Source organism: Tamandua tetradactyla, chromosome 1 (genome assembly GCF_023851605.1).
Source record: "Tamandua tetradactyla isolate mTamTet1 chromosome 1, mTamTet1.pri, whole genome shotgun sequence".
Taxonomy (NCBI): domain Eukaryota; kingdom Metazoa; phylum Chordata; class Mammalia; order Pilosa; family Myrmecophagidae; genus Tamandua; species Tamandua tetradactyla.
The window spans coordinates 218337510-218404983 of record NC_135327.1 but is presented as its reverse complement, the minus strand read 5'-3'; the positions used below and the strand labels follow the sequence as shown (position 1 = coordinate 218404983).

At 37.2% G+C, this 67474-nt stretch overlaps 1 non-coding gene and 3 pseudogenes across 1 annotated transcript; 2 read left to right on the top strand and 2 right to left on the bottom strand.

Moving 5' to 3' along the window:
- Positions 1-23618: 23618 nt before the first annotated feature.
- On the bottom strand, positions 23619-40402 carry LOC143682737 (DENN domain-containing protein 10 pseudogene; annotated as a pseudogene).
- LOC143653886 (U2 spliceosomal RNA) lies at positions 38005-38194 on the top strand. The gene has a single exon (XR_013161594.1). It is a non-coding gene; the product is annotated as a U2 spliceosomal RNA (small nuclear RNA).
- Positions 40403-43996: 3594 nt separating the features above from the next.
- Positions 43997-45080, bottom strand: LOC143688140 (dnaJ homolog subfamily B member 6 pseudogene; annotated as a pseudogene).
- Positions 45081-53715: 8635 nt separating this feature from the next.
- LOC143688135 (RNA-binding protein 3 pseudogene) lies at positions 53716-54533 on the top strand (annotated as a pseudogene).
- The last annotated feature ends 12941 nt before the right edge of the window (positions 54534-67474 follow it).

Sequence of the window (67474 nt, the reverse complement as noted above, 5' to 3'; positions counted from 1 at the left end):
TTAAATTTTCATAAATAGTGGGTATTATAGATCTCATCATTTTTCTTAATTTTTTTTTTTTTTTTTTTTTAAAGGAAGGAAGGATGGAAGGGAAACATTTTTAAACATTTTCTTGTTTTATTATATTTTGTTTGTTTGTTTGTTTTTTACATGGGCTGGGGCCGGGAATCGAACCGGGGTCCTCCGGCACGGCAGGCAAGCACTCTTGCCCGCTGAGCCACCGCGGCCCGCCCGATTTTTCTTAATTTTTAACAACACCAGATTTTTATGTACTATTCTGTAGTGGCAATTGTACGTGGATCATTGCTTCTTAGCGATGCACAACTCTCCATGTGGTCATCCAATTCCCTGGCGCTGGACTCCAATTTTTGGTTACCCCATCCAAACATGTGCCCCCTTGTGGATATCCGTGGGATTGTGCTTCGGGTGAGTGTGCACAACAGTGAGATGGCTGAGGCTTGGCCCCATAGATTCAACTCCTTGAAACAATGACAAACCTTCTCTCTAAAATAGCTGCACTAGTTTTCACTTGCACTTGCAGTGCATGAGGATCCCTGCTTAATCATCTACTAGCTTATACCTGATAGTGTCTGGTTTTCTAGCTTTTCCTAATTAGATGAGCATAAATTTATAACTTGTTATTTTAAATTTTATTTTTCTAATCACAGTCTTCATCTTTAAGCAAGAACATCCCTTCATATATATCATCTATATACATTTTTATCCATTTAGGGATTCCCTTGTGATAAAGAGTTTGATTTTTTTTTTTTAACTGATTTGCTGGAGTTCCTTGTCTATTCTAACTAGTTATCCCTTAATTGGTTTCAGATGTTGCAAATATTTTCTCCCACCTGCTAACTATATCTATATTGTTTATTTGATCAGAAATACTTATTTTTGATACAGGGAAATATATAAACTTTTTTCCTCTATGATTTGGGCTATGGGAGCCCTAATAAAAAGCTCAAAATTATCTTTTACATTATTTTCTATTAACTTTTTATGTTGTTTTTCACAATTAGATTTTAATCCATGAGGAGTACTTTGGTATGTTATATACTATAAGGATCCAATTTTGTGTGTGTGTGTGTGTGAGCCATTTTTCCCAGCTCCATCTACTGAAAGAATCATCCTTTTCCTGACTATTAAGTTGTCTATTAAATGCTAACTTCTCACACATATGCAGCTATTCCTCAGGTTTCTGATTTGCTTCTAAGATCTATTTATTTGTTTTTATGCAAGTACTATACTACTTTTTAAAACTGATTTGTATTATGTATCATATCTGGTAGGAGAAATCACCCAATTTGCTATTCATAGAACTTTATTCTTCCACATTGAATACATAGATTTATTTGGAGAGAAATGATATTTTTACTGTTAGGCCTTTGCATCTATGAACATGGGACATATTCCCAACCATTTGGTTATTTGAGTCTTTTAAAAGAAAATTTTAAATATTTAAATTTAAAATATTTCCTTTTTAGGTTAAAGTCTAGATATATAATAATTTTTATGCTATCTTATTTTTTATTTTTCCTATTGGTGGTAATGAAATTTGCTGAATTTTTAAAATACATTTTTTTTTTTTTTTTTAAAGAGAGAGGGAGGAAAGGAAGGAAAGAAAGACAGAGAAGGAAGGAAGGATGGAAGGAAGAAAGGGAAACATTTTCTTATTTTATTATATTTTGTTTGTTTGTTTGTTTTTTTTTTTACATGGGCTGAGGCCGGGAATCGAACCGGGGTCCTCCGGCATGGCAGGCAAGCACTCTTGCCCGCTGAGCCACCGCGGCCCGCCCTAAAATACATTTTGTAACTGGCAATCTTATGGAAATATCTTACTGGTTCTAATAGTTTGTCTGAGTTTTCTATGTAAGCATCAGTATTTCATTTCTCTTCCAAAGTTTTTATCTAATATTGCCTCATAAACTCTCCATTTTATTGCACACTAGTGATAAATATTGACTTGTTCTCAATCTTCAAGTAATCAAGCCTAAATTGTTTTTTTTCCTTTGAGTAGTATGGCTTCCTTTGTAGTATAGGTCCCCGGTTCATGGACTTTTTTTTTTTTAAGTCAAAGATGTCACCTTCTAGGTTATAGGAATGCTTTTAAAGTACACAATCTCAAATATTGAGATTAGATTTTTCTCCACTAGTTGACTAACATGTTGGGCTTCATTACCAGATCTTCTAAACAGTCTTACATTCCTACAATAAAGCCTACTTGTTTATGCTATATTTTATCTTAAGTATCAAATTGGATTTGATTAATATTTAATTTGGAATTTTTCCATCCATATTCATCAGTGAAACGGGCTAGTAGTTTTATTTTCTTGTGCTATATTTTCCAGTTTTGTATTGAAAATTATTTGGGCATTTTTCCTTCTATTTCTTGAAATATTTTTTATAAGAAAATGATTTCCTGAAAAATCTTAGATATATGGCTGGTTTGTTGTGAAAAGGAGTCTTTTCGGGGAAAAGAGAGGGTCCTCTTTCATTTTCTTATTTTCAATTGTTTTTTTTCACTTTATTTCAATTTTAGAATTTCATGTTTCTCCTGAAAAGATTTTCTATTTATTTATTTTTTTACATGGGCAGGCACCGGGAATCGAACCCGGGTCCTCTGGCATGGCAGGCAAGCATTCTTGCCTGCTGAGCCACTGTGGCCCGATTTTCTATTTTTTAATAAAGCATTGTTCATAATTTTTCTCATAAAAGTCTGCATTGTTTAATGTCATTTTCCCTTTATCATCGTTTGCCCTACCCTTAATCAACCTTTCAGAGATTTGTCTATCTCTGTAGTCTAACTAAAAGAACCAGTTTTTAGTTTTGTTCATGCTTTTCACTTATTTGCTGTTTATTTTATTGATTTCTTATATTTATTTTTTGGGTGGTTATCCTAAATGTATCAAGACCCGTATTCTTCCTTCTTACAAAATAAGAATATGGATATTTATATCTTGTCTCCAGAAGAGACACGCATCTCAGAATCTCTCTCGTCATTTATTTGCCAGCCACTGGAGTTTTAGTTTAGCATTTTATAAATATAATTTTTCCTTCTATTTTCTCCTCTGCTTGAGTATTTATTCGCACAACTAATTTTTTTAATTTACTTTTTTTACTTACACTTACATCCCCTATCCCACAGTCCCTCCTGGACTTACTTACCCCCCCTTACTACTAATATAGCTCCTCTTAGAATATTTTCAAGGAATTTCTCTGTATGGTAAGCCTTGTATACTAGTTTTCTGTTGCTGTGTAACAAATTACTTCAAATTTGGCAGCTTAAACAACCCCCATTTATTAACTCTGAGTTCTGTAGGTCAGAGGTTCTCGGGTCTGCATCTCACAAAGCTGAAATCAAGGTGTTGGTGGGCCTACCAGACGCTCTGGGGAGAACACTCTTCCAAGCCTATTTAAGTCGTTGTCAGAATTCAATTCCTTGAAGCTGTAGTTCTCAGGCCCCTGCTTGCTGCCTGTCAGCCAGGGTCTCTCCCAGCTCCTAGAGACTGCCCGCATTCCTTCTCACATGGCCCCTCCATCTTCACAGCCAACTGCACTCGGGCCACTCCTTCCTCTTACTCCAGGCTGACTTTCCCTTCTGGTGCTAGCCAGAGAAAACTCTGCCTTTAAAGGAATCATGGAATTATGCTTTCAAATGCGAATCCCTTCACAGCAGGACTAGATTAATGTTTGTTTTTTTTTTTTTTTTTAAAGGAAAGACAGAGAGAAGGAAGGAAGGATAGAAGGAAGGAAGAGAGGAAGAAAGGGAAACATCTTTTAAACATTTTCTTGTTTTATTGTATTTTGTTTCTCCGTTTTCGTTACATGGGCTGGGGCCGGGAATCGAACCGAGGTCCTCCGGCATAGCAGGCAAGCACTTTGCCCGCTGAGCCACCGCGGCCCGCCCTAATGTTTGTTTTAATAACCAAGGGAAGGAGTGGGGCATCTTCAGAATTCTGCCTAAACGTCTTATATGCCTAAGAAAAACCTTATAACCATGTTTTAAAAGTAGTAGCTTAGTTGGTCATAAAACTCTATGTTTGAATTTCATTTTTTCAAGCTTGAAAAATGTTGTTGTCTCTTTGCATCCACTCTTCCTGACAACTGTGATGTTAATCTGACTTTTGTTCCTTTGTAGGTTTTCTTCTATATCTCCTTGTTGCTTTTAATTTTTTCTGTCTTTCATATTCTTAAATTTCATCATAGGTTTGTCCTGCTTACATTTCATAATATCAGTTGTCCTGAAGTCTCATACTTTTATTTCTGGGAAATCCTTGGTCTTTTTTTCTATAATATTTTTACTATTCCTTTTGGATATCCCATTAAATATCTGTATAATAAAGATGTTCTTGCCTCTACTACTTGTCTGTATATATCCTAATGTTTAAAATATATTTTCATCTCTTTACTGAGACTTCTGGAGAATTCCTTTAAAAGATATTTCAGCTGACTAATTCTTTTTTCTTTGTTTTACATTTAATTTTAGTTTTTATCAAAGTAATACATGCACAAAACATTGCAAGTCAGATAGTACTGTTCGGTTTACAATGAAAACCAGAGGTTCCCTCCCCAGTCATTCTTTGTTACTTTTCCCTCCATCACTTCATCATTCTAGTCTCTGCTCCCCTGTAACAAAGGTTTTCACTTTTTGTTATGGCTCTTTCTTCTCCACACCTCATATAATATGCTAGTCTCCTATTTCTTGGGTTTAATAAAATCCTATTTTGGATTCTATCTACTGAATCCTTGTTATGAAAATTAAGGATTTTGTTTTAATCTTCTAATTCTCCCTACTATCATAAGGCACATCCACCCAACATATACATATACTCCTCATTATCCTAATATTTTCATATTTTTGGCTAAACCGATATTGTTTGCATTTTTATTATTGCCATATGGTGTGTTACAATTATACTTTCATCCTTTAAAAGTTTTTTTTTTTTACTTTCATAGAATAAAATTTCCTTGTTTACACCATTGTACTATTCCCTCAAATGTTTGGCTTTCACTGATTATAATGAAGTAATAAAAGGCTGAATATATTCTTTATGGGAATAGTTGGGTAGAGCTTATGACTAGGTAACTTTGCTACAGGGTTACAGGCAGAGACCTGACCGTTTATGGAGAGGGAACAGGGGGGACCTAAAGCCTGAGTGTTAGTAGATCGTTTTCCTTTGATCAATTTCCTGAGGGAGAAAATTTTTAATCTCCTACCTTGGTGGTAGAAGTCTTGCTGTGAGCATTCTTGATGTTAGGCAGGAAAAGGAATTTAATATAAGGGTAGGGGGATCAATAGGCTTATTTTCACATAAATCCCCTGTTTTTAGGGTTCTGCCTCATCTCTTACATGCAGCTCTGCTTGGAGTTGCTCAGCCCAGAGCCAGTCTAGTTCAACTTGTCTACAAAGTAAATCTCAAATCTTCTAGCTATGGTTTGGAAGTAGGGGGATTAGATTTAGATTTTTACATTTATTTTACAGATTTTAGATCAGCCTTCCTGTTTTCAACCACTACCACCCCCACCCCCGCCATGCTGCCTTTAGGAGTACCTGGTACCTCTATTTCCAGAGAATTGCTGGGGTTCCTGTGACCTATTGGCCCGTTTACAGTTAATTACTTTGTATTTCGCCAGTCTTTCAGGTCAGTTACAATTCTCTGGTCTGTTTTTCAGGTTCTTGTTGTTGATTTGCTAACATTTCCTCTCCAGTCATTTTGGGCTTATGCCTCTCCAATTTAGTTAATGCATTATAAGTGGAAAAATCAGAAGCAGAAAACAAACAAACCAAGAATATGTGCATCCCTAGAAGGCAGCAAGTTGGAGAGCAAAGCAATAGGTCAAGAAATATGTGTACATACATGGATTAATAAACACGCACATATTTCCTTGCTCTGTAAACTGAGAGGACCTAAAAGCAAAAACACACCAGAGGCAATGAGCAAACCTAGCACACAGATCTTGATTTCCAGTACTATTCTCCAATAAAAGGAACTAGTGCTCCTTGGAGAAAATAGCTGATTCTGGACTGGAGCAGCAAACATAAACTGAGCTTGTAGCCTTTTGAAGTGCCAGAAAGTAAGTGACCAAGAAAACCACAATGATGGTGTATGTCACGGGATGCAGGAGCTCACTGAAAGGACACCCAATGGCCAAAGCAACAGAACAGAAAGTAGCAATGAATTATAACTGAAAGTATAAAATAAATATCCATGTAGTTCATCCTGATATAAATAAATGATTGAATAAAAAAATGCAGGTGAATAGATACATTTTCTCTGCAGAAAAATTCCAAAATATATACGTAGCTACTTGTTCCTAGGAGTGGGCTGTTTGTGGTTAACTCCTTATGATGAGTATAATATGGTGTGCTGGTTTGAACTTTTTTGTACACCAGAACAGCCGTGTTCTTTTCATTCTAATCCAATCTTTTAGGTGCACATCTGCTCTGGGTAGGGCTTTTGATTAGGTTGTCTCCATAGAGATGTGACCCACCTGTTTGTTGTTGGGACCTTTTGATTTAATGGAGATGTGGCCCCACCAGTTCAAGGTGAATGCTAATTCTTTTACTGGAGTCCTGTATGAAAAGAATAAAAAGAAAAGAAAAAAAGGCAGAAAACACTGACAGAGCTCAGAGCTGACAAAGAGGGCAGAGGGATGTAACCAAGACACAGATGTTTGGAGATGCAGAAAGCCGTTTGAACCCAGGAGCCATGAGAGGACAGGAGACTCCACCATGTGCCTTCCCATGTGACAGAGAAACCCCAGACACAATCAACCTTTCTTGAGAGAAGTTATCCTCATATTGATGCCTTAATTTGGACATTTTCACAGCCTTAGAATTGTAACTTGTAACTTAATAAATCCCCTTTGTAAAACCCAGTCCCTTGCTGGTGTATTATATTCTGGCAACTTTAAAAAACTGAAACATATGGAAAGCAAAGGCAGGAGGTAAGAGGAATAGCAGTAACTTTATAGAGAAACCTGACAAGTCCTACTTCAGCCAGGTGATCAAGGCTAATAGAAACAGCAGTAAGTCATGTTGGTAGTATCACCCTTGATATGGTGAGAACAGCACTTTATCTATGTGATCATCTTCCCCAAAACTCATAGTTGTAGTCTAATCATGAGAAAAACATTAAAAATCCCGAATGACATTCTATAAAATGAATGAGCAGTACTCTTCAAAATTGTCAGTCATCAAAAACAAACAAAATCTGAGAAACTGTCACAACCAAGAGGCTCCCTACACAACTAAAAGTATTGTGGTATCCTAGATGGAATTCTAGAACAAGACAGAAAAGGATACTAGGTAAAAACTAAGGGAATTTAAATAAACTGTGAACTGCAGTTAATAATAATGGAACAGCACTGGTGCATTGATTGTGACAAATGTGCCAAACTAGCGTGAAGTTCATAGTTAGGGAATCTAGTTGTGAGGAGCAAGAAAACTGTGCTGTCTTCTGAAAATATAAAATTATTCTAAAATTAAAAGTTTATTTTAAAAATGAATAAAGATCAATATCAATGCTGCTCAGAAGTCAGTTTAAGATGATGATGGAAAATATCACCTGGATTTAGTAACATGAAATTTTTGGGTTACTTTAAGGAAAGCTCTTTCTTAGCATGATTGGAGTGAAGGCTACATGCAATGGAAGAAAGAGAACAGTACGAAAAGATCTTATCTGTTTCAGTTCTATACACTGACATTTTTCAACAGTGTTTTTCCAAATACTGTTTCAAAATTTGTTAATTTTCTGAAAGGAAAAAAGATTTAGGAAACAATTTTATGAATACAAATAGGCTTTCCTACATCAAGATTACCCCAAACCTTTAATATATGTACAGTGTGATTCTCCCAGAGAATATAATCTTTCCCAATATAATTTGACTAAAGAATATATATATCTCCCTACATATTATTTTCATTTAAGCCCCAGTTTAAGAAATGCTGTTTGCTCTTCTTATATGAGTCAGTATTAGTAGCACGTGGCAGATCTAAAACTTAGAGACTAATCCAGCCACAAGCTGGCAGGAAACTCAGATTACAATTTCCTCCCAATCAACTAAGAAATCCATGTCATCTCATTTTATAAATGTTATCTCATTTTATAAATAATTTTTAAATCATAGACAATAATGCCTCCCTTTAGTCAGACAGTGGCCCTAGATGCCTCTGTGGTTAGCTAGAAAAATGGGAGACACTGTCTTAATTGAAGAATACAAAATCCAGTCAAATTGATTATCATATAGACTTCTTGATGGAGTTAGCCACAAGAGATATCGAGAAGCCTGAATGTATGTCACCTTTACCAGTATCTAGTTGCAGTCATCCAAGTCTTCTACATCAAATTTGTCTGCCTTGGATGGCACAAGGATTAATTATAACATCTTTACTGCATTGGACTAAAAACTATGGCCTTAACTTTCCGAAGACTTCTTATTACAGTTTTGATTCCAGCCTTAAGTCTTTGATCAGGTGACTTAGGAGACAGCCTGTTTTAGCAAATGGAGACCAACTCTCTCATTAAGGTGTGACTACAGGTGAATGCTCAATGCTCTCTGCTTCGGCACACCTGTAGGAATTTCAAATCATTCAGATTCTAGCCTGCAGACCACTCACCTGGCCCCATCTCCTAAGCTTAATAAAAGTCAAATCCATTCCCTTCCTTCTTTCCTACTTCATTGCTGGCCAAATTTGAGCTCTTCTCTTTGAGTTGTCCTTTCGCCATTTACAGCGTGAGTAACACATTTTATTTCATAGTTATTGGTGTCCATGTGTCATTTGTCTTTGCACCATATAAATCTCTGAGTATGGAGGAAGAGGAGGAGGGCTGCCCAGAATCTAGTATTGGATGACAGGTGCCCAAATAAAACAACAACACACGAAGGAGATTAGTTTAGGCACCAATGTCACTCAAGCCCTTGACAAAGAAGTCTGTCAATACGGGGTATTAGATAAACAAAGGAGCTGAGCCTTCTTGCCTTTCCTTCCTTCTGTTCTTTGATCCTAGCATAAATGCGATCCTAAGAAGAATGGCAGACACAGTGTATGCTTCTCCCAAACTAAGCTTGGTCTCATAACAATTTCTGCTCCAGAGAAACCATTAGAATTGGGACTCCTGGTGTGATGAATAAGGATAGATGAGTACCAACCACTGTAGTCTTAGCCAAGGTCGGGCTAGGGTTCAATACATTAAAGCTTCTCTCTCTTATCTCCAATATGGGATCCAAAAAACTGCTTTTTTCTTGTCCATCTCTCTCCAAGATATTTCATTAAAAGCAGATGATTTCTAGTTGGTACTAAGCAGATGTTGATAAGCAGTTGATAAGGAAGCAGATGATTCCTTACTTCCAAGGCACACTAATTGAAAAATATGCTCTCCTCCAGGTGGCTCACACAGTTTATAAGGGAAAACTAAACTGAGTGTAATTAAAGCTAAAACCATCTTCATGTTTAATAGTGACTGGCAAATACAAATGATTTCTACAAAGTTGCTCAAAACAGTTGTTAAAGTAAAACGTGTCCAATGTATAAAGATATAGTCAGTATCTAAAACTGAACATATTAAATATTTTTCATTTTCCCTGTCTGTAAGAGTAATAATCACAATGATTCTTTGGGAAATTTGCAATATACCTACCAATTTTAACCATCCACTATGCCTTCTTCCTATCATCATCTACGAACATCCAGGCCCCTCCTCCCTGCTCCTTGAAGGTTACAGCACACTGATCACTGTCTCTCTCCACCAGTTCTCCGTTCATAATTCTTAGTGGTTTCACTACTGGCACAGTATAATACTCCCTTGTCTTTTTACTTCCAGGATTCTTGACCCACACTTCACCTTATAAGTTACTTACTCCCACGGCTATATTCTAGTTCTTGTCTTATGCCTTCATTAATTAAATTTCAAATATCCCACCACCACTTGTCTTTCTATATCACATTCACTGTTCTTCAGCCCTACAGGGATCACTAATCTATTATTGACCTATCATCTTGTCCCTTTCCATCAAACATCTTATAAATTCCTCTTTATATTCCATGGTCTATAATTTTAATTGGTCCCTTGCATATACCCTCAATTCTTTGCTTTCCTCCTCCTTTCATTGTCTGTACTACCTGAATAAATCTTGGTTAAAAACCAACCTTCTTAAAAAAAAAAAACCAAAAAACAAAACCCTCTCCCCATTCAGTTCTTGCATCCTAGCAGCTTAACACTGCTGGAGATAAACACCAACCTTATTGACTGGTCTGAATTTGAACTGATGTCCGTAAATCTCAAGTTGACCCTTCCAGTTGCTCAGGAATCCTACTGTCTTAACTTAGTAAACTGATTCTCTCACTTTCTGAGATTATCATTTTTTTTTGTCTCAAATCACAAAAATATCCTCCCCTATTCTCACTTCCTGCAGATGACTTGAGAAAATAGATTACTGCACAGTAGAAAGCAATCAGAAGATAGTTTTTACATACTACATACCCTCACAGCTACCAATCTCCTTTCAGGTGTGTACACCTACTCTGCTTTCCATTCTGTTACTGAAGAAGTAACTGTGTAGTCCTACAAAGGCCAAACCCTGTTCACTAGGTCCCAAGCTCTTTTACTTACTCAAGGACTTTGCTCCTGCATTTATCCCCTGTATCTTATGCATCTTGATTTTTTTCCTTGCTACTAAATCATCTCTATCAGCATACAAACATACTGAAATATCTCCTCTCTTAAAAAATAAGTCTTTTTGAGCCCATATCACCTTCCACTTAACATCCCATTTTTCAGAAGAGATCTCACTATCTTCATTTCTTTTAAAGAATCCACTTCTATCAAGTTTTCATTTTCTCCCGTCTACTGAAATTCCTCTTTTCAAGGTTATCAAAATCCATCACCAGTCCTCATCTTCAATGCTTTGCAGCCTAAGGTACAATAGATTACTTCTCTTTTCATGAGAGACTTTCTCCAGTAGATGTTCAGGTCATGGTTTCTTGTTTTCTTCTACCTTCTTCAAAGGCCACTCAGTCACATATATGGGATCATCCTTGTCTTCCCATTTTACACATTAGAATATACCTAGACACAGTCTTCACACCTTTTGCTTGTTATCTACCATGCCTCCCATATTGGTCTCATCAAGCTTCATGACTTGAAATAAACGTATAAAGCTGAAGAATCCTAAAAACCAAGCACTTCCTTAAAATCCAGACTTGGATATATAATTACCTGTTTGAGATCTCATTTTTGGATATTGTTAAGCATCCCATATTATATAAAAATAGAAATCCTGACTCCAGTCCCAACTACACACACATGCACACACACACATACACACAAGCCTTAGTTTTCATGTCTCTATCTCAAAAAAAAAAAACTCCATTTTTTAGTCAATCAGGATTCTTCTCTTTCTCCTGCTCTCCACAGCTAATATATCATAAAAACCTTCCACCGATACCTTTATAACACATCCAGAACCTCCCACCATTTCTAACCACTTCTAACAATGTTTTATGTTTCAAATCACCATTCTTCTTTAGTTCAAGCTATTGCAATAGTACTTCATCTGGTTTCCCTCCTTCCACATTTCTTCTCTACAATCTATCTCATAAAGAAAGAGTCCTTTGAAAACCTAAGATAAATCATTATCTTTCTCTGCCCAAACCTTTCAAAAATGGGTTCCCATATTTCTCACAATAAAATCTGAATTTTTAACCATATTCTATATGGCATATATGATTTGGCCCCTAACTACCTCAATGATCTTGCCTTCACCACTCTTCTAGCTGCTCACTCCTCTCCGAAATACTGGTGTACCTGCTGGTTCTCAAAAGCAGTAAGCATGCTTCTACCTCAGAACCTTGAACTTATTTTGTTTGAAAATTTTTTCACTCAGATCTCTGCTCAAATGTCACTATCAAAATTGCCTTCCCTGATACTGCTTGCCCCCTCCCCATCAGTCTGTTCCTTACTGTGCTTTATTTTTCTTCATAACACTAATAACACTGGAAATATGAGTGCGTAAGAATGTGTATGTATTTTCTATCATCTCCCATCCCAGAATGCTGCCTCATGAAAGTAAGGCCTTTGTTTTTGTACTGACATCAATGATAATCACAATAAATATATATGGAGTGAGTAAATAACGTTGCTACAGGGATAAAATAATACATTTTAATGTTTAAAATATAAGGTGCCAGGCGGGCCGCGGTGGCTTAGCAGGCCATGCCTGAGGACCTGGGTTCGATTCCTGGTGCCTGCCCATGTTAAAAAAAAAAAAAAAATATATATATATATATATATATATGGTGCCATTTTTATTGGAATCCTTTATTTACTCATTCACCTAGTAAATATTCTTTGAGTTCCAGGTTCCAGATACCATGTTAAAAGCTAAGAGAGAGGGTCCCTACTCTGGAAGAGCTAGTGGCTTAATGAGTAGCATATACCTTAAGAAATAAAAGTATGTTATAGGGTATTCTAAGTGAAAGAGTATCAGTGATGAACAATTAATAAAGGTCTTTAGGAAAAAACTGATGGAAGCTGGTTGTAAAGATGAAATGGTTAATAAATTTGAAAGTACTGTACAAGTTAAGTCTTTGAGGCAAGTGTTGGAGACAAAAGATCACAATAGGTCCCTTCCACTCCTCCGACTTTCTGGAAGCTATCATCTATTAGATCCTACATCATTAAATTGACTAGCTTCTTGTTTTCTGATTTAATTTTATTCTGTGCATCCATGGATTAAAAATACATCAAAGAAAGCTCTAAAAGACATTCTAAAGGACAGTGGTACTGAGACGAAAGATGAGTTAACAGATATTTTTTCTGAAACGCATCAACAAAAAGATGCTCATTGTAAGTTTAAAGCATTACTATAAACAAGATATATAGCTTCAACTATCTTTTGTTTTGATCATATGAGGAAATGTGAATGCAATAAACCAACTTATTTGAGAAGCTCTAATTCATAGTATCATTAACTTGAGGTTTAGATTAGTTGAGGTTTACATTAATTTTTATCAGACATTAGGTTATATGTTCAACATCTTAACAAATATACAGAAATATTTTAGCTCAAATTAAATGCTGAATGAACTTGGGGTTTATATCCTTATTTGAGCAATCAAGCTGCTCCCAAATGAGAAAAACAATCATTATATATAGCCCTTATAGCCTGTGGATTATGGAAGAGCCAGCTACAAGCATGGGAGACAATGAAAAGGAAATATTAAGAAGAAATTATTTGTCCATCCCCCATTTCTGTCTTTCCTGACAGTTATTAATACTTTCAACATCAATAAATTATAAGAAAAATCTGACCTCAATTGCTATTTCTAATTTTAAAGAAACGTAATATAGGACTTAATAAAGATATGGTTCAGAGGTATCAGTATTCCTGATATCACCAGGCTATCATGTTGTCTGCATTTCTCCTTGACCAAATAGAACTACAGCCCCTGTAAAGAGAGTTACAGTAGCTTTCCTGTACTTCTGTGGATTCCTTATGGCAAGACACTTAAGCCTAATATGAGTGTTAGCATATTTTTTCATGTCCCTTTGCCTTATTTATTTTTGTTAATGGAGAAAAGGCCCTTAACCCATTGAGGATACAAAGATTTTATTGATAGAAAATGATAGAAATATGTTAACAAACATATTGATTAAAAGTTCCATTATCATCTTTGGTCATTCTTTCAGGACACTTTTTCTGAATTCCTACTGCCAGACACTGTGCTAGGAGCTAGGGCAGCCTTTATCTCAGGAACTCCTGGCATAGTTCAAGAAATCATTGCAATGTTATGAACTAAGTACTATGGAGAATGATATTCCATACTCTGCTGGTTTGAAGCAATTATGTACACCGGATAAGCAATGTTTTAATCGTGATCCGATCTGTGGTGCCATTGTTTAGAGTGGGGAAGGGCAAAAAAAGACTATGTATGAACAAAAGACAGGTTTTTCTCCTTTAATCCACTGAAAGGGAAATATAAATCAGAGTGTATGAAGAAGGAACACTGGAGAGTTGAGAATGAACAAGTCAAAGAGAGACAAAGCACTTTGAACTTCATTCTGTAAATTTGGAGGAAGTCACCCAAGAGTTTTATGGAAAAAAGTTAAATGGTCATAATCCTGTTTTATAGAAATCATTCTTACAGTAATATGAAGTGATTTGAAAAAGGCTGGAGTAGAAAATACCAGTTAGTAGGGTTTGCTACATGAGATGATGAGTCTAAAGTAGGGCAATGATGGTATAAGTGGAACATTGGGGCTAATTCACAAGGTACTTGGGAAGGAAAACTGGCAGAGCATGGTGATATACAGGATATGAAGAAGGAAACATTTATGATCATTCCCAGAAGGTGGGTTTGTGAAAAAGAGCACAAGGTCTTAGAATAACTAATCCAAAGAGATTTATAGAGAAGAAAGGATCCAATTAGAGTATGTCATGGTTAGGGACAGGTGTCAACTTGGCCAAGTTGTGGTACCTGTTCATCTGATTGGGCAAGCGCTGGCCTGTCTGTTGCAATGAGGACATTTCATAGGATTAGGTCATGATCACATCAGCTACATCCACAGCTGATTCCATTTGTAATCAGCCAAAGGGGAGTGTCTTCTGCAATTAGTGATGCTAAATCCAATCATGGGAAGCCTTTTAAGGAGGACTCAGAGGAGACAGGTTCCACTCCTGCTTTGGCTGGTGAGCCTCTCCTGTGGAGTTCATCCAGGCCATCCATCGGAGTTGTCAGCTTCGCAGCCTGCCCTGTGGATTTTGGACTCTGCATTCCTACGGTCACGTGAGACACTTTCATAAATTTTATATTTGCAAGTGTTCCCTGTTGATTCTGTTTCTCTAGAGAACCCTAACTAATACAGAGTAGGTGATCAGAGTGCGAGCAGTAAGGAGAAGAAACACTGTAAATCCTGCTTTGACCATGTTGGATATGAAGCACTTGCAGAAGAACCACGCGATGACATTGAGCAGATATTCGCATATACTAATATGAAGCTCAGCACAGTGGCCAGGGGAAAAAGATGTTAAAATTCTTGAAGGAGAGAAGAAAGGGTGTGGTGTAGGTAATGTTTAAAGAGATAATAGATACAAAATTTCCACAACAGATGAAAATCACCAAGCAACAGATTCAATAGACCTATCCAAACTCAAGCAGTATAAATGGAAAGTAATCTACATAGCAAATAAACATGTAAAAATGTGTTTACCTTCACTTGTCCTCAGGGAAATGCAAATTAAAATCCACTGTGAGAACCACTATATACTTTTTAGAATTTCTAAAATAAAAAATACTGACACTACCAAATGCTGACAAAGATGAGCAGAGCCAGGACCTTTCTTTCTTTGATGGAAATCAGTCCAACAATTTCTTACAGTTAAACAGCCTGCAGACTGAGGTGGCAGTGTAAGATGCTCTAGGTGCCATCCTCTAACAATCTCTGAACTAGGAAAACCTGGCAGAGTCATCTTTCAAAAAAGAGGGAAAAAAAGTCAATTGTGATGATAAAAAAAAAAAATTTAAACCTTCTAGCCACCTACATTCTGGAGCAGCTAGGAGGAAAAATATGAGAGGATCATATGGCAGTCCATGACAAACTCTGGGATCTGTCCTGTAACTACTTGTTGAAGAGTGCTTTAAAAACTATTGCTTTTTTATTTCTTTGCTTTGCATATATGTTATACTATACAATAAAAATGTTTACCAAAAAAATCAGTGACCCAGGATTACTGGGTCCTAAAGCAATCTATACTTAACTTCCTGAGGAACTGCTAAATCATCCTCCACAGAAGTACCATTTTTCATTCCCACCATCAGTGAATAAGTGTCCTTAATTCTCCACATCCTCTCCAACACTTGTAGTTTCCTGTTTGTTTGATAGAGGTCATTCTAGTAAGTGTAATAATCAATGAGATTTTTATCTCATTGTGGTTTTGATTAGTATTTCCCTAATAGCTAGTAAAGCTTAACAATTTTTCATGTGCTTTTTGCTCTACCCAACAACCTATGTTGCATTTTTCATTATTATGTACTAGTAGTTCGTAGTGTTCTAGTGGTGCTTTATTTTCTATTCCACAGCTCCAACTGCAATATAAAATGCTAAATGGCTTTACTCTGCACCTGTTGTGGGTGTCTATTTTCCACTATCTTAATATAAAACTGTCATAATATAAAGCAATGGATATTCTCAGCATGGCACTTTTCTGACCTTTATCTGTGCTCTGGCTGAATTTGTATAAGAAAAGAGCGCAGGTTGGAATTCTTCTCTTCGTATTCCTTTCACCTCTCAATAGTTCCCTCAGCATGAATGAAAGTGTACTCACAACCTCTGCTACCTGCATCACTGTCCTTTCCATTTTGAAGACCCATGGGTAATGTAATTTAAAAAAAATGCTTTGTTTGGGTGAAGTGCTTCACAAACACGGAAATACCACAAGCTATCCCAATGCAGCTGAATGCAAAACTTTCCCCTTAATCTAAAGGTCTATTCGGGATCCAGAACAAGGATGGCAGGACTTGATTGAAGTAATATGGAAAATACAAACTATGGAATCTGTCTCAAAGCAACTGAAACTTCAGCATAAAGAGAATAGATAATAAAGTTATATTAATTGTTTGAGACCTAGTGTTTTGATTTGCTAAAGCTGCCAGAATGTAGTATACCAGAAATGGGTTGGCTTTTACAATGGGGATTTATTAACTTAAAATTTAGTTTTTAGGCCATGGAAATGTTCCAATTAAGCCATCAGGAGGATGATACCTGGCCTCTGAAGAAAGGCTGCTGGCGTCTGGGACACCTCTGTCACATGAGAAGGCGCCTGACTGGCATCTGCTGTTGTTTCACTCATGGTTTCCATTGCTTTCAGCTTCTGATTCCAGTTACTTTCTCATTAAGTATTTGTGGGTCTTCTCTTATCTCCTCTGGTATGTTTCTCTGTAAGCTCTCTCTTTCAATGTTTCTCTCTCTGAGCTCTCTCCACTGCTTCTGCCTTTTATCCCTTCATAAAGGACTCCAGTAAAGGACTAAGACCCACCTTGAATTGGGTGGGTGGTCACATTTCAGTTGAAACAACCTTAACAAAATGTCCCACCCACAACTGATCTCCATCCACAAGAATGGATTAAAAGAACATGGCCTTTTCTGGGGTGCATAAAAGATTCAAACCAGCCACCCAGATGCTTGAGGACAGTGGGGCTGAGTTCATAGCAGTCTCCCCAATGCTTGGAGCACTCACCCCAGTGTTTGGGGAGTACAGAGCTGCTGCCTAAACCCTTGGAGAGGGTGGGACTGCCACTCTTTCAAGCCCTGAGGATAAAATATCATCCTATGGATGAATTTCAGACCTTGAAATCTAAGGAAGTCTGTCCTGAAGGTTTTTGGAACAGTTTGGGAATTTTGACCCATTTTCACTCCAACTTCTCCCTATGGAAATGGGAACATTTATCCTATGACTGCCCCTTCTTTGTATGTCAGAAGCAGACAACTTGTTCTAAGTTACACAGGTTCATAGCCAGAGGAGAATTTTGCCTTAGGACAGACCACGCCTTTAATGTGATGAGCGTTTGTACTTAGTGTTGTTAGTGAAATGATTTAAGGACTTTGTGATGGAATGAATATATTTTTTGTATATGGAAAGGGCATGTCCTTTGGGGGTCCAGAGGGTGAAGGGTGCTCGTTTGAATCTGTTATGTACCCCAGAAAAGGCCATGTTCTTTTAATCCATTCTTGTAGGTGCAGACCTATCGTGGTGGGACATTTTGCTTAGGTTTTTCAATTGAGATGTGACCCACCTAATTCAAGGTGGGTCTTAATCCTTTACTAGAATCCTTTATGAGGGGATAAAAGGCAGAAAAAGTAGAGAGAGCTCAAAGACAAAAACCCAGAGAAAGCTCAGAGAAACAGTGAGTGAGAAAGAGAGCTTACAGAGAAGCACACCAGAGGTGCTAAGCAAGGACCCACATATGCTCAGAGAGAAAATCACTGGAATCAGAAGCTGAGAGGAGTGAAGCAACAGCAGATACCAGTCATGTGCCTTCCCGTGTGACAGAGGTATCTCAGATGGGCCCACCTGACCAAATTTCACAGGTTGAGGCTGGATGAGTATCCCTGGGAAAGGCTCACCTTCAAGCATGACTTCAAGCCCCTGGAGACCAGAAGCCTTTGGTAGGTCCCTCTGTAATCTTCTAGCATCCAGACTTTTGCCTGAGCCCCTGTCTCCAAACAGGAGGCATATTTTTAACCAACTCCCTTGTAGCCTTCTATTAAGCCATGAACCAAGAATAAACAGTAAAGCTTTTTACAGTGAAAAGCAGTAATCAGAACAGTATGGTACAGGTCCAAGGATAGGCATATAGACTAATGGAACAGAACTGAGAGTTCAGAAATAAAACCTACACATTTATGGCCAATTGATATTTGAATATGCAGAATATATAAAGAACTCCTACAACTCCAGAGAAATGACAACCCAACTAAAAATTGGACAAAGGACTTGCATAGACATTTCTCCAAAGAAGATATACCAGTGACATGAAGAAGAATAAGTACACGAAAAGATGTTGAACATCATGAGCCATTTTTTTAGGAAATACAAATCAAAAGAACAATGCAATATCATTTTGCCAATTCCAGTCAAGGGGAAGAAAATAGTTTCTTCAACAAATGGTGCTGGAAAAACTGTATATCCACATACAACAAATGGAAGTGGACACTTACCTCATTCCAATATAAAAATTAAGTCAAATAGATCAAGGACCTAAACATAAGAATTAAAATATTTTATGAAACTTTTAGAAAGCATTGAGAAATATCTTCAGGATCTTGTATTAGGTGATAGAGAATGTACACCAAAATCATAAGCAACAAAAGGAAAAAAATGAATATATTGGACTTCCTCAAAATTAAAAACTTTTTTGTATCAAAGGATATTATCAACAAAGTTAAAAGGCAGCTAACAGGATAGGAGAAAATACTTGGAAATCTTACATCTCATAAGGGTTGAATATGGAGAATTTATAAAGAACTCCTACAACTCCAGAGAAATGACAACCCGACTAAAAATTGGACAAAGGACTTGCATAGACATTTCTCCAAAGAAGATATACCACTGACATGAAGAAGAATAAGTACACGAAAAGATGTTCAACATCATGAGCCATTTTTTTTAGGAAATACAAATCAAAAGAACAATGCAATATCAATTTGCACTCTCTAAGATGACTGTTGTTTTTTTTTTTAAGAAGGAAACTAACAAGTGTTGATGAGGATGCAAGGAAATAGAAACCCTAGCACCTTGTTGGTGGGGATGTAAAATGGTGTGGCTGCCATAGAAAGCAGGATTAAGGTTCCTTAAAAAGCTAAGCATAAAACTACCATATAGCTAATCAATCCCACTTCTAGGGATATACCCAAAAGAATTCATAGACTTGAACAGATATTTGCACACAAATGTTCATAGTAGCATTATTCACAATAGTGAAAAGGTGGAAGCAATATAAGTGTCCATCAACAGCTGAATAGATAAACAAAATGTGGTATTCATATATAAAATGGAATATTATTCAGCTGTATAAAAGGATGAAGTTCTGAGTCAGAGTACATAATAAATGAAACTTGAAGACATAACATTGAGTAAAATAAGCCAAATTCATAAAGACAGAAAGTAGAGCCAGGTTAAAAGGAAAACTAAGGAGTCAATATATAGCAGGGGCAGGGTTTCTGTTTGGGGTAATGGGAAAGTTTTGGTATGGAAGGTAGTAAGGGCAGCACAACACTGAGAATGTGATTCTTCTCACTGAATTCTATACTCGGGGGTGGTTGAAATGGTCAATTTTATGCTGCATGTACGTTTCCACAATCTTAAGAAAGCAACCAAACAGCAATGACAATTAAATGCAATGACTGTCATATGATCCTGGACTTGAGCTAATAACAGGAGAAAATGTCCAAAAGGATATCACTGGAATAATTGTAAAAATTGGAATATGAACTATATACTTTATATCAATGTTAAATTTCTTAAGCTTGATAACTGTACATGGTTACGGAAGGGGTTATCCTTGTTCTTAGGAAATAGACATAGAATAGAAACGTGTGTTCAAGGAGAATGATGAATATAAGCTATTCTAAAATGTTTAGAAAGATAGATAAATAGATAGAATGATATAAAAATGTGGTTAAGCGGGCAGTGTGACAGTGGCTCAGTGGCAGAATTCTCACCTGCCATGCCAAAGTCCCAGGTTCGATTCCCGGAAGCTGCCCAAGTTAAAAAAAAAAAAAAAAAAAAAGTGGCAAAGTGTAAAAATTTGATAAAACTGAGTACCTGGGTAGGGGTATAATGGAGTTCTCATGTTAGTTTTGTATTATTTTTGTAACTGTCCTATAAGTTAAAAATATTTGAATATAAAAAGTTTAAAACTATAAATACACATAATTTAGAATAAAGATTGTCATGTTTATCATCAGAATAATGAGCAGAATCTTTTAAAGACATACCTGGCAGGGTATCTACCCTGGGAACACTGATTCAGTGACTATGTTTTTAAAAATTCATTCATAATAAAATACCCCTCTCGAAAAGGACATAAGATATCACACCTTAGAATCATTGCTTTAATTTCTAAAATGCTTTTAAATTCGATAATAGAAAATGCAAACACAATAGTATCAATAAGAAACTACAATGAGATTAAAGACATCTGTAGGTTTTATGTCTATCATGCTTAATATGTGTTAGATGTGACACTGAGCTAAATATCCAGAACACAACCGTCTCCCCATTTAGCCCTTGCCTAAATTCAAATAGCAAATTTGTTCAAGATGTATCTGCTACAGAACTCCTATATCTTTACCCTTTCCCAATGGAATTTTTATAGACAGACAACTCTGCAATGGAAGTAGTAGAAAGGCTATATAGAGTTACAATAATGTACTTACCCATCTGAATTTGATTTATGGACTTTGGTGAGTTTATGCATCAGCCAACTCTAAAATAGCAGCTTTTACCTCCTTCATATACTTGAGAAAAAACGAAATATCAATAAGAAACCTTAAAATATTAGATAGTAAAAAATCATCAAATCATATTTTGTTTATTCATACAGTGAATATATAGTCATTAAACATCTAAAAGATGCTAAGCTTAGACTCGTCCCTCAAGATGCTTATGGTTTGGAGAGAAAGGTGAGCATAAGTCATTAGTATGCAGTGTGATCAGATATAGAGTTCAGATATGTGACAAGTTCTTGTGGACCCAGAAGAAAGAAGGGAGACTAGTGGCAAAAGCAGGAGGCAAAGAGATCAAGCTTATCAAGTGCCTCCTACTTTGTTGAACCCTGAGAACTTGCCATTTTCCTAGTTTAAGAATAGTTGTATATCAGCAATTTTTATTATTCAACCTGTTATTATAATCCATAACAAATTCTGTGCTATCACAAATACTCTTCAACATATATAGATCACAGAGCTCACAAGTGGCAGGACTGATTCAAATAGAGGTTTCTTTGACTTTAAAATCATTTTCTTCATAGATTATTACTCTGTCTTTATAAGGAAAGCCAAATGGGGGAGGTTAAAGAAATTTTTATTAAATATCTGATGAGTGAATGTAATATATATAAAAGTGCTATTCAGGAATAAAGTCTTATTTGTAAATAGACTCTTGTAGCTTTTGTAGGATTTTCTATGGACAGGAATATATTATCTGTCATAGAGAGTTTTACATCTTACTTTCCAATCTGTATGCTTATTACTTACATACAGATGTAGTAAAAGTTAAAATTAAAAAAATTAAGTAAAAGTTGATAAAGTTAAGAAGTTGCCTTGTATTCTTAGTTAACTGAGGGTTTTTATCATGAATGAGTGTTGAATTTTGCCAACAAAATTAGGTTTTTTCCAAGTCTACCATGGTTAAAATATAACCATATTTTATTTATATGATGAATTACATTGCTTAATTTTTAAAATGTTGAACCACCTTGCATTACTGGGTGTCATGGTCAGGTTTATGTGTCAACTTGTTGAAGTAGTGGTACCTGTTTATCTGGTTGAGCAAGTGTCTGTTGCTATGAGGACATTTCATAGAATTAAATCATGAGCATGTTAGCTCATGTAATATATTCCATTTGTGATCAGCCAAGGGGAGTGTCTTCTGCAATGAGTGATGCTTAATCTAATCACTAGAAGCCTTTTAAGGGGGATTCAGAAGAGACAGGCTCTCTTCCTGCTTCCACCAGCAAGCCTCTCCTGTGGAGTTCATTCAGACCCTCCATTGGAATCATCAGCTTCACAGCCTGCCCTGCGGATTTTGGACTCTGCATTCTCACAGTTATGTGAGACAATTTTATAAATTTTATATTTGCGAGTGTTTCCTGTTGATTCCGTTTCTCTAAAGAACCCTAACTAACACACTGGGATAAAAATCACTTGCTCATGATGCATTATTATGAGGTGCTAAAACAGTTTAACATACGATGTTACAGATATTATTTACAGTAGTGTATTAGTGTGTCCTACTAGTAATATAGAACCATCCATTTCTCTTTTCAAATTTATCACTATTTGCTTCATATTTTTTTGACCAGGTTTTTTGCAAACATTTTTCTAGGTAAGGTTTCTAAGGGCAACAGTGTTATTTGATTGAAAAATGGTCTTTCATAATTAATATGAATTCATATAATAGCAAGTACATAATTTAGATCTCCATGCTTATTTGGTCATTTTAAGGTCTCCAATTATGAAAAAGGTACACAACTAAACAAGAACAGTTCCTTTCATATTGGCCAAATCACTTTTCTAAAGTTGTTTGAAGACATTCTCTGGTGTTTGGTGTCTGCAAAAACTTACTTCTCACAAACCCCTACCCATTACACAAAGTCACTCTTTCAGTCATTCAGACATTTGTATTAAAAAATGCTTCTTAATTTACTCTAGTACATAAGGGCTGCCATATTTTTCAAAAGAATATTGCTAGCAACAGGGTTAATTGAAGGGTATCAACGGCTTGTTCGCCAAGTGCTCACCTTTGTGACAGTATAAATATGGATTTTTTAAATTGTCTACTCAGATATAAAATCTATGCAAAACCCTATACAGGCAAAATTTTCAAAGGCCAATATAAAATTTTCCTCTTTTAAAGGGTCTTTTGCATGTTCTCCTAGACAGTTCTGCAGAAAATGTAGTAGTTTTTGCTCAGAAAGTAGAGTTCCTCAAGATGAATTAAAATTCTTCCTAGAAGAATACAAAGCAAAATTTCAGGCAGCTTTCTAAAACTAAACCATTAGCCATGGCCACCCAATAGAACTGGAACTTAGAATAATGAAGGCTTTGGGTTTGCTGTGACTTGCACAGGATGTGACACAGCTTATTTCTTATTCCAGGACATTGGGCTGTTTAAAACATTATCTGTAGTAGCTACAGCATTTTGTTCAACACTAACAGTAGGCAGAAAGGTAATCAGATAGGAAAAAATTAGAAGTGTTTCCATGAGTGTTAGTGCTTTTCAGGCCAAATTTCAGTACTTTCAAATAAAAATCATTTAACTATGACATTTTCTTTGATATTTTCAGTATTTTATATGGTTAGTAGATAATCACACAAAAGAAGAGCTTTCGATCAATCATAAACATACATTTTTTGTCTCACAGTCAGATTATCGGCATTTGTTCTGCTGCTGCTAGATGATAAAGGCTTTTCTCCAGCCTTTGAAAGAGATGTGAATGGTGCTAGGTTGGCATAGATTTCTTTTGTTTTTAGGGAAATATCCTTAATAACCTGGTTGTCTGATTTCTCTGGATCTTCTGCAGACTGAACAATTAGTGACCAACCTTTTTGTGCAGTTTGCCCATTGCCATGGCCTCTTTTGCAAGTGAAGCAATGGCAATCTCACTCTCTTCCAGATTCACAAAAACATCATAGAAGTCAAGTCTGTTGCTCACCTCTAAGTCTACAAACCCAGTGATGTAATCTGGGCACATCTGCAGGGCATCCATTTCATCACCAACAAGGTGCATGTAAGAATGAAGTATGGTCCAATCCTGTCCATGCCACACCAAGGCAGGCAAAGTCCTAGTAAAATCCTGAACTTCTGTCCTTGGGTGAAAGACAACCATTCTCTTCTTTAGTGTCGATGCTATGTGTAAGATAATAGTTTCCATCCCAACTGGGATATGATATCTTTGATGGAGCCTGCAAGATAATGCCTTTTGGGCATCTAATTTCTTGCTAAGGAAAGAGCAATTTTCTTCACTCTGGCATATTCTTTTTGCAAGAACTGCAATATAACTCTCCATCATTTTAACTGGGCTCCATGTTTCAGGTTCATTCTATACAATATCCTAGTGAAGGCAGCATATTTCTCTGGGTTAAAATCTTTTGCAGTTAGAACAGTAGAAAAATGAGTAACCTTTTTCAAAACTGAAGAATCTGGGACTTCAATTGTTGTGATATAAAACCATGTTCTTTTGTACCAGCCAAAGACAAAGGGATGAATGGAGTGGCTTGTTTTTATCCATAAGGCAGCATTTTCTCAGCAGCAGATTCCTTAAGGTAGCTGTTATGGAAGGGTAACACCAAACCCACAAGAATTCTCCATTTGCATCCTTTTCTACATGCCCTGGAGCTGTGGTGAGGATTAAATGGAAGCTAAACCATGCACAAGCCTACATAGATTTAGCTACCCTGTCTCCAACCACTGGATCACGTAATCCAGGCCCAGTCTACTGCTGAGCGGGCAAAATTGTATGTGGCTCCCTTGTGCTCTGTAGCAGTGGCCCATAGGCCTCTCTAAGCCCAGAGTCAAGGCAGCAGCCCCTTGCAGCGGTCAGAGCCTTTGGCCACTGTCAAGGTGTGGTTTCTCTAGGGCTACCCAGAGTGTTCAGGAAAAGTTCCACCCCAAGACCTGAGAGGCTCCAGAGTCCCTCTACCTAGGGTGGGCTCTACTCTGCTTACATGCAGAGTCACCATGCCCAGGAGGCTGGGCCTCGCAGCCTGCTTTATATATTTTGGGGCTTTGCTGTTAGGTGCATATATATTTGTAACTTACATCTTCTTGTTGAATTGTCCTATTTATCAGTATTTAATGATTGTCTCTGTCCCTCTTAACTGTTTTTGACTTAAGTTCATTGTATCTAACATTAGCTAGCTACCCTAGCTTTCTTTTAGTTACTACTTGCATGGTACCTTTCTATCCTTCCACTTACACCCTACTTGTGTCTTTGAATGAAAGATGAGTCTTTCACATACTAATTAGCATGCCAGAGAGAAAGAGAAAGTTCTGAAAGCAGGAAGAGAAAAGCAATTCATCAAATATAGGGGACACTCAATGAGACTAAGTGCCAATTTCACTTCAAAAACCATAGAGGCCAGAAGGCAGTGTTATGACACATTTAAGGTACTGAAAGAGAAAAACTGACAGCCCAGAATTCTTTTATCTGGTAAAACTGTCCTTCAAAAATGAGGGAGGGGTGGGCCACAGGGGCTCAGCAGACGGAGTTCTCACCTGCCATGCCGTAGACCCCAGTTCAATTCCCAGTGCCTGCCCATACAAAAAAAAAAAAGAGGGAGAGTTTAGAATAGAGTTTAGAAAAACCCTGCCCTGCAAGAATTACTAAAGGGAGTTCTTCAGGTTGAAAGGAAAACACAGAAGAAGAGTGGTTTGGAGTACTGTGGAGAAATGAAGATCATCAGTAATGCTAACTACAAGGATAAAAATAAAGCCCAATAGTACTGTACCTTCAATATACAATTCTAGTTGCTAATTCCTATAAAATTCATAAAACAATTGAACAAGCAGAGGGCATATTTCCTGATAATGGACATGCAAAATATAAAGTGGTAACGGTGGACAAAAACAATGTAAAGAGGGGAAACAGAGATATGGGAACAGAACATGTAGACTATTGAAGTTAATCTTTTGAAATTAGGTTAAATTGTAGGTTGTATGATATAAATCCCAGGGTAACCACAAAGAAAGTGTTTTATAAATATACAGAAACCAATGATAAAGGGATCAACAATATACATGACAAAAGACCAACTATACAGAAAAGGAGACTGCAGTAAAGGAAAAGAGAGAGAAAAGATATGACACATAAAAACCCAAGGACAAAATGACTAAACTAAGCATGTTCTTTACACTAATAACATTGAATGTTAATGGATTAAACTTCCCAATCAAGATACAGGTTGGCAGAAAAAGAAGCATGATCCAGCTATATATTATTTACCAAAGATTTGCTGTAGACCCAAAAACACAAATAGGTTTAAAGTGAAAGGATAGAAAAATAAATTCCATCAAATAGGAGCCAAAAAAAGCTAAGGGAAATATACCAATATCAGGAAAAATATTCTCTAAGTAAAAAGCTATTGCAAAGACAAAGGACACTATGTCTTAATAAAAATGTCAATCCACCAATAAGAAATAACAATCATAATTATGTATGCAACTAACCACAGTGCCCCAAAATACGTTAGGCAAACATTGGCAAAACTGAAGGTAGAAATAGACATCTCTATTCAATACACCACTCTCATCAATAGATAGAACATCTAGACAGAAGATCAATGAGCTTGAATGACATGAAAAAAGAACTAGACCTACTAAGCATATACAGAATATTGTACCTCAAAAAAGCAGGATATGTATACTTCTCACGCACACATGGCTCGTTCTTCAGGATAGACCACATATTTGGGTCAAAAAACAAGTCTCAATAATTTTTAAAAACCTGAAAATATTAAAGCATCTTCTTTAACCATAGAAGAATGAAGCTGGAAATCAATAACAGGCAGAGAACTGGAAAATCCATTAATATATGGAATTTAATTAAGGCACTCTTAAACAATCAGTGTAATGAAGAAATTGTAAGGGAAATAAGTAAATATCTTGAGATGAATGAATATGATAATGCAACCTATCAAAACTTATGAGATTTAGAGGAGCGTCCAAGATGGCAGCTTAGCAAGGTGTGGGATTTAGTTCATCTTCCAGAGCAGATAGTAAGTAGCCAGTATAGCCAGGTACAGTATAGAACCACAGATAGTAAGTAGCCAGGAACAGTATAGAACCACTTCTGGGGCCATGGCAGTGACCGGACACACATTATACCCCAGTTAGACAAGCTGGACTGGCTGCGAGCCCACCCAGAACCGTGAGTCACCCAAGCAGAGAAGGCCGGCACCCCTCCCCCACAGGCTGCTTCCCAGAAGGAAAAGGAGAGAGACATTACCAGCAACAGGGGCTGAGTGCAACCAAACTCCAATTATGGGATTAATTAACAAATTCTGACTACTAAAAATAGGCTCCCAGCTCAGCTGAACCTCGAGTAAAACCTAAGGTTGCTGGTTTTTGTCCTGGCACAGAGGGGGCAGGGCTGATGAAAAAAGAAAAAAAAAAAGGTTTTTTTTATCAGATAGCACATAATACTTGAAAGGAACTGGGCCCTGAAGGAAAGGAGGGGGCATATAGGATGTGGAGATATGCAAAGCAACATATTAACTTAAGCTCTTGATTGGCAAACCCAAGGAATGGGGGTCCTGCTCTGAAAAGGATTTTTCTTTTTCTTTTTTTGTGACTGTGGTTCTATGGCTTGACTACTCTTTGGATACAGCTACAGGGCTTCTCAGGCTCCAACTGCCCCAGGCATAGGAAGAATTAAGCTTGTTTGAGTGCTTGTCTGGAGCCTGTGCCTTCCCCAGGAGAGGCGGTGGTGCCCAGCTCAGATGGATTTCCTCCCTCAAGGAATTCCAACCCCAGGGTCTGGAGAAATGAAGTGACTAAAACTAGCCTACCACCTCTCCCTGTCTTCACCACATCCCCAGCAGGGAGTCTCCTGAAGTTGAAGATACCACATCACCTTATGCTGGTGGGACCTGTAGGCAGAAAAGCACCACATACTCAGCAGGATAGGAAAGACACAGAGTCCAGAGGCTTCATAGGAAAGCCTTTCAACCTTCTGTGTCTCACCCTTAGGAAAGCTGATGCAGGTGACTACTCCTGAGAGGAGACCAGTTTGATCTGGGAAAACCTGGCTGGGGTCTATAATACCTAAGTAGACCCTCCTAAGGTGTGTGTTTGTGTGGGGAGAGGCACCATACAGGCAGGACAAGAAACAAGAAGGGAAAATTATGATCTGTTAAACAAAACGTGAGCTAGAGGTCTAGAATAAAAGCTGAACTGAATGACAAAGAACAGATACACAACAAAGTCATCAAGCAAAAAAATTCTAGGTTAAAAAAAAAGTGAAAACACTCTCCAGAATAAAATAATTAAGATAATTAAATACCTAGATGCCAGCAAAAAATGACAAATTATACTAGGAAATTTGAAGATATGGCCTAGTCAAAAGAACAAATCAACAATTCAAGTGAGATACAGGAGTTGAAACAATTCAGAATGTTCAAACAGGCATGGAAAACTTTATCAAAAATCAAATCAATGAATTGAGGGAGGATATAAAGAAGGCAACAAATGAACCAAAAGAAGAAATCAAAAGTCTGAAAAAAGAAATAGGAACTTATGGGAATAAAAGTCACAGTAAAAGAGATGAAAAAACTATGGAAACCTACAATGCTAGATTTCAAGAGGCAGAAGATAGGATGAGTGAACTGGAGGACAGGACTTCTGAAATCTAACAAGCAAAAGAAAATATAGGGAAAAGAGTGGAAAAATATGAGCAGGTACTCAGGGAATTAAATGACAACATGAAGCACACAAATATACATGTTGTGATGTCCCAGAAGGAGAAGAGAAGGGAAAAGGAGGGAAAAAACTAATGGAGGAAATTATCACTGAAAATTTCTCAACTCTTATGAAAGACTTAAAATTACAGATCCAAGAAGTGCAGTGTATCCCAAACAGAATAGATCCAAATAGACGTACCTTAAGACACTAATCAGAATGTCAGATGTCAGAGAGAGAGAGAATCTTGAAAGCAGCAAGAGAAAAGCAATACATCACATATAAGGGAAGCCCAATAAGACTATGTGTAGATTTCTCAGTAGAAACCATAAGGTGAGAAGACAGTGGGATGATATATTTAAGTTACTAAAAGAGAAAAACTGCCAACCAAGAATTGTATATCCAGCAAAATTGTCCTTCAAAAATGAGGGAGAAATTAAAATATGTTCAGACAAAAAACACTGAGAGAATTTGTGACCAAGAGACTGGCTCTGTAAGAAATACTAAAGTGAGCACTAGAGACAGACAGGAAAAGACAGGAGAGAGAGGTGTGGAGAAGAGTGTAGAAATGAAGACTATCAGTAAAGGTAGAAAGAAGAAAAATTAGATATGACATATAAAATCCAAAAAGCAAAATGGTAGAAGAAAGTACTGCCCATATATGGATTAAACTCCCCAATCAAAAGACATAGATTTTTGGATTAAAAATGGATTAAAATGGATTAAATGGATTTTATCCATTTTATAATGGATTTTAAAAACCAGGACCCATCTATATGCTGTCTACAGGTAACGCATCTTAGACCCAAGGATAAACATAGGTTGAAAGTGAAAGGTTGGGAAAGATATTTCATGCAAATAACAATCAGAAAAGAGCAAGAGTAGCTATCCTAATATCCAACAAATTAGACTTCAAATGTAAAACAGTTAAAAGAGACAAAGAAGGACACTATGTATTGATAAAAGGAACAATTCAACAAGAAGACATAACAATCATAAATATTTATGCACCAAGGTATAATGCTCCAAAATACATGAGGGAAACACTGAAAAGAGAAATGAACACATCTACCATAATAGTGGGAGACTTCAATTCCCCACTCTCATCCATGGACAGAACATCTAGACAGAGGATCAATAAAGAAACAGAATTTGAATAATATAATAAATGAGCTAGACTTAACAGACATTTTCAGAACATTACACCCCACAATAACAGGATATACTTTCTCAAGTGCTCATGGACCATTCTCAAGGATAGACCATATGCTGGGTCACAAAGCAAGTCTCAATAAATCTAAAGAGATTGAAATCATACAAAACACTTTCTCAGATCATAAAGGAATGAAGTTGGAAATCAATAATAGGCAGAGGGCCAGAAAATTCACAAATATATGGAAGCTCAACAGTACACTCATAAACAACCAGTGGGTCAAGGAAGAAATTACAAGAGAAATCAGTAAATATGTTGAGGCAAATGAAAATGAAAACACAACATATTGAAATTTATGGGATGCAGCAAAGGCAGGGCTAAGAGGGAAATTCATTGTCCTAAATGCCTATAACAAAAAAGAAGAAAGAGCAAAACTTGAGGAATTAACTGTCCACTTGGAAGAACTAGAGAAAGAACAGCAAACTAACCCTAAAGCAAGTAAAAGGAAAGAAATAACAAAGATTAGAGCAGAAATAAATAAAATTGAGAACATAAGAACAATCAGGAAAATCAACAAAACCAGAATTTAGTTCTATGAGAAAATCAATAAAATTGATAGACCCATAGCAAGGTTGGCATAAAGAAGAGAGAGGATGCAAATAAATAAAATCAGAAATGGAAGAGGAGACATAACCACTGGCCCCACAGAAATAAAGGAGGTAATGAGAGGATACTATGAATAACTTTATGCTAACAAACTAGACAATGTAGATGAAATGGACAACTTCATAGAAAGGCATAAACAACCTACATTGACCCAAGAAGAAATAGGTGACCTCAATAAACCAACCACAAGTAAAGAAACTGAATTAGTTATTAAGAAGCTCCCCAAAAAGAAAAGTCCAGGACCAGGTGGCTTCACATGTGAATTCTACCAAACATTCAAGAAAGATTTAGTACCAATCCTGCTCAAACTCTTCAAAAAAATTGAAAAGGAGGGAAGGCTGCCTAACTCATTCTATGAAGAAAACATAACCCTCAAAACAAAGCCAGACAAAGATATTACAAGAAAAGAAAACTACAGACCAATCTCTCTAATGAATATAGATGCAAAAATCCTCAATGAAATTCTTGCAAATCGAATCCAGCAGCACATTAAAAGAATTATAAACCATGACCAAGTAGGATTCATCCCAGGTATGTAAGGATGGCTCAACACAAGAAAATCAGTTAATTTAATGCACCATATCAACAAATCAAAGCAGAAAAACCACATGATCATCTCGATTGATGCAGAAAAGGTATCTGACAAAATTCAACATCTTTTCCTGTTGAAAACACTTCAAAGGATAGAAATAGAAGGGAGTTTCCTCAACATGATAAAGGGAATATATAAAAAACCCACTCAATGGGGAAAAACTGAAAACTTTCCCCCTAAGATCAGGAACAAGACAAGACAAGTTGCGAAGAGATGGAAACAGCCCAAATGTCCATCAACAGACAAGTCACTAAACAAGCTGTGGTATATACATACAATGGAATATTATGCAGCTGTAAGACAGGATAAAATTCTGAAGTATGTAACAACATGGATGAACCTTAAGGACATTATGCCGAGTGAGATTAGCCAGAAACAAAAGAACAAATACTGTATGGTCTCACTGATATGAACTAACATTAGTGAATGAACTTGGAGAATTTCATTTAAGAACAGAGACCATCAGAGATAGAAATAGGGTAGATATTGGGTAATTGGAGCTGAAGGGATACAGATTGTGCAACAGAACTAATTGTAAACATCCAAAAATGGATAGCACAATACTACCTAACTGTAATACAATGATGTTAGAACACTGAAGGAAGCTGAATGTGAGAATGATAGAGAGAGGAGGCTTGGGGGCACAAATGAAATCAGAAGGAAAGATAGACAATAAAGACGGAGATGGTATGATCTAGGAATGCCTAGAGTGTATAATGATAGTGACTGTTCTAGTTTTCTAGCTGCCAGAATGTAATATACCAGAAACAGAACAGCTTTTAAAAAGGGGAATTTAGTAAGTTGCTAGTTTATAGTTCTAAGACTGAGAAAATGCCCCAAATAAAACAAGTCTATAGAAATGTCCAATCCAAGGCATCCAGGGAAAGATACCTTTCATCAGCTCCAAGAAGGCTGATGATGTTCAGGGTTTCTCTCTCAGGTGAGAAGGCACATGGTAAACACTGTCAGGGTTTCTCCTCAGCTGGAAAGGCACATGGCAAACATGGCATCATCTGCTAGCTTTCTCTCCTGGCTTCCAGTTTCATGAAGCTTCCCAGGAGGGGTTTTCCTTCTTCATCTCCAAAGGTCACTGGCTCGTGGACTCTCTGTCTCGTGGTGCTGCAGCATTCTCTGCTCTCTCCAAATCTCCCATTCTCCAAAATGTTTCCTGTTTTATAGGACTTCAGTAAACCAACAAAGACCCATCCATTTGGGGACATATCTCCTCTAATCCATCTTAACAAACACTCTTAACTGGGAGACATCTCCAGGGAGATTATCTAATTACAGATTCAAACATACAGTATTGAATAGGAATTATTCTGCCATTTTACAAAATGGGGTTTTGATTAAAACATGACTTTTCTAGGGTCCATACATCCTTTCAAACCAGCACAGTGACTAAATGTACAAAGTTAAAAATGTTTTTGCCTGAGGAAGAACAAAGGAATGTCAATACTACAGGGTTTTGAAAATAGATGGTAATTCATATTTTAAAACTTTAACTTATGTGTGAGACTAAAGCTAAAATGTTTATTTGGTACAAAATTTATATTTCTACTAGTGCATTTCCTAATATAACTTATGTGGACAGATTAATTGAATGCCATAAATGCATGGAACCTTGCGTAGGGCATGAGATTTTGTAGGTTGTCCAGAGTGATGGCTCAATAAATCCCAGAGTGATTTGAACAGTGAATAAAAATGTATTTGTAAAGTCCTCTTGGGAGAATGGTGAGAAAGGGGAAAATTCAACATCCCCAAGTAGAGAATTCCTGATATTCTCACAAGCAGTGGGGACAGTCAAAGCAATAGGTTGAGCCCTCAATCTTGGGGTATATTCATATGAAATTTAACACTGCAAAGGATAGGCTAAGCCTGCTTAAAATTACATCTAAGAGTCATCCCCAGAGAACCTCTTTTGTGGCTCAGATGTGGCCTCTCTCTCTCTCAGCCAACATGACAAGCAAACTCACTGCCCTCCCCCTCTCTATGTGGGACATGACTACCAGGGGTGTGGACCTTCCTAGCAACATGGGACAGAAATCCTAGAATGAGCTGGGACTCAGCATCAAGGGAATGAGAAAATCTTTTTAACCAAAAAGGGGAAGAGTGAAATGACACAAAATAAAGTGTCAATGACTGAGAGATTTCAAACAGAGTCAAGAGGTTATCCTGGAGGTTATTCTTATGCATTGAATAGATATTACCTTTTTAGTTAAGGTGTAACAGGGAGGCTGGAGGGAAGTGCCTGAAAATATAAAACTGTGTTCCAGTAGCCATGTTTCTTGAAGATGATTGTATAATGGTGTAGCTTTTGCAATGTGTGATTGTGAAAACCTTGTGTCTGATGCTCCTTTTATCTACCTTATGGAGAGATGAATAAAACATATGGATTAAAAATAAATAACGGAGGAACAAATATTAAAATAAATTTAGTAGATTGAAATGCCAGTGATCAGTGAGGGGGAGGGGGCATAGTATGTACAAATTTTTTTCTTTTGTCTTTTTTTTTTTTCTGGATTAATACAAATGTTCTAAGAGGTGATCATGGTGATGAATATGCAACTATGTGATGATATTGTGAGTTATTGATTATATGCCAAGAATGGAATGATCATATGGTAAGAATGTTCATGTTTTTATCTTGTTATGGTTAAAAAGAAAAAAAAAACTCACAGGATTTAATGAAGACAGTGCAGAGAGGGAAAGTTATAGCTCCAAACACGTACATTTAAACGAAAGAAAGAACTAAACTCAAATACCAGATGGTATACCTGGAGGAACTAGGAAAATAAAAGCAAACTAATCTCAAAGCAAACAGAAGAAAAGAAATATCAAAGATTAGTGCAGAAATAAATGAAATTGAGATTAATAAAAAAGAATTAACAAAATCAAAAGTTGATTCTTGGAAAAGGTAAATAAAATTGACATACCCTTAGCTAGACTGACAAAGAAAATAGAAGGATGATGCAAATAAATAAAATCAGAAATTAGAGGGGGAACATTACTACGACTCCACAGAAGTAAAAAGGCTTATAGGAGGATGCAATGAATGACTGTAGGCCAACAAATTAGACAACATGGAAGTAATGAAGAAACTCCTAGAAACACATGAACAACTCATAAGACTCTAGAAATACTAGAATACCTCAATAAACCAAACACAAGTAAATAGATTGAATCAGCCATTAAAAAACCTCCCAACAAAGAAAAACCAAATGACTTCACAGGTGAATTCTACCAACCATTCCAAGAAGAATTAATACCAATTCTGTTCAAACTCTTCCAAAAAATTTCAGGAGGGAACACAAACTAACTCATTCTATGAGGCCAATATCATGCTAATACTAAAGGTAGATAAAGATATGACAAGTTAAGAAAATTACAGGCCAACTTCTCTTATGAATACAGATGTAGAAATCCTCAACAAAAAACTTACAAATTGAACCCAATAGCATATTAAAATAATTACACATGATGGACCACTAGGTTTTATTTCAAGTATGCAAGGGTAGTTCAACATAAGAAAAGCAATTAATGTAATATACTACATTAACAAAACAGAGAAAACAAACCCCATGATCATCCCAATTGATGCAGAAAAGCTATTTGAAATATTTTCAGCACCCTTTAATGATGAAAACACTTCAAAAATTAGGAATTGAAGGAAACTTTCTCAACATGATAAAGGGCACATATGAAAAACCCACAGCTAGCATTTCACTTAATGGTGAAAGACTGAAAAATTTCCCTCTAAGATCAGGAAAAAAACAAGGATGCCCACTGTCCCCACTGTAATTCAACATTGTACTGGAAATTCTAGTCAGAGCAATTAGGCAAAAAAAGAAACAACAGGCATCCAAACTGGGAAGGAAGAAATAAAACTTTCATCATTCACATAGCAAGATCCTATATAGAAGGACTACCAAAAAAACTACAACAAAGATACTAGAGCTAATAAACAAGTTCAGTAAAATGACAGGATACAAGATCAACATGGAAAAATTAGTGTTTCTGTGCAGTATTAACGAGCAATCTGGGAGGAAATCAAGAAAAAAATGCCATTTACAATAGCAATTAAAAGAATCAATATCTAGGAGTAAATCTAACCAAGTTTGTAACGGACTTGTATGTACAAAACTACAAAAAATTGCTAAAAGAAATCAAAGATCTAAATAAATGGAATAAATTTTGTGTTCATGGATTGAAATACTAAATATTAAGATGTCAATTTAACTGATTTATAGATTCAATGCAATCCATTTAAAATTCTAACAGTCTAATTTGCAGAAATGGAAAAGCCAATTTTATCATATTTACTTGGAAGGGTAGGGGGCCCTGAATATCCAAAAACATCTGAAAAAGAAGAAAGAAGTTGGAGGACTCCCACTTCCTGATTTTAAACCACATTACAAAACTACACTGGTTAAAACAGCATGGTACTAGCATAAAGATAGCTATATTGATCAACAGAATTGAATTGAGAGTTCAGAAATAAATTCTCACACCTAAGGCCAATTGCTTTTTGACAAGGGGGCAAAGTCAACTCAATTGTGAAAGAATAGTCTTTTCAACAAAAGGCTCTTGGAGAACTGAATATTCATAAGCAAAAGAAAGAAAGAGGACCTCTATCTCACACCATATACAAAAGTTTACTTGAAATGATCAAAGACCTAAATAAAAGAGACAGGAATATAAAACAGCTAGAAGAAAATACATGGAAGGATCTTTGTTAGGCAATGGTTTTGTTTTAGTTCGCTAAATTGTTGGAATGAAATATACCAGAAATTGATTGGTTTTTATAAAGGGATTTATTAGGTTATAAATTTATAGTTCTAAGACCATGAAAATGTCCAAATTAAGGCATAAAAAGTATACCTTCACTCTAGAAAGGCTGATCACTTCTGGGATTTCTCTGTCACATGGGAAAACACATGGCCATGTCTGCTGGCCCTTTGCTCCCGGATTTCATTGCTTTTAACTTCTGATTTCAATGGCCTCCTCTCTGAACTTCTATGGGTTCTCACCTAGCTTGTCTGGGGAAAACTCTGGATTTCCTCAGAAATAGAATCTTAGACTCTCCAAATGTCTGTGTCTTCCTTCTATTTCTCTGCTATCCATGTAAGTTCTCCAAGCATCTCCAAACATCTGCATCTGAGCTTTCTGTGGTGGATCTTAGCTCTTTCACTCTCTGTGGGCTCTTTTAAGGACTTCAGTAAGCTAATTAAGACCCAACCTGAATGGTCAGGGACACAACTCCATGGAAATTATCTAATAAAAAACTATGCCCTAAACAATAGGCCTACTCCCACAAGATTGCATTAGGATTAAAATGGCATGACTTTTCTGGGGTACCTATCAGTTTCAAACAAGCACAAGTTTCTCATACTTTATATCCAAAGTACAAGCAATGAAGGAAAAAAAAGATAAACGGGACCTCCTCAAAGTTAAAACCTTTGTACATCAAAAGATTTTGCCACAAAAGTGAAAAGACAACCTACTAAATGAGAAAAATATTTGGAAACAATATATCCAATTTAATATCTGGAGTATATAAAGTCCTACAACTCAAAGATAGAAAGACAAACAATCCAATTTAAAATGGGCAAAAGACTTGAGTAGACATTTCTTCAAAGAAGATACAGAAATGTCTGAAAACCACATTAAAAAATATTTAATGTCACTAGGTATTATGAAAATGCAAATCAAAACCACAATGACATATCATTTAATATACACTAGAATGGCTAGTGTATATTAAAAAAACAGAAAATTACAAGTGTTGGAGATGATGTGGAGAAATAGGAACACTCAGGCATTGCTGATGGGAATATAAAAGAGTGCTGCTCATCAGTTTTGGCAGTTCCTCAGAAAGCTAAGTATAGAACAACCATATGATGCTACAATAATACTATTAGTTATATACCCAGAAGAATTGAAAGCGTGGAGTCAATCAGATATTTACATACCCATGTTCATTCATAGCAGCTTTATTTACAATGCCAAAAGATGGAAGCAATCCAAGTATCTATCACCCAATGAATAAATAAATAAAATGTGGTAATACATAGAATGGAATATTATCCAGCCATAAAAATAATGAAGTCCTGATACATGTGACAACATGGGTGGACCTTGAGAACATTATGCTAAGTGAAATAAGCCAGACACGAAGGACAAATATTGTATGACCTCCTGATACAAACAGATTATAATAAGCAAACTCACAGAGTTAGAATCTAGAATATAGGTTACTAGCGGATAGATTAGGGATAGAGAATGGGGGAATTGAGCCTTAGTTTGGGCAGAGTTTCTATTTAAGTTGATTGTAAAGTTTTGGAAATTGATGCTGGTGATCATAACACATTATTGGTAATGTAATTAACAGCACTTGATTATATACGTGAATGAGGTTAAAAGGGGAAACTTTAGGTCATATGTTAATAGAATAAAAATTGAAAGATAAAGTATTGAGCTGGATAACACAGGGAACCGTACTGGAGACAATGGACTATAGTTAATAGTACTAGTATAAAAATGTTCTTTCATGAATTTTAGCAAACGTATAACACTAATGCACTTAACATGCGGGAAATGTGGGGAAAATACACCTAATATAAACTGTGGACTATAGTTATTAGTACTATTTTAATATTCTTTCATCTATTATAACAAAGGTACCACACTAATGCAAAGCATCAATGATAAAGAGGTATATGGCCCTGTATTTTTACATGATTTTTCTGTAAACCTACTTCTCTATTTTAAAAAAAAAGTTTAATTGGATATATTTCACAGGACTTTGTATTGGGTGCTTAAAATGAGATAATCCATTTAATTGCTTTTCACAGTGCTTGGAATATAGAATCTCTCAGTAAATGCTGGCTACTATTGTTAAAAATAGCACATCGCTTCTCGGCCTTTTGGCTAAGATCAAGTGTAGTATCTGTTCTTATCAGTTTAATATCTGATACGTCCTCTGTCCGAGGACAATATATTAAATGGATTTTTGGAATTAGGAGATGGAATAGGAGCTTGCTCTGTCCACTCTACGCGTCGACCTGTATTGCAGTGCTTCCAGAAACAGTGCACTCCCTCGGGGGAACAATAAATGTATAAAGTCAGGCATAGTTTGTTTAGAAGCTTTTATTAAAAACTTATAAGTTTCCCTGGGAAAAAAAATAGCACAATTATTTTTTTAAAAAGTGGTATTTTAACAAATATTCCACAGCAATGCAAGGCTGATATATGGGAATCCTGTATTTTATGCATGATTTCTCTGTAAATAAGAATTCTCTAGTTTAAAAAAAAAAAGTAAATCTCTTGCAGATAGGTTTTTTAATCCATTCTATGAATCTGTCCTTTTGACTGGGGAGTTTAATCCATTATGTTTAATGTAACTATTGACAATGTAGGATTTCCTTTTGCCGTTTTGCTATTGTGTTTTTAAGTCTCATACCTCCTTTGACACTCGGTTCTTCCATTAATGCCTACTTTCATATTTATTTGAGTTTTTTTTTATTGTACCATTTTGAGTCTCTTTTCATTTCTTTCTACATTTATTTTTCATGTATTATCTTTGTGGTTAACATGGGGTTAAATTTTAACCTCCTAAATCTTTAACAGCAAATTTAACTTTGATAACATTCACATACACTGTTCCTATACCCTACCTCCCCCACCTCTTTTTTTTGTACTTGTTATAAATATCTGTGTACATTGTATGTCCAAAATCATCAGTTTGTCTTACTTTTTGTGCATTTGCATTTAAGCACTAATCTTTATTATAGTTTGCCAGCCTCTTTCTCCCACTCTTCCCTGGATGCTGCAATTGATTCCCTAGACTCTGGGGTTTCAGAGTGGTTGACTCAGATAATTCCTACCAGTTCAATAGTTGTGTTGGTGGAAGTACTGATTCCTGGAGCTTCCTATTCTGCCATTTTCCCAGAGTCCTCCTCCCATCTTCTCCTACAATCCTCCTCCAGTCTTTTCAATTACCTTTTAAAAAAATGTAAACATTTTTAATTTCAGATTTCAAATGGAAAGAAAGTTTCTGTATTTACTAGTTCCATCGTTGTTACCTGTTTGCATATCCAATTTTCCATTTAATAGTCATTTCCCTTTTGGCTGAAGGACATCTTACATTGTTCGTAGCGTAGGTCTTAAGTTCTTTTCCTGAAAAGTTTTTATTTTGCCTTAAATTTTTTAAGGATATTTTTGCTGGATATAGAATTCTAAGAAGACAGGGTTTTCTGTTTTATTTGTGATTTTTTTTAGCACTTTGATGATGTTATTCAATTATCTTTTGTTTCATGCAATTTCAGAAGAGAAGTCTAAAATAATTCTTATCTGTTCTTCTGGAAGCTTATAAGCTTTTCTTATTATTATTGGTTTTCAGCAATTTGATTATTATATGCCTTAGTGTGTTTTCCTTTGTGTTCATAAATATGGTTTAGGTTTCCGTTGAGCTTCTTGGCTTCGTGATATTATACTTTTCATGAAATTTGGAAAAAGTTTAGCCATTAATTCTTCAAATAGGCCACTTTCTATCTGGGACTCTGATTATTTGCATGTTATATCACTTGATATTGTCCTTTGGCTCACTGTATATCTGTTGATATGTTATACATTATGTTGCTGTTCTTCAAGTTCATTGACTATTTTTTTTCAGTAATGTATAATCTGATGTTAATCTCATACAGTGAAATTTTCACTTCACATTAAGTATTTTTCATCCCTAAAAGTGCCATTTGATTGTTTTTCACCTCCTCTATCTCTCTCCACCATGCTCATGTTTTCCTTTAAATAGCTGCACATAATTATAATAGATGTTTTAATATCCTTTCCACTAGTTCCATCATCTGCAATTTCTGAGTATGTTTCTATTGACTCATTTTCTCCTGGTTATGTTCATATGATTATATCTCCTTGTTCTTGAAATGTCTAACAATTATTGATTGATGCTAGAAACTCTGAGTGTTTCCATTTTTCACGTTTGAATTTCATATTCTTCCTTTAAAGAGTTTCAGTCATTTGTGTACCATGATTACAATAATAGCTCCTCTGTCATATCTACTTGATTCTTTCAAGACATGTTTTTTGCTTTGTTATGGCAGGTCTACAGTAACCTTCACTACAGGGATAGGTCAGCTTTACTTCTAAACCATGTTTTCTCCAGTGTCTACGCTGAGATTATCACCGAGAACTCTTTATTCTCTGGCTTAAATTCTCCCTGTCCTGCATGAACTCTATGAATTTTTCATCTTACCATCGCTCTGTATTCCTTGCCCAACTTTGTGGGCCATTGCTCTGTGCATGTGCAACCTAGTACTCAGCAAAAATTCAAGACAATCCCTATTTAGATTTCTGCAGGTCATTTTTTGCACAACTCCCTCCTTTCTGTAACTCCATCCTGTGACTTGCGGCTACCTCACTCTCCTAAACACTAATGTACAGCTCATATTACTCAGCAAGGCAGCCAGACTCTGTTTGCATTTCTCTTTCCTTTGTCTGTCATACAGATATTGCCTCCAAGTGAAAGCCTGGCTCACATTTTTGTTTCCCTTCTCTCAGGAATCATTGTCCTTGCTGGTTGTTGCCCAAATACTGAAAACAATTGATTAAATGTATATTGTCCAATTTTCTAGTAGTTTCCAGTGGGAGGCAAGTCTGGTCCTTATTACTCCATTATGGCTGGAAGTAAAAGTCTGTTTAAAAATTTTCTAAGTGATCAGATAAGGACAGTTTATGTGAACTTGCTATATAAGCAAAATGTGACAGTATTAAATTAAAATCTTGCACAGTGGTATAAAATGGATGCTTTTTGTTATTATTGTTAGATTACTTCTAATCTTCAATATTATGACAATTTCTATCCTTTGTTAAATAATACTTATTAAATGATAAGGTTCATATTTTATTGTAAAATTAATTTGAAGGGCAATATCATATGTATTTTATTTTTTTCTAAAAGTTCATATAAATATAAAAACCAAGAATTGTCTTTAAGGAGCTCTAATAACTAAGTCATTGCCATTCTTTGGTTTGCCAGCATCAAATTTGTTTCATAGAAGAATCTTACAGAAAACGAGAGATATGCAAGGTATGAGTATAATCCATCTTCAAATTTAATATAGCTGGCTTTAGTCACCAGTTCTCTTGAAGCGTAGTCATTTAGCCAGCCAACATTTATTCATTTAGCAAATATTTATAGTCATTTATTTTATACTACACTTTGAGATATGACAATGAATAAAATATTCTCTTCTTTAGGGAGCTTTCATTCTAGCTCTTGAAAAACAGAAATTAGGAGAAGCAGTGAATACTCCACGAAAACATGGGGAAGAGAATCCTTACTCAAATGCAGAAAGGAGCGTGGTTAGGGAAATTTTCTTGGAAATAGCATCTAAATGAATACATGAAAAACAAATGGGAATTAACCAGGTACAAGGCAAAGAAAAATACTTTCTGTGTACGAAATAGCCCATATAAATTCTTAGAACTGAAACAGTGAGAGGTTTAAGGGAGCTGTAGGTATTTCAATGAGGCTAGAGTTCATAGTGAATGGCTAGATCAGAAAATGTTTTGAATATCAAGGCTAAGGGGTTTGGATGTGTAACCCAAGAGCAACAACGATCAAGGGTTAGAAGCAGATCTGTATCTCTGGCAAAAAAAAAATCACCTGTTGTAACATGGAGAATCAAATGAAAGTAAATCAACTCAGAGACATAAACTAAACCAAGATTTGCTCAAAATCTTCTTTGGGCTTCCTATCACCTTCAGGATAAACTCAAGTTCCTCTCATGGTCATGGAACTCTCACTGGAATGACCTTCTCCTCCTTTCCACTCTTACCCTCCAGCCCTCCCCCATCCTCACCCCCACCCCCCAGCCTACCCCACCCCACTCACTCTACTCCAGCCAAACTTGCCACCTTCCTGTCCCACGGCCACCCCGAGCACCCCCTCACCCTGGGTGGTGCAGGTGCTTGGGATGCACTTTGGAAATACTTATGGCTCACCCTCTTTCTCCACACAGGTCTCTGTTCAAAGACAATCTATTTGAAGAGACAGTTTCCGGCCACCCACCTAAAGTAGCACCCTTCCTCACTCTCTAACACCATGGTTCTCAACTAAATTAGACCCATCCATGTCTGTGGGTCTAATAAATTCAACGATGCCAGATAATTGGAACCCAAATGTCAATTTGGGTACTTCATTCTTGATGTTGCAACAAAAATGGAAGCAGTGCTCCCTGCTATTTTATTCAGCCTGAGACAGTCTCCCAAAATACTAAGAGGAGGCCAGGAAGACCAGCTCCCATCCCCCACCAAAGCTGAGGGCTCTGAGCTATGGAGCCCACCTGTGAGTGACTGATGAGTGTGGGAGGGCTTTGCCACCCCTTTCCATCCTTGAGTAGACAAATAACTGGGGCTGTTCTTTCTCTCGGTCTTGTGGGAAAAGACCAGAGAAATGGATGTAACCCTGAGAACACAAGATTCCTAGAACAACAGCATATCTCTTGCTATCTCAAAGGGAAGCAGCAGTCACCCTTGCGTAAAGCCGAGCATTGGTCTTCCTTTTCTCTTGAGCAAGGAAAAAAGGTTCCTCTTCCTTTTCCAAGAGCAGAAAGTGAATTAAACGATCAGCTGTTTCCACAGGGCTTCATCCCCCAAAGGGTAGAAACATTTTGTCAAGAGAAAGCCCAGTGGCCCTGTGTCACCTTGAAAGGAAGAAAAGCTGAGTCCTTTTCCAAAGTCAGGCAGATCCCAATTAGAGGAGTAGGGTATTTTTTGGTACCTGAATAATCTTCCTTCCATCTAGGCCCTACCAGGGGAAATGGATTATTAAACAACTTATCTTTTCTCAGTACCTAAGATACTCAAAGGACAATTAAGCTAATTTAACTCACAAAAAGGAAAATCAGTCAAGGGAATTCTTTCCCCAATATCATGTAGTTTTTTGTTGTTGTTGCTATTCTTTTCTAATAGCAATACAAAGACTACAACTTCTTTTAAATAATTCAAAATATACAGAATTAAATAAAGAAGTCTCCATTGACACTTCAGGGTGTATCCTAGAGATATTCCATGCATGCAGCCACAGGCACATGCTATGCGTTCCTCTGTTCCATGATGCCATGAAATGGAAAGCTCGGGATCCAGCTGGCAGCATTATCCCAGGCTCCATCCTCTGTCACTGACCCTTTGCTCTAAGTGCAGGCACAGGCCAATCCTTTAATTCTCCCAGTATGACTGAGGTCAGGGGGCCACAGTTTATAAAGCAGTACTGAAATTTTGAGAAATAACCAGCAGGAATGACATCACATAACAAACAAGAAAGTAAAACTGGATGTTATACATTATTGCTCTGAAATTAGGCAATAACCCATCTTTTCTATTCACTAATGGTAGAATCTTTTTTTTTTTTCATGAAAGAATGCACCAAACACATTAGCATTTATTTTCTTTTTTTGTAAGCAAATGACAAAGACCCAGTTTACCAGCTTTACTTTTTATAAACCTAAGCTTAACATTACATATTTAAACAATTCTCAAAACCTACTAAGTTGCCAGCATTCATGCATGACTAGAAAACATCCTTAATTTATATTAAACCAGAAATGTATCACCATTAATGTATTAATATCTTTCACTACTAAATACTGGGGAAAAAATGAAATTATTTTTGTAGAAGATTCATCCTGGCAATGTTAACTTCACAGCAAACAAACTACTTGGCTCACATTTCAAACAAAACAGAAAGAGCAAGATTCATGCTGGTGTTAGTGTACAATTTTGTCCTAGCACTACTAAAGAATCACGGTTCACCTTGGATTAAGTTTAATAAAAAAGCAAAGTGCATACAGAAATTTACAACAATTTTTAAAGACAAAAATGAAAAAAAATGGTCCTATTAATGTGGTCCCAACAATAAACTCAAAAGTCTATGACAAATAGGTGCTTCGATGAGCTGTTTATAAATACTTTAGATTAGGTACAGTTATACTGAAAGTTGAGTTCGTTTGTAATCTTCAAAAAAATGTTCCTGTTAATCCTCAAATGGTGCTTGTTATAGTTTAACATTTCTGTTAAATGCGTGCGTTGAATTACTTGTTATCCAAGCGTAGCGGCTGCTCCTTACCATTTATTGTTAAGGACTTTAACTGGCCATCTTCTTCAACTTCTACTCTTTCTTGACCATTCTCAGAAATCCTCTTTGTAGTGATTTTTCTGCCATTAACTATTTTAGTAGAAGTTGATAAAGATTTGAAGTTGCCCATCCTATTACCACCAAAGGATGTTGAAGAAAATGAAGTAAGGCTTCCATGCCCCAGTGAACCAAATGAAGTAAATCCTGTATCAAAAGAAGGAAATCCACCTCCAAAAGATGGAAACCCACTGAAGGCAGAGAAAAAAGATCCTGTGCTCCTATTTCTGGTTCCACGGAGGCCTCTTGGATTTCCAAAAAACTCCTCAAATGGGTCTTCAAACAGATCAAATGAAAATGGGTCCTGTCCACCAAAACATTCCCTGAAGACATCATCTGGATTACGGAATGTAAAGACGAACTGAAATGGACTGTCAAAATGACTTCCACCTCCATCGCCACCATTTAATCCTTCTTTGCCATATTTGTCATAGATGTCCCATTTTTTAGCATCTGATAACACCTCATATGCCTCAGCTACTTGTTTGAATTTTCTCTCTGCTTCTTCTTTATTTTCAGGATTTTTATCAGGGTGCCACTTGAGTGCCAATTTACGATATGCCTTTTTAATATCCTCGGGTGAGGCATGTCTCTGCACACCTAGAACTTCATAGTAATCCACCATGTTTCAACAGATTATTGGAACAGGTCCAGAGGAGGTTGGCAGCCAGCGGCAGGAAGGAAGAGAAGCTGGGCGGCGAGGCCCGTGGTCTCCCCTCAGCTCCGTCACAGCTGGTACTGCTGGAGGCGGTGGCAGCGATTCCTCGCGCTTTTCTTTCTCTAATGGTAGAATCTTAAGCAAATTACCTAACTCTCCCGATCTCAAGGGAGATTAATACTCGTTTTATAGGGTTGTTTTCAGGATTATAGTAAATACACACAAAGGGTTTAGAGCCATGCTGGGCAACAGTGAGTGCTAAGCGAATATTAGGTTTTATTATAACTCACCCGAAAATCCATGAATTATGGCAGGGATCGAAAAAGGCCAGAAGGTAAGTATTTCTGGCTTTGAACAAATATTTTTGGTCTTCTGTCATGACTACTTAACTCTGCCATGGACACCATCACCCATAACCAACATGCAAATGATGCTATGGCTGTGTTCCAATAAAACTTTCATTTATGGACACCAACATTTGAATTTCATATTAATTTTCAGGTATCAAAAAATACCCTTCTTCTCTTGCTTTTTTTTTCAACAATTTTAATGTTGAAAATGATTCTTGGCTCCAGGGTTATACAGAGCCAGGTGGTAGGCTGGATTTGGCGTATGAGCTATAGTTCTCCAACCAACCCTCTCCCCTTCTCATCATTTCACACCTTGACTCTGCCATGCAGACTGTCAAAGCTTCTGCTCTGCATCTTCTTTTTTCTAGATCCACAGCTCTCCACCTTTGTCCATCTTTTTTCCACAAGAGAAAGCTAAAACTCACTAGCAATCTTTCCACGCAATAAGAAACACTTTCAAATGGTTATGAAGGTAAGCATGGGCCCTTTCAGTCTCAGCCTGTTTTGGTTTGCTAAAGCAGCCAGAACACAATATACCAGAAATGGGTTGGCTTTTGTAAAGGGGATTTATTAGGTTACAAAGGTACAATTCTAAGGTCATGAAAACTTCCAAATTAAGGCATCAAGATGAAGATACCTTTTGTGAGGAAAGGCTGCTGGCACCTGGGGTACCTCGGTTTCAGGGGAAGGCACATGGTGACATCTGCTGGTCTGTCTCTCCAAAATGTCTCTGTGCGTTTCTCTCTTAGCTTCTTGAGTTCACCCCCAAATATCTCTGCCTTTGATTTTCTCATAAAGGACTCCAGTAAGGGTTAGATTAAGACCCACCTTAAATGGGCTGGGTCACATCTCCATGGAAACAACCAAAGCAGAAGGTCCCACCCACACTGGGTCTGCACCCACAGGGGTGGAGTGCAAGAACATCAGCTTTTCTGGGGTGCATAACAGATTCAAAAATCAGCTCTGGCCTCAGCTTTGCAAAACAGAGGTGCCAGGGAAAATGGCTACATGTTGTAGGAAGAAGCCTGCCCTCTGTTTGGGAGCGTTATAGACATTAAATGGCTGCTTAGTAGTCAATTGTTTGAGCCTACCAATTTGTTTGTCTCTCATTAATGAATATTTATATTCTATTGTTCCCAGATTCTAGATTTTCACTACTGCAAAGAAAGTTACAGTTTTTCATACAGTCTTCACATGAGATGGTGGTGTGAGCTGAACTGTGACCCCCAAAAGATATGCTGGAGTCTTTACCCCTAATTCCTTAAGATACGGATTTATTTGGACATTAGGGGCCCTTCGGATGATAAAATGAGGTCATGCTGTAGCGTGGGTCCCCATCCAATGTGAAGGGTGTCCTGATGAGAAGCGGTGAAGAGACGTGCAGAGGAGAAGTCCCGGTGAAGACAGACAGAGAGGGGGGTACCTGCTAGCAGCCGCAGTATACCAAGGAGGGTCGGCGACCCGCAGGAGCCCAGAAGAGGCAAAGCAGGGCTCGCGCCCAGAGTCCCAGGAGGAACGTGGCCCTGCTCACACCTTAACTTCCAACTTCCAGCCTCCAGAACAGCAAGAGGGTATGTTTTGGCTGTTCCATCCACCAAGTTTGTAGTAATTTACGACAGCCTTAATTGAAATTAACAATTTACAGATAGACAGAGAGAGGCACAGAGAAATGAACTTGCCTAATTTCACACCTGCAGTAGGTGGAGAAGCCAGAATTCAAATCAGAGCCCAGGGCATTCTTTGCCACCTTCTTTTGTCTTTGTGCCAAAATGGGGCAAACCCATTACTATGTGTTTCCTCTATTAAGTAAATGCTGGGGAGGGTATTCAGAATGTCATCACACATGCAGGGCCTTCAGTAGTGTGTGTAACAGGCTGTTTCCTTGGCTTAGGTCATGATAAATGGGTCTATTTTTGTGCTTCATAACTTACACTTGTGTTACATGTGACTTTTCACATGTATCACTGATTACACAAAAGTCATTTGAAAAATCCTGGGCAGTAGAAGAATGTGATGATAAAATCGAAAGACAAGTTCTAGATTGCCTTCGAATGTCTGACGTATTCCTAAGTGGATGGGGCAAGGAGAGATTAGTATGGCAATATGGGAACCCATGGAAAGCAAACTGTGGCCTTCATGGTAATTTGAATCTGGCACCCCTTTCTTAAGAACTGCTCTTCTCCAAAAATTCTTGCTTCTGATTGAAGTCACTTCCTGGACACAACTGATTGGTCCACAGGGATTCCCTGAGCGAGATATTGTTACTCTAACAATTCTTATCCTGGCCTCAATTGATTGGTCTCCAATCAAGCACATGATTAGTGCTAAGCCAATTGGTCCTTGTCCTGGAATTTTGGAATGGAACTGGTAAACTATTAATATTCAAACTCAAGTTTGCTAGCAGACTTTTGAACAATAACAACAAAAAGTTTCACATTAAAAGAGAGGAAGCCAAGGCAGACCAAAATCCAGACCAGCCCTGGACAGTCCTGATGGCACTCAGGTGTTCCAGGTATTTCAGGTGATCCAGATGCTCCAGGTGTTCCAGGTGTTTCAGGTGTTTTCCTGGTGTTTGAGATGTTCCAGGTGTGGACTTTCTAAGAGTCCACAGTATACGGTTAATAAATTATGTTTTAAGACTTCCTTTTTCAAGTAGGGTTTCTTTCACTTGTACCTGAGAGTTTAATTAATCAGCAGGTGGTGGTGTAAACGTGGTAAGAGCCATCAGAACAGGGCTTGTTTCTCTGCGAGTTTAGTAGGTTCGAGCCTCAGGACAGGTACTGCCACTGACTAGCTAAAAGAAAATACACATAGCAAACCAAGAAGCATACTGTACTAGTCAAGATATAAAAACATACAAAAGTAAAGCTGCCAGAGGTGCAGAACTTCCTTATATAAAAATAAAGAAGAAATAGAATAGCGAAGTAAAGAAGGTATAATAGATCCCAATCAATAGGAATAAAGACATTAAAACCCCCCTGTTCCCCTTAACCTCCTCTGTCTTGTGTGTGATACAGGAGGTGGACTACATAACTGCCTAGCTTCCCCTGAGTTCAAAAATTCTTTAGCTCTGACAAATGAATTACCCCATCAATGGTAATTCACAAGTTTTTATAAGTCCTGAAAACATGACAAAAATCATTTCCTATTGAACGTAACTGTCAAAAAGGAGGTCTTAATTTCCACACCCATGTTCACAGCAGTCTCATTCACCCTTGCCAAAAGATGGAAACAATTCAAGTGTCCGTCAACAGACAAGTGGATAAACAAAATGCAGTATATACCTACAACGGAATATTGTGCAGCAATAAGATGAAATTAGGTCCCGAAGCATATGACAACAATGGATGAACCTTGATGATATAATGCTATGTGAAATACGTCAGACATAAAAGGATAGATACTAGAGATATACAGAGGCTAGAGATGGGTAAAATGTTACCTAATAAGGCTGAACTTAAATGTAAGAGAACAGATAGAAGTGATGCTAGTTCATTAGTGGAGTTATAAGTAAACAGCCACATTGAAGGTGAATATTATTGAAAGGGGTTGTACGGAGCCACGCATCCCATCGATCAACACTACAAATATAAGTAAGTTCTTGCATGAATTAACTCAAAGGTATGCATCTGTGCTGGTTTGAAAGGATTACGTACCCTAGAAAAGTCATGATTTAATCCTGATCCAATCTTGTGAGAGCAATGTTTCTTTTAATCCCTATTCAGTACTATAGGTTGTAAACTCAATTAGATTCTTTTCAAGGAGCTGTGACTCACCTAAAAGTGGGTATTAACCTTGGATTAGAGGGAGATAGATGTAACTCCACCCATTCCAGGTGGGTCTTGATTAGTTTACTGGAATCCTTTAAAAGAGGAAACATTTTGGAGAGAGGAAGTGAGCCGTGTGAACCACGAGAGCCCATGCAGCCAGACATTTAGAGACAAAGAGGGAAAAATGCACCTGGGGGAGCTTCATGAGACAAGAAGCCTGGAGAGAAAGCTATAGATGTCTCCATGTTCACCATGTGCCTTTCCAGTTGAGCGAGAAACCTTGAACTTCATCGACCTTTCATGAGTGAAGGTAACCTCTTTTTGGTTCCTTAATTTGGACATTTTTGTAGATTTGCTTAAATTGGAACATTTTCATGGTTTTAGAACTATAAACTTGCAACTTAATAAATTCCCCCTTTTAAAGGCCATTCCGTTTTTGGTATATTGCATTCCAGCAGCTAGTAAACTAGAACAGCATCTTGTATAAAGAGTCAATAATAGAGGGATTCAGGGGAAAAACTACTACTGCATGCTATGGCCCATAGTTAACAGAAAGACAGCAACAGTATCACAGCAATACAAGGAGTAAAAAATTGGTGGAGAGGGACAAGAGATTAGGGGAGATTTTGATTTTCTATTTGGTGAGGGTGTTTTTTCTTTTTTTTCTCTTTGGAGCAACTGAAAGCATTTTCTCTTTGAAGCAAATGAATATTGTCTAAAATTGAAAATGTTGATGATTGCACAACTAAGTGAGCACACTATAAGACATGGATTGTTTATTTTTGGCACTATCCATGATATCCAATGGATGGAGGTGGCCAAAGGTACATTGACTATGATGTACACATATGATCAAATATTGCACAGCTATAGAAAGGAACAAAGTTGTGGGCATGCAACAAGGTGAATGAAACTTGGGGACATTATATGGTACAAAATAAGACAGAAACAAAAGAACAAATATTGTATGGTCACTTTTAGAGAATACTTATAAGAAAATCGGGGCCTAGAATGTAAGTTCATATAGCTGTCATGCTGTATGTCTTATTATTAGATTATGAGATACTGTGCTGTAGGTGTATAACTTGGTATTTCCCTGGAACTTTGGGGAGCTGTGTGACACGTAAGACTCAGAATTGGAATTCTATAGCCTGAGAGTCAGCAGGGCCACATACATCAGCTGTTAAAGAAAGTGAAAAAGAGATCAGGCTTCAACTAGAGATAAGAATGAAGCCCATCTAAGGTAAATTAGAATATTGGACAAAGGAGGATATTGTCTGTATTTTAGAGTTTCACCTACTGTATGAGACCACAGGAAGAGAGGTTTATTTTGTCCAAAAGTTAAATTTTCTGTAGTACACAATGTAACTCAACTTGCCTGGATAGCTCATTTAAACAACCCAAAACACATGGAGTCCAGAATAGGAATGGGGGCTTGTAATTCTGTATAGCTTCATGCAATACCCAGATACATCCCAGAGTATATTGGGAAGATAATTATAAAATATTGGCAAAGTCTCTTGAAGGACTGGAGAAAAACATAAGGAACTATTAAGCTTTACCACCAGGGAAATCCCTGACACTGTCTCAAACATTAGGAACTCCCTAGTCAAAGGCCAAGCCCTTGATCTTAAGGCTTGTTCTTATGAAATTTATTTCTCTAGTGGAGAAGGTAAGCCTACCTATAATTATGCTTAAGAGTTACTTTCAGGAAACCTCTTTTGTTACTCAGCTGTGGCCTCTCTCCTCTCTCTCTAAGCCTGACTCCGCAAGTAAAATCACTGCCCTCCCCGCTATATGGGACATGACATCCAGAGGTGAAAGTCTCCCTGGCAACATGAGACATGACTCCCAGGAATGACCCTGGCCTTGGAACTATGAGATTGACAATACCTTCCTGACCAAATTGGGGAAAAGAAATGTAACAAAATAAGGTATCAGTGGCTAAGAGCATTCAAATAGAAATGCGAGGCTATTCTGGAGGCTACTCTTATGCAAGTTTCAGCTAGATATTTCTAATTACCACCATTTGGCACATCCAACCAACACCGTTCTTGTAACCCTAAAGAACACCTAAGGCTCTAGCTGAGATTCTACAAACTAAGACTCACACACTAAGTTTACTTTTCAGAAATCTACAACCTGCAGATGGGTTCCTAGGTCAGATAAGTCTTGACACCCAGAGGGGCCAGCTCTCCAGAACATCAACTAGTTCCATCCCCCATCCTATATTGTCGACACCCCTTTCCAACATGAAAAAGTGAAAACTGGCATAGCCCAAATACCCCTAAAGATTGGGAAAAGGATCAAAGGAGAAGGTGGAGTTATAACAGAGAAGGCAGGATTTAACAAAAGAGTATGACTGCTGAATCATTATATTGATATTTCTGTTAGTCTCCAGTGTCTTGAAGCAACTAAAAGGAAAAATCTGAAATTATAGAACTATATCCCATACCAAACTTTGAAATACATTCTATAACTACTCGTTAAAATGTAGTTAGAAATTTATTGCTTTTTTGTATATGTGTTATATTTTACAATAAAAGACATTTTAAAAATGGAGGTCTTAAACTGTCTTATCTCCAAAGTTATAATCAGACTGAACACTTCAGAATATTCTTTATCAGTTAGTGAAGAAGTTTGTGTTGATGACTAATTATTACCAATTCTCAGAAAAGACCTGGGAAGTATAAGACATAGCCTATGCTTTTCAGATCTAAAATATCTATATAATTGGTGTGTAAAGATCCAAGAAAATAAAATAAAATCTCTGTGGTTTTATTTCTGTATGGTTTTTAATTTAAAACTGCTACCCAGCTCAATATCCAACTCATATTTATTTTTGTTTTAAACTCTAGCTTATTTTTCACTTCACACCAAAGGTTCACTTTATTATGAATATTTTCTCTAACTGCAACTTAGTACAATATGTATATATAATTAGGGTAATGATTACAAAACATTTTTGACAAGTATGGAAAATAGTACGTAATGTTTTCCATCTGGTAAATGGTATGTCACCAAAAAAGCCATCGACCCTCCAAGATTAAGGGAACACCTATGCAAATATATGACAAAAATATAAATGTATAACGAATTAATTTCAATTGTTTACTTATGTGTTTTTGCAAATGCTATCATATGCTTAAATTACATTTTATCAAAATTAGTGCCTGAATGTTGTCATTTACAGAGATTCACTCTGGAAAATTTTTTAAATTGCAATTATTTTAATTTCTTTGTGTAAAATATTAAGTCTTTGGGAAAAAATGAAACTACTACCCTAGCTAATCAAACATTTCTAAATATCTAATTTCTAAAATTAAATTTGGAGATCTGGAGTCTCTTGTTTATATTAGCTTTAGCAGTACTGTAGCAAAGTCTTTTGTTGGTTGGGCAGACTCAAGTTTTCTAAAGAGTCAAAACCAAGAAATATATCTAATATCCTCAAATTCTGACCACAAATTGCAGAATGGAAATGCAGAAAGCATCATAATTTCCATTTGCAGGCTTGGGAAGCATTGCAGAATGCTCTTGTTCTAGGAAGTCACCACAGCACAACCCAATGTTGGGGCCCAACTGTGGTCACCCCCACCCCCCTTTCCCAGAATTGAGCTGTAGAAAGAGAGCTCAATCCAGGAGACACAAGAAAAGCCTTCAAAGCTCTTTCTAGATAAGTCCATTTCACCAAAAGTAGAGATCAGAAAGCCTTCCCATGACCAAAATAATTGCTGCAAATATTATAAAAATTGAAATAATTATTTTGATGTTTAGAAAACAATACTACCATTATTAGGTGCTTACAACGTGGCAGCACTGTTACCATCTCCTGAGAAGCCGGTATTCCATCTCCATCTAACTAGCTCACATTAGACACTGAGGACGTTACAGAGCTAGAATGTGAGAACCCGACTCAGAACTGCGTCCCTGACCAGGACACAAGGCCACCTCCCAACGGCCCCACTTTACAGGGGCTGGTTTTACTGATGCAGATGAATTAATATAGCTTCCCGTCTTCCTGTCGTAGGCCACACTAACAGGGATGTAACTAAACAGCCTTTCTGGCTGGGATCTTTTTAGTGTTCTATTAAAGTTGACAGAGTCCTTGTGATGGGTGAAGCTGTACATACCCCAGAAAGACAGGTCCTTAAATCTAACCCATTCCTCTGGCTGTGGACCCATTGCCAGTAGGCCCTTTTGATGAGGTTACTCCCATTAAGGTGAGGCCAGCCTCGTTCAGGGTGGGTCTTCATCTTATTACTAGAGTCCATTTGAAATTCAGACAGAGAGAGAGTAAGCCATCGGGAGCAGCCAGTAGGTGAAATTCAGTGAAACCCAGAAGAGAAGGGAGAGGCCAGGAGAGGCCGCATGTGCCTGGCCACGTGACAGAAAAGCCCAGGGCCTAGGACAGCTGGCAGCCAGCCCTGAGCGCCACAAACTGCAGGGGGAAAGCATCCACCTCAATGACACCTTGATTTGGTCTTTCCTTTAGTCTCAAAACAAGTAGCTAATAAATTCCCACTGTCTAAGCTGACCTGTTGCTTTCTATTTGCTTGAGGAAGAAAACCAAGCACTTGGACTTCACCGTTATTCTTGTACATGCAAATCCCACACAATAAAAATTTTAAGCCCCATTCTCTCTGCTCTTCAGCGTTGGCTGTTGGTCTCGTCTTGTTTTCCAGTTTCCAGGACTCGAATTTCCTGCCATGTCGTCTGAAGAAGGGAAACTCTTCATGGGAGGGCTCAACTTCAACACCAGTGAGCAAGCGTTGGAAGAACACTTCAGCAGCTTTGGGCCTGATCTCTGAAGCGGTTGTCGTCAAGGACCGGGAGACTCAATGGTCCCGGGGTTTTGGCTTCATCACTTTCACCAATCCGGAGCGTGCCTCAGATGCCACGCCAGCCATGAGTGGAGAGTCCCCGGCTGATCGCCAGATCCGTGTGGACCATGCGGGCAAGTCAGCCCAGGGAACCCGAGGGGGTGCCTTTGGGGGCCATGGGCGTGGCCGCAGCTACTCTAGCGGTGGCAGGGGCCAGGGATATGGGAGCAGTCGGCATGACAGTCGGCCTGGAGGATATGGAGATGGATATGGAAGGTCCAGAGACTATGGTGGCAGAGGCCAGGGTGGTTATGACCGCTACTCTGGAGGGAATTACAGAGACAATTCCGACAACTGAGATGAGACATACACACATATAATGTAGTTAGGAAGCAATTTCCGAACGTACCTACAAGAAATCTCCGTCAAGAACATGGTTGCTAAGAGGTGTTTTTTACTCCACGTTATGAGACTACCACCCTGATTATATAGAAGAACTTCTTAAAAATGTTTGTGAATGTCATTTTTTTAATATTGGAAGAAAGAAATATTCTGTTGTGTTTCATAGTGTTTAGGATGTCCTTCATGGAGCTGACTAAAAAGATGGAATTTGAAAACATGAAAAAAAAAATTTAAGGAAAAAAGGGCCTTAACTCACACAGCTCCCCCATTTACAGCACTGGCAGAACAGGCATCCAAGAATGAGCTGTGTTCGCCCCCTACCAATCCCTAAATCTAGAGTGCGCCCCAGGGGGTCCATGAACCCCGGGAAGAAGGCACAACTATGACCACATGTACATGTGACTGAGGAAAGGTCACGTGATTTCTACACATCTTCACATCCCCAAACCTGAAGAACCACTGCCTCCGAGCCTTTAAAAGTATAAAACTGTGACTTCCCACATACCTGTATTATACAGAGAGACTGTTAATCCATAAAAGAGAACCTGGCCTGTTTGTTATGCTTTGTGTGGTAAAGTATTACATTGGTATTGTGATTTATTCAAATGTAAATGAAGGGGAAAATTGAAAATGTTTGCAATAAGCTTTATAAGCTACTCATAATGCAATGTTAAAAGAAATGATGATACAAGGTTACTTATATCATCAGTAATATATATGCCAGAATCTCTGCGAGGAGAAATCTTTCCTTCACTGATTCCCAAAGGGAAAAGAACACTCCTTTCTCTCTTTTTTTTTTTTTAGAAATGATAATATAGAGAAAAAAATAAAAATACAAAATACAAAAAGTTTATATAAAAAAACACACAAACAAAAAAAACTATAGCTCAGATGCATTCATTCAGTGTTTTAACATAATTACATTACAATTAGGTAGTATTGTGCTGTCCATTTTTGAGTTTTTGTATCTAGTCCTGTTGCACAGCTCCAATTCTCTGTGAAATACCTCTTACAAAAGCCATAGCACTGAGTTAACGTTTTAGAACTTCTAATTTTTTAGCTTCCACATTAGAGTTTCACATTTGAGGTTAAAAGTATTGCTATTCCCTGGCTGACACCTGATTGCAGTCCCAGGAGAAATCCGAAGTCAGAATCACCAGCTATGCTGCTCCCAAATTCCTGATCCACAGAAACTGTGGGATAATAAATGGTTTTTGTTGTCTTCAGTGACGAAGTCTGGGGGTAATTTACTCTGTAGTAATAGGTAGCCAATTAACATATATAGATTGGTCAAATAACTAAACAGAAGTAGAGATAGTAAAATAATAACAATAGCAGGAGCCAGATTTCTCACTGTTGGGTAGAGAATTTCAAATACAGAAAGGGAGAAAACTAGAACGAACCCTGTGTTGGTAGACAAAAATTAGAGGTATCGATGTGAACTCCTGGTTTTCAATAAAAGCATATAGATGGAAGCAGACATTTCTATTGCTGTGTGAGTACACTACATTTACACATGCAGAAATACCCATATATTTCCAGCTCTGTCCACTGAGAGGACCTCAGAGCATGACACTCCAAGAGCAGTGAGGACATTTAGTGCAACCAGATCTTGGTTTCTAAATATTCTCCACTTGAAAGAACCAAGGCTCCTTAGGGAAATGGCTGATTTTCAGGGCAGGGAAAATATGAGCCTGAAATATCATGATGTGCCAGAAAGTAAGGATATATGCAAAGAATTGGGGGGGGGGGCATCAAAAGGGGTTCCCACTGGCCCAATCTGGAAAATTTGAGCATCAAAATAAATTTTGATAGTAACAAGTTATAGCCCACTAAATAAAGTAGGAACCCACACCAACATAAATAAATGAATTAATTGAAAATTTGATAAAAAATGGATATTTATATGTTTCAAAGTACCCTCCAAGTAATTATTAATTAGAAACAGCGAAAGAGTAATTTTACAATGAAGCCCCAGCAGATACCATCTTAATCAATGTATCAGTGATGAGTCACCTGATAGCATCAATGAGAAAAACACCATTGCACCTCTGTGGTGTTCCTGCAGACAGCTGACGTTCTTCCTAATTTTTCATCTGCTTGTCCTATCAGTTACTGAAAGACAGATTGTGGATTTGCCTATTTCTCCTTTAAGTTCTCTCAACCTTTGCTTTTAATATTTTGAGAATATGTTATTAGTTGTGTGAAAATTTAGAATTGTAACTGTTTGGTAAATTGAACATCTTTCTATGCTGTGAAAAAAAAAAGTATTGCTATTGTAGGATTCTAAACACTTAACTGTATTAATTGATAATATGGTACAATAACTTGAAGCCTTCAATAAAAGGCACTTAGTATGTATTTTATTGTTGAAAAATAGCAAATGACTTGAATCTTCAATACTGTATTGCAGAATGAGCAGGAAATATAAGAGGGAAGAGTAAAGAATTATGGATTCAGAATGTGATCAGTTTGAAGAAAAGGGAAAGTTATCCATATTTTTCCATTTATTAGTAAAAAAAATACATTGCGGCAAAGAAATATGATAATCTAATATCTTACCAATCGTGATTTCTCTTCTCTTTTATCCAGCAACTGTGCTTAGAGTATGCACCACCATTAGTCTAACTCAGGGAAACTGCTTTTGAACCTTAAAATGTGCCCTTACTGATTTTTGGGATATAGTCAGGAATTTAATCTTGTTCTTAGAATTCACAAATATAGAAGTATCACCTTTCAGGATAAAGGTGAACAAAACAAAATTTATATTCCTGTGTACTATCAGGGCACAACTGAAGTATCTGAATTTAGGCATATCAATACACCCTAGTCTGCTAAATCATATTTATTTGGTATCCAGGAATTGTTGGGTTTACATTCTGTCACGTGCTGTAATTTTAATAGGGAAGGAAGACAGAAAGAAACTCCATGGCAATCTATACAAGGAAAATTTTTTCCAACTGGAGTATAAATTTGGTTCCAAATACACATCAGTGAAGAAGCATTTTGGACATGCTTATGATATATCCCTGAAGAAATAATTGGTGACCTTGTTTTAGTCACTTTTCAAGATGTCCAGAAATATTTTTAGGGGCTCAAAAATGACTTTTACATAGAACCAGAGATTTTATTTTTTTTACTATACTGTTAGCCCAATAATACCAAGCTCACAGATTTTAAGCTTCATCATAGAGCAAAACCAAGCAACTAGCAAATCAACTAAATATCATAGAGACCATGTACAGTGGAAATATCAGTCTTAATTCAAACATAAAACACATATAGAAAGAAACAGATGAAAGAGAAAGCCTTCCTCACCCCCTAAGGAGAACTACATTTCAGAAGTTAAAATTCTAGTGGAATCCACAAACAAAAAAGGCTGATAGGAAAAATATGCAGATCATCAACAGCTAGGAACTTAGAGCCAATTAAATCTCTGGCCAAGAACCTATTAAGGCTCATGATGAAGCAGCTAAAGAATTATTTTTATCCTTATTGTAGAAACAGACATTTGAATTAGGGCTCTCCTGACCTAAGAAAATGCACTCACTCATCTTCTAAGAATGTAAGCACAGTAAGTGTGTGTCCTCTTTGAACAGAGAGTCTATTAACAAACTTGCCATTCTCACATTCCCCAAGCTGGATTCCCTTTATTAATAAATGCTTTGAAATTTTGCATTCCATTTCTCTGATAGCGATATTGCATTCTTAATCACCTCTCCAGAAACTGTATTTCTCCTAATTAGGCCTCCTAATAAATGTGTGTCAATACATACATGAATACACCCTCATTCTTCCTTAGCTTTTCTCTCAGCCTCTGATCTCATGAATTTTGAGTCATTTCTTTAAAGCTGCCTTTTATTATACCGTCCATAATAACAAGACACCAGATGTTCTTTCCTCTGCAGCTCTCAGCAAATTTAATGGCATTAAGTGTGAACTTCTGTTAGGTATAGTTGACAAAGAGGAGATAAAGTATTATAACATTTTTCCATTAAGGCATTTATTTCGATTCCCAAATTATTATAATTATTATTACTTAAACAAAGGTATTGCTTCCAATGTTATAAGTAAATTATTTTTAATCTATCTAAATGTTTAATGATAACCTCCCCTCTTACTCCAGGTCCTTAGAGAGGAAAGAAAAAAAATTTTAATCCGTGTCAGTGCTGGAAAGTAAGTATACTCTGGGTGAGCAAAAACATTTTGAGGCCTTCCAGCAGATCAAAAGCTGATACAATTGGCTAAGTGCCAGCAAAAAAGGCACGGGAAAGGAATGCCATGAAAGTTGGGCATTCTGCGGGGTCCCACGCTCAGAGCCAATGGGTGCAAGGTGGAAGAGGGGTCCTGGGCACAGCAGTGATCCACAGCGCAGGCAGGTGGCTCGATCTGCTCCTTCCTGCCCCATGGTCCCTCTCCCCCATCCTGTCAAATAGCAGACAGCTGAGCGATATCTCCAGGCTGGAGAAGTGAGTGGAGGGTTTGAGCTGGAGAGGGAGGGCTGTCTGGTAATGGAATCGACCAAGCAGAACAAAGAGCTCTCCTACCCGGCCAATGACACATTTCCATCTTCCTCCAGCTCCTTGGGGACAGACCTTGGACAAAGACAAGACTCAAACCAAGAACTGCCAAATAAGTAAGGAAAACCAAAACCACAAAAGAGATGTAAACAAGCAATCAACATAACTAAACCCCAAGAAAAAATGGTTAATAAACAGAAAAAGGCTTTTTATAATATAAGGGAAATTAATATCTTTGGAAAGATAAGCAAGGCATCATAACCAGGAAAAAAGAATAGGTAACATCTGAGTAATTTGAGATCTTAAAAAGGAAGAATACAATTACTAGAAATAAAATCTAACACATGAGCTGAATGATAGAATGGATACTGAAGGACATTAACAAGATGGAAGAGCCAACTGACTACCAAACCCTAAATGCAGTACAAAGGAATGAATGGATAAATATTAAGGCTTGAGGGAGAGTCCTAGAAGCTTCTGCATCCATGTAATGGGAGTTTCAAGGATAGAAAAGAAGAATGAGGCCAGAAAAAGAAATAAAATAAAAATGATTATAGAAAAGCATGTCCAGGCAGTGCGATGGTGGCTCAGCAGGCAGAATTCTCGCCTGCCACGCCAGAGACCTGAGTTCGATTCCCAGTGCCTGCCCATGCAAATAAAAAAAGAAAAGAAAAGCATGTGCAAGAATATCAAAAGACACAAATCTTCAGATTGAAAGGCACTACCAAGAATTGAGCATGATGAAAAATAATCATAGAAATGTTCTCATGAAATATTAATAGGATAAGAAGAGTAACTTAAAAGCCTTCAGAGAAGGAATAAAAAATATCTGCAAAGGACCAAGAATATGATTGAAATCAGATTTTTTTATAGCAAGACTGGATACAAGAAGTTAATACAGCAAATTTTCAAAGTAGCAAGTGAACATAAATTTTAATCAAAGAATTTATACCAAGCCAAAATATCATTCAAGTATGAAGATAATAAAGACATTTTTAGAAATTCAAAGGTTCCATATTTACTACCTGTGCTGGTTTGAAAGGCTTATGTGTCCTAGAAAAGCCATGTTTTAATCTTGATCCATCTTGTGGAGGCAGCCATTTCTTTCAATCCCTATTCAGCACTGTAGGTTGGGGCTTGATTAGATTATCTCCATGGAGATGTGACGCACCCAATTGTGGGTCTTAACCTTTGATTAGAGGGAGATGTGACTCACCCACTCCAGGTGGGTCTTGATTCGTTTACTGGAGTCCTTTAAAAGAGGAAACATTTTGGAAAGCTTTGAAGCCACAAGAGCCACAAGAACCACAAGAGCCCATGTAGCCAGAGACCTTTGGAGATGAAGAGGGAAAAACACCCCAGGGGGAGCTTCATGAAACCAGAAGCCTGGAGAGGAAGCTAGCAGGTGTCTCTATGTTCACCATGTGCCTTTCCAGTTGCGAGAGAAACCCTGAACTTCATTGGCTTTTCTTGAGTGAAGGTATGCTCTTGTTGGTGCCTTAATTTGGACATTTTTATAGACTTGCTTTAATTGGAACATTTTCATGGCCTTAGAACTGTAAACTTGCAACTTAACAAATTCCCCCTTTTAAAAGCCATTCTATTTCTGGTATATTGCATTCTGGCAGTTAGCAAATGAGAACACTAAACACTGATTAAATTGTCAAAAAACTTACATTTATGGCCATGCAAACAAACTTAATCAACAGAACTAAATTCCAAGAAAAAATACGGCTATTTCCATCGAAAAATAAGAACTAAACTCCAAGAAAAAATATGGCTATTCCCCTAGAAAAATAAAAACAAATAAGAAAAGAAAATGTGTGACTTAAAAGACAGTAGTGAACAAAACCCCTATAAGTTTATGGCAAAATTTAAAATAATAATAAATAACATATTAATATTGAATATCTAATGGGTTATTCAATGTAAGGAATTTTATATTTTTAGTTCTGGAAAACTGCCAGCTTCATTTCTGAAAATATTTTTTCTTTCTTATTGTCCCTGTTATTTTTATCTGGAATATTTACTATCTTTGACATTTCTTAAACCTTCTTTTCTATTTTCTACTTCTTTATCTCTCTGGGCCATTTTGGAAATTTTCCTGTGTTCATTCTTCTAATTCATTAATTCTCTCTTCAGAGATCTCCAGGAGACAATAAAAATAATAATCAATAAAAACAACTAACATTAATTTAGTGCTTACTAAGTCCTAAGCATTTTAAAAGCACTAACATTATTCTCAACTTAGAAGACAGGTACTGTTAAGATCCTTAATTTACAGGTAAGAATTTAAAAAGCACAGAGAGGAAAAGTAACTTGCCCCAAATTGTAGAGCTAGTAGATGGTAGAGCCAGATTCAAACCCGTAACATCTGTCTCCAGATCTCAAACTTTTAACAACTGCACTTTTCTGCCTCTTTATAAAGTTTTAGTTTGTCTACTTTTCATTTCCAAGATTTCAGATTATTTTTCTTTCATAGCAGACTATTCTCATTTCAAAATACCCTATTCTTGTTACATGGATGCCATTTCTATCTTAGAAAACTTTGTGCTTTTTTTAAAGTTATTTTCAGGTTTTTATGTCGTCTTTACTTCTGTACCTTCTTTCACAGTACAGGATTTGTTTCTCATACAGGAAACAAATTTTATTCTATTTGTCGCCTTATCTTGCCTAGGAATCTCCTCCCACAGGGCCTCGACTGGGCATTTTCAAGGCATCCTTGGTTTTTGTCCTTCACAGCTGGTGAAGTCGAGATTCTTCATTCCGGGTCTATATAGGTAATACAAACCTAGTTTCACTCAGTCTCCTCTGTTTCTGTATCTTGCCAAGGGGAACTGGCATTTTTATTTTCAGTGTAATATTGAGGGAGCAGAGCAATTCCCCCCCCCCCCCTTCTTTACTAAGGAGCACAGTCTATATTTGCATAAGTAGGCTGGCTTTGCCCCCTAACACATGTGGGATATGCTTGGAACTGCTCATGTGTATGTTAAAACCCTAGCTTCCATAGCCTACATCCAGCCTTGGACCTGGATTTTATATCCTAGATGTTTTTAGAAAGTTACATTCCTTTTATAGAATGAGACAGTAAAAGTGGCACGAGACTAATTAATTGCAATCTTTTTGACTGGCACTCTAAAGCCACATTAACACTGGCAATCTAAGAATAAGCAGCTAGCTAAGACCCAAACCTAGAGCACACATATTTTTCTACACAATTTAGTACTTTGCAGTGACTGGCTGTGAGCAATTGTACACATTTAGTACTTGTGTTTTGAAGAAAGATAAATCTGCTGGTGTTGTGCTTAAGAAACACCACAAAGATAGCATGAGAGGCCCTGGGTTTGCATTTGCTCCATTGCATGGGACTTGTGAAGATTCTCACTCTTGTCGTTTCACCTTCAATATCTGGGAAAGCAGCTGAGCCATCTCTGCAACGCGGAGCCACAAATTGTAACAACAAATGGAATCCCTAAACCTGTTTCTCCATCTACAGGCTTCAGACGTGGTGCATACTCCTTACCCCTCCCTTTCATTGATCACTAGCATTTCAATCTAAATTTATTTTAACATTTGTTCCCCTATTATTTATCTTTATTCCATATGTTTTACTTGTCTGTTGACAAGGTAGATAAAAGGAGCATCGGACACAAGATTTTCACATTCACAGTCACATTGTGAGAGCTATATCATTATACCATCATCTTCAGGAAACATGGCTACTGGAACACAGCTCTACATAGTAGGACACGTTTTAAGGCACTAACACAACAACAGACGCACCTCAAGGACCTGCTGCCTTTTTAAATCCCTCCCATGAAGAAGGAGCCAAGACTTACTCTTCTCACCTCAATGCAGTCATAGCCTCTGTTAAATTAGTCAAAGCATCGTCGTCTTTAAATCTGAAGATGGGACATGCAGTACAATCTCTTTTATTTCCAAAACACTCCAACTTTTTTTTTTCTGCTACTTGATTAACAGTGAAATAGTATTATTTTCTCCTCCTGTTTCTATCCACTCAACAAACACTCTCAATGCAGCAACCGCCTGACCTCATGATTGTGCTACTGGAGTTTGAGAAGCATCCAGGCTCAGAACAGATATTTGGATCCTCCCATACCAAAGCCTGACTTCATATTGTTTATTTGTGGGTCTTAAAAATCTAAAAAAAGACTAGGCTGGTTATGTGATAACTCACTCTAGACTCCCACCTAGAATCCAGTCTCTTACCAGAAGCAAAATAGACCCAAATGGCCAAAATAGTGGGTCTCCCTAGGGCATGTCAAATCGCTGAATGCGAATAAATATATTCACTTCCAAGCAGTATGTATCTGGAATAATTCATCATGTTCTAACGCTATAGAAACAAGAGCTTTGTTATCATCCTCATGTACCTCTATGCAAATGATCACAAAATACATGAATTATTGAACGTTGTGACGCTACCCAAAGAACTTGCTGTCTGAAAGGGAGCAGCTGATTAGACACGTCCTGGAGGAAAAATAAAGGACATCCTAGGAGCTTCCAGAAGGAGGGGGAGAGAGCAGGGGGAGAGATTAATTAGGAGAGTCACATCAGACTTCTTATCAACAGTACTGGAAGAAAACTATAAAAAAAAAAAAAGACATAGGGGGAGTATCTTTAAAATTCTGAGGGATAAAAATTTTGACTCTCAAATGTGGGACTAGACATTCATTCATTCATTCAAGTGTGAGGGGGAAATAGAGACAATTAAAAATAATCACATTAGAGCCGAAGGAGCCAACATGAGACCCAGATGTTTTGAAGATACAGAAAGTAAAGGCCCCTGGGGAACCTGTTTAAAACCAGATACCAAAGACGCCAGCAGACACCAGCTGTTCCCCTTTCCAGCTGACCCATCAGCCTTTCTTGAGTCACGGTATCTTTTTCTGGATGCCTTAGTTTGGACATTTTCACAGCCTTAGAACTGTAGACTTGCAACACAATAAATCCCCTTTTTAAAAGCCGTTCCATTTTTGGTATATTGTATTCCAGCAGCTTTAGTAAAACAAAACAGGGATTTAGCTTCATTGTAGAAATTCTTTTGTAGACTCAGCGTCTGTCATTAAGAGTCCTGTACTTAGCAAAACCAGTTTTAAATTTTAGAGCATTGCTAACATAAGCTTATTAGAAAACAGTTCAAAATGTTATCAAGCATTTAAAGTTCTTGGCTATCGTATAGATATGTGAATAAAGTTACTATATATAAATACTTTATTTTAAAAGTCACCTCCAATTAAAAAACAACAACATAGGACTGTACAACACAAACGGCGAACCCTATTATAAATGATGGACTATAGTTAATAGTACACTTGTAGCTAATAGTGCAATTATAACAATGTTCTTTAATGAATTGTAACAAATCTATCACACTAAAGCAAGGTGTTAATAATAGGGTGATATATGGAAACTCTATTCTCTCTAATTTAGGCACTATTTCTCTATAAATCTACAACACCTCTAATATATAAAAAGTCAAAAAAGTATGTTGGAACTTAAATTTCTCTATACTCAAACCAGGTGAAAGAAATGTAAGCCAGTTTTAAAAAAAATGCAAAAGGAAATAAGGTACAGGATGCTATAGAGAGCTTAAAGACCAGGAGATATTTTATTGCTAAGTTTTTAATAGCAAAACCATGAACACAACCACCAGATGTCCTCAACATAGAGAAGGAGTAAAGGGCTTTTAAAAATATATCTAGTTTCTTGCCATATCAAGGAGAGCATATAGATATTAATTTCAGAAGTTGTTTCAAAAATATAAATTAGTATGTCTGTAAAATCATAAGCGTTATGAAAAGAATAACCAAAGTAGAATTATAACTTGCAAATCATTAAAAGAAAGATAGAACAAGGAAAACTAAGAATCCAACGCCCTCGCTTTCCCCTGCGCCGCGTGCTCCCGAGCGAGCGCCTCTGACCCAACCCACCCGGAAGCTGAGCAGCTGTTTCCCAGGGCCACAGGGAAGGAGCAGTCACCTGAGATGCGCGCCGTACGTGGCTCATCTGATGATCTACTCTTCACGTGGACTTTCCACTGGTTCTACTTTGAACTCCACCTACACTCTGTCTTACAGAGGTACCTGGTGCTTTCAAACCCTGAGCCTTACCAGGTTAGGCATGATGAATTACTTGCCGCTTATTAGTTTGTTTAAAGCAGTTTTGAGATATGTTCACACAGCATACAGTCTATCCAAAATATACAATCCGTGGCTCACAGTGTAATCACAGAGTTGTGCATTCATCACCACAATCAATTTTAGAACATTTTCATTCCTCCAAAAAGAAAAAGCACATCCCCTTTATCCCCACCCCCATTATTGACCCTTAACATTTATGTGGTACATTTGTTATTGTTGATGAAAGAGCATTAAAATATTACTGTTAACCATACTCCATAGTTTGCATTAAGTGCATTTTTCCCCATATACTATTCTACTATTAACTCCTTGTATTAGTGACATTCATTTGCTCTAGTTCATGAAAAAACATTCCTATATTTGCACTATTAATCACAGTCATTGTCCACAACAGTGTTCTGTTACACCGTCCTATGTTTTAGCCTCTAGCTTTCCTGCTTGTGACATCATGACCCTAAACTTCCCTTTCAACCACAGTCGCACTATGATTCAGCGGTTAATTACACTCACAAAAATGTGCTACTGTTGCCTCTATTCAGCAACAAATGTTTTCAATCAGTCTTATTAAAAATTCTGCCCAGTAAGAGTCACCCCCAAGAGAGCCTCTTTTGTTGCTCAGATGTGGCCTCTCTCTCCAGCCAACATACCACCCTCCCCCTGTCTACGTGAGACATGACTCCCAGGGGTGTGGACCTTCCTGGCAACATGGGACAGAAATCCTAGAATGAGCTGAGACTCAGCATCAAGGGATTGAGAAAAACTCTAGAATGAGCTGAGACCCAGCATCAAGGGATTGAGAGAACCTTCTCGACCAGAAAGGGGAAGAGTGAAATGAGACAAAGTGTCGATGGCTGAGAGATTCCAAAACAGAGTTGAGAGGTTATCCCGGAGGTTATTCTTACACATTAAGTAGATATCACGTTGTTATCCAAGATGTAATGGAGAGGCTGGAGGGAACTGCCTGAAAATGTAGAGCTGTGTTCCAGTAGCCATGTTTCTTGATGATGATTGTATGATGATATAGCTTTACAGTGTGACTGTGTGATTGTGAAAACCTTGTGTCTGATAATCCTTTTATCTACCTTGTCAACAGACGAGTAGAACATAAGGAATAAACATAAATAATAGGGGAAACAAATGTTAAAATAAATTTAGTTTGAAATGCTAGTGATCAATGAAAGGGAAGGGTAAGGGGTATGGTATGTATAATTTTTTTTTCTGTTTTCGTTTTATTTTTCTGTTGTCTTTTTATTTCTGTTTCTGAATTGATGCAAATGTTCCAAGAAATGATCATGATGATGAATATGCAACCATGTGATGATATTGTGAATTACTGATTATATATGTAGAACGGAATGAGCAAATGTTAAGGATATTTGTGTTTCTTGTAGTTTTTTTTAATTAATTAAAATTTTTAAAAACCAAAAAAAAAAATTCTGCCCAAATTAAGCATCTGCTCCCATTCACTACCCTCATTCTATCACCTGGTAACCTACACTCTAGATTTTGACTCGATGACTATTTTAGTTTGTTAAGGTACCAGAAGGCAATATACCAGAAACAGGAACGACTTTCAAAAAGGGAATTTAATAAGTTACAAGCGTACAGTTCTAAGGTCATAAATATATCCTAACTAAGGCATCCAGAGAAAGAGACCTTAATCCAAGAAAGGCCAATGGGTCAGGAACACCTCTGTCAGCTGGGAAGGCACATGGCTGGCATCTGCTGGTCCCTTGCTCCTGGGCTCTGCTGCTTTCAGCCTCTGTGCCTGTGAGAGTTCCTCAATTTGCTTCTCCGGGGCTGGTTTTCATCTCTTGGCTTCCCTTGGCTCTCTCCAGGTTCTGGCTTGCTTAACGTCTCATGAGAAGGCACATAGCAATGTCTGCTGGGCTCCAAGCATCTCCAAACATCCGTATCTCTGCCTACTCTGTTCTGAGCTCTCTCAAAAATGTCTGAAATACTAGTGGTCAATGAGAGGGAGGGGTAAAAGGTATGGCATGTATGGGTTTTTTCTTTTTTTCTTTATTTTGCAGGGGTGATGCAAATGTTCAAAATTATGATCATGGTGATGAATACACAATTATGTGATGATATTGTGAGCCACTGATTGTAACCATGTTAAGAATGTATGTTTGCTGTTTACAAATAAAAATATTTTTAAAAATCAGTGCATGCATAAATATAGTCCCAGAGAGGCTAAACCAAAAAAAAAAAAAGTTTCTTCTTTTAAAGGACTCAGGTAAACTACTCAAGACCCACCCTGAATGGGTAGAATCACATCTTCATATAATGAAAAGATCACACTCACAATTGGGTGTGCCACATCTCTGTGGAGATAACTTCATTAAAAACTTTGGTACTATAACATTGAATTAGCAGGATTAATAGAAATGGCTGCCCCTGAAAGATTGAATCAGGATTAAAACATGGCTTTTCTGGGGTACCAAATACTTTCAAACTGGCACAATGAGTTTACTTATTATAAT